The 72,089-nt window shown below is 43.3% G+C and overlaps 1 protein-coding gene and 1 long non-coding RNA gene across 3 annotated transcripts; both read left to right on the top strand.

Annotated features, from left to right (window-relative positions):
* Positions 1-22,278: 22,278 nt before the first annotated feature.
* Positions 22,279-64,721, top strand: LOC138368185 (uncharacterized). Of its 2 annotated transcripts, none has more exons than XR_011229518.1 (3): positions 22,279-22,377; positions 23,195-23,356; positions 64,400-64,721. It is a non-coding gene; the product is annotated as an uncharacterized lncRNA (long non-coding RNA). The 2 variants fall into 2 exon arrangements; XR_011229519.1 differs by lacking the exon at positions 64,400-64,721 and adding an exon at positions 50,829-51,126.
* A 715-nt stretch (positions 64,722-65,436) lies between these two features.
* On the top strand, positions 65,437-66,042 carry LOC123752113 (uncharacterized). Its single transcript, XM_045734178.1, has one exon. The coding sequence runs from the start codon at positions 65,437-65,439 to the stop codon at positions 66,040-66,042; it is 606 nt and encodes a 201-aa protein (XP_045590134.1).
* The last annotated feature ends 6,047 nt before the right edge of the window (positions 66,043-72,089 follow it).

Genomic DNA, 72,089 nt, shown 5'->3' with positions numbered 1-72,089 from the left:
GGAGCTACACAGAGATGACAGAGATGCTGGGAGCTACACAGAGATGACAGAGATGCTGGGAGCTACACAGAGATGACAGAGATGCTGGGAGCTACACAGAGATGACAGTGATGCTGGGAGCTACACAGAGATGCTGGGAGCTACACAGAGATGACAGAGATGCTGGGAGGTACACAGAGATGACCTGGGAGCTGGGGAATTTTGCTGGTAGAGTTGGTTGGGTGAGCGAGTGATATTTTTCTCCCTAAGCTGTGTTTTTTTAAGGGTTCAGGCTTAAGCTCCTGGGCCCCTCCCTGTTATGTATTTATTTCTACCTTTGAATGCTTGTATTGAGAGGCTTTCATTGGTGTCCGGCCGTTCCCCCCCCCCCCTTCACTGCTTAACACTCAAACAGTGGTTTATAAAATTCCTGTGTGTGTGTGTGTGTGTGTGTGTGTGTGTGTGTGTGTGTGTGTGGTGCAGTAGCCGTGTGAGTTATGACAGGCGCGGCGTGGGTCTTCCATAGCTATCACTCCATACCTGCTTCTCACCTCTGACCTCTGACCTCTGACATAAACCATAATTGATTTAAACAGCTTTTTCATTTCCGTTTGCAAATTCACCTCCAAATCCTCCTCCTCCCCCGCCCAACCACTTGGGCTGGACGGTAGAGCGACGGTCTCGCTTCATAGGGGGGTAGAAATAGCCTAAGCTACTCTATCCCTTTGAGATGTATTTCTTTCTTGTCTTATTAAACATACTTGAACTTGAACTCGCTTCATGCAGGTCTGCGTTCAATCCACGACCGTCCAAAGGATTGGGCACCATTCCTTCCTCCCCCCCTCGTCCCATTCCAAATCCTTATCCTGGCCCCTTTCCAGTGCTATATAGTCGTAATGGTTTGGCGCTTTTTCCTTCATAATTCCCTCCCTCCTCCTCCTCCTCTTCCTGTTCCTCATAATCTTCCTCCACCTCCTAAATACTCATTTCTTCTCCACCGGCATTGATGTTTGTGTTAGTATTGAGGTCTCGGAGCCAGGAATGGAACCTGTTAGGATAGGTTAGAGTAGGTTTTGGTTAGGTTAGGTTAGGTTAAGTTAGGTTAGGTTAGGTTAGGTTAAGTTAGGTTAGGTTAGGTTAGGTTAAGTTAGGTTAGGTTAGGTTAGGTTAGGTTAGGTTAAGTTAGGTTAGGTTCAGTTAGGTTAGGTTAGGTTAAGTTAGGTTAGGTTAGGTTAGGTTAGGTTAAGTTAGGTTAGGTTAGAGGATGAGAGCTACGATCGTGGTGTCCTGTCTTCTCAGTACTCTTTGTCATATATCGCTTTGAATATCCTGAATATATTTTGAATATTGAAAATTCCTATACAAATATAGGAATATTTTGGCGTCCTCCGCCTTTTTCTCTTGTGCCAACCGTCTACCAATCTGTTTGGAGAGGAGAACGTTCAAATATCATTTTTGCATCTTTATGTTGAAATCTATGGCACCTCTATGCTGTCTTCTTCTTGAAGTTGCAGGTTTCAAGAATTGCATTTTGTCAATTTTGTCGATTCCTATTTTGTATGTAGTGATCATATCACCTCTTCTATCCTTCAGCTTTGGCATGTTTAATAACGCTAGTATTTTTTTGCAGTATTTCGAACAGCCCTTATATGTCTGTTTATTCAAGTTCGTTATTTTATTTTTACATTATTTGTACGTTGTGTGGGGCCGATTTTCTCCTAATTCCACTATCCATAACGTGGCATTTATCCACATTAAATTCCACCTTCCATGTGTTGCTTCATACACTTATTTTGTCTACGTGTGTGTGTGTGTGTGTATGTGTGTGTGTGTGTGTGTGTGTATGTGTGTGTGTGTGTGTGTGTGTGTGTATGTGTGTGTGTGTGTGTGTGTGTGTGTGTGTGTGTGTGTGTGTGTGTGTGTGTGTGTGTGTGTGTGTGTGTGTGTGTGTGTGTGTGTGTACTCACCTATTTGTGCTTGCAGGATCGAGCATTGACTCTTGGATCCCGCCTTTCCAGCTATCGGTTGTTTACAGCACTGACTCCTGTCCCATTTCCCTATCATACCTAGTTTTAAAAGTATGAATAGTATTTGCTTCCACAACCTTCTCCTTAAGTGCATTCCATTTTTCCACTACTCTCACGCTAAAAGAAAATTTCCTAACATCTCTGTGACTCATCTGAGTTTCCAGTTTCCACCCATGTCCCCTCGTTCTGTTATTATTACGTGTGAACATTTCATCTATTTCCACTTTGTCAATTCCCCTGAGTATTTTATATGTCCCTATCATATCTCCTCTCTCCCTTCTTTTCTCTAGTGTCGTAAGGTTCAGTTCCTTCAGACGCTCTTCATATCCCATCCCTCGTAACTCTGGGACAAGCCTCGTCGCAAACCTCTGAACCTTCTCCAGTTTCTTTATGTGTTTCTTCAGGTGGGGGCTCCATGATGGCGCGGCATACTCTAAGACGGGTCTCACGTAGGCAGTGTAAAGCGCCCTAAAAGCCTCCTCATTTAGGTTTCTGTGTGTGTGTGTGTGTGTGTGTGTGTGTGTGTGTGTGTGTGTGTGTGTGTGTGTGTGTGTGTGTGTGTGTGTGTGTGTGTACCACCTTCAGCTAATACGAGCAAGAGTTCAAGCATCAAGTGTGCAACAAAATGGTTGAACTGTTGCAGACAAAACAGAGAAAACAACAGACACGCGGAAACGACCAATAATTACGAAGAAAAGAAAGCGGCAATTGATGTTAGAGAGGCGGTCGTGGACGGGGGGTAGGAAAGGTCGTGGACGGGAGGTAGGAGAGGTCGTGGACGGGTGGTAGGAGAGGTCATGGACGGGGGGGGGGGTAGGAGAGGTCGTGGACGGGTGGTAGGAGAGGTCATGGACGGGGGGGTAGGAGAGGTCGTGGACGGGTGGTAGGAGAGGTCGTGGACGGGGGGTAGGAGAGGTCATGGACGGGGGGGGTAGGAGAGGTCGTGGACGGGTGGTAGGAGAGGTCGTGGACGGGTGGTAGGAGAGGTCATGGACGGGGGGGTAGGAGAGGTCGTGGACGGGTGGTAGGAGAGGTCGTGGACGGGGGGTAGGAGAGGTCGTGGACGTCGGGTAGGAGAGGTCGTGGACGTCGGGTAGGAGAGGTCGTGGACGGGGTGGTAGGAGAGGTCGTGGACGGGGGGTAGGAGAGGTCGTGGACGTCGGGTAGGAGAGGTCGTGGACGTCGGGTAGGAGAGGTCGTGGACGGGGTGGTAGGAGAGGTCGTGGACGGGGGGTAGGAGAGGTCGTGGGACGGGAGGGTTTCCAGTGGGTGGGTGGGGGGGGGGGGTCGCATGAGGAGGTGTTGGTGAGGTTATGAGGTAAAGAGGGTGGAGTCCCGGGAGGGGAGGAAGGGGCGGCTACCATCAGAATCTCAGCCCCCACCCACACACCCACCCACACACACACCCACACACCCACCCACACACACACCCACCCACACCCACACACACACCCACACACACACCCACACCTACACCCACACACCCACCCACACACCCACACACCCACACACCCACCCACACACCCACCCACACACCCACACACACACCCACACACCCACACACACACCCACACCCACACACCCACACACCCACACCTACACACCCACACCTACACCACATACGAAGGCAGAAATGCTGTGAACACTGGAGCAGACAAAGAACGAGAATGAGACATTACAAGGAAGCACATAAATGGCGATGAAAAAGTCTTGCAGCATATTCATCTCTTCCCTTCACCGACCCACCTCCCTCCACGCCCCTCTCCCCCTCCCTCCACGCCCCTCTCCCCCTCCCTCCACGCCCCCCTCCCCCTCCCTCCAACAACCTTCTAAATGACAAACAATCGTAACTATCCAGACTACTTAACTCCCCCCCCCTTCAACAATCCCCCCTTTAGACAGAAACAATATAACGGACACCAATCTCTCATCGTCACTTCCGACGTAATTCTACCCTCTGTGAAGCCAAAGCGTTCGCGTACTCCCAAGTGCTTCAAATGCGGATATGAAGCCGGGACCAAGACCTCCGTGACCAATGAAAACACCCCGGCGCTTGATGGCTGCTTTGGTACCAGGGGGCCAGATTCACGAAAGCACTTACGCAAGCACTTACGAACGTGTACATCTTTCCTCAATCTTTGACGGCTTTGGTTACATTTATTAAACAGTTTACAAGCACGAAAACTTCCCATTCAACTGTTGTTATTGTTATAAACAGCCTCCTGGTGCTTTCGAGCTCATTAACTGTTTCATAATTGGAAACAAAGCCGCCAAAGATTGAGAAAAGATGTGCAGGTTCGTAAGTGTTTGCGTAACTGTTTTCGTGAATCTGGTCCCTGAGTCTTGCTCCTGCAAGCCCGTGCCGGGCGTCCCCGCGGCCGGTCGCCGGCGTCGCTGGCGTAAACACCGTCGGCGCCGCTCGGTAACGGGACGGTCGTGATGTGTCTGATCCCTTGATATTGACACGTAGTGAAAATGATGGAGGTGCCGCCGCTCCCGTCGGGTGGTAAGGCGCCGCCCTCCACCACCCTCTATAGAAGAAAATGTATATATGCTGGTTAGCATTGTAAATGTGTGGCCACGTCTGTGGTAGAAAATAATAATAAAAAAAAAAAAAACCTTCACCTCCTCCTGCTCCTCCTCTTCTTCCTCCTCCTCTTCCTCCTCCTCTTCCTCCTCCTCCTTCTACAGCTCGTGTTGGCTCCCTCGTCTTCCTGTCATTATTATCATTCGTTATACCAGCTGTTGTATTTATTCTTTTTTGGTCTTCATTATTCTGTTTAGTTCAAATAAATTTTAAATCTTGAAGGCCAGAATATACGACATTGGAAGGATTTATTTGTAAATTCTGACACAAGGAACTAGATTTGTGTATGAGAAATACGTTTTAAATTATTGTGTTCTGACCTCTTGGTTGTTAATCTATTTATTTATATCTTTCTCTGTGCCTTTACATATTTTCGTATCTGTTTATCTGTTTAAATGCATATATGCATCATGTATGCATATTCCATCATACATCCAACAAAAAACATAAACAGTCCAGCTGGGACCACCCACTAGTGGAAAAAAATAGCTGATGCCATGTTCAGCGCCGCAACATCAGACAAGGAGAAAGCCCGCCTTAGAGCAGTGAGTGCCCCCCATGCATGGGACTACCTTCTAGCAGTACCCATGTCGGCAATGGGTACGCGTCTAGATCCAGAATCCCTTCGTGTAGCAGTGACCCTCCGCCTTGGTGCCAATATTCACACTGAATACAAGTGTATTTGCAACAGGGTGGAAGCAAACCAATATGGACTGCATGTTTTGCACTGTGGAAACTCCAAGGGCTGGCATGCAAGACACAACGAGGTTAATGACATCATCAAGAGGAGCCTTGCCTCAGCTCAGTGCCCAGCAGAGAGAGAACCTCACATCTCAGGGGACCAAAACCCGGATGACCCCGCACTTCGCCCTGATGGCATCACAATATACTCCTGGAAGAAGGGCAGACAGCTGGTGTTGTACTGCACATGTGTATCCACCCTCGCTGACACCTACATGCACTTCGGTGCTGATCAAACAGGTGGGGCGGCCAACCATAGAGAAATAGCAAAATCAGTCAAATAGAAAAAAAACCTGTTGACTGACAGTTGAGAGGCGGGCCGAAAGAGCCAGAGCTCAACCCCCGCAAGCACAACTAGGTGAATACAGGCGAGATTGGAAGGTCAGCACACTTTTGTCCCCACAGCGTCTGAGATGCATGGCCCCTGGGGTAAGAGTGCCTTGGAATTTCTCAATGAATTGGGCTCTAGGCTCATTGACATCACCAGGGACCCAAGGGCTGCCAGTTTCTTGTTTCAGCGCCTCAGTGTTGCGATCCAGAGGGAAAAGCGGAGGAGCTCCAAGAGATCCATAACCTTTAAACACTCATTGTATTAACCAATGTACATCTTGTAACCTTTAAATATTTAATAAAACACAAAAAAACAGAAAATGAAGGGGGGTGGAAGGACAAAAGAACAGAGAAACTGTATTGGAGGGGGACCTTAAAAATCCCCTCTAATGCGATGTGTGCTTTTCTCCGAGGCTAAGGGTGCCCTTCTTCTAGCCAGAGGTGGTACTGCCTTCCCCATTATATATATATATATATATATATATATATATATATATATATATATATATATATATATATATATATATATATATATATATATATATATATATATATATATTTTTTTTTTTTTTTTTCGTTTTATATTTAGTTGCTGAAGTATACAAACCAATTTTATATCCGTGATTTATGAAACTATCATTACTAATACATATAGGCATATATGTCGTATACGCAAGTACATACACATATAGAAACTATTCCGGAAACCAATAGTGTGTCATGATAGCAAATTAAATAACCATACCAAATAAAGCAGAATTTAAAATCGGCAGGTATTTAAAGCCAATGATTTGAGATGCTGAGGATGTAGTCAGGAGATAATCAGGGCCCCCAGCCTCCACCTGCTGACCTTGGGAGGCTGCTCAGCCGGCAACATAAACTTTAATCCTGTGCATATATTAAAAAGTAAACTTGTGTGGGGTGTACCGGGGTCGTTAATACTTGAGACGCGTCACGATATGCTTGTTAATTAAGTGTGAGGCGCTGCGTATACTGCACGCTTTCTTCCCCTCCTTCGTCTGTAGTAGAGTGTAGACTAACTGTAGTGTACTTGGCTGTGGCTCTCACCCTTGAGTGATACACACACACACACACACACACACACACACACACACACACACACACACACACACACACACACACACACACACACACACACACACACACACACACACACTCTGATTCTTCAAGACAATGTACACTCACTGATGCACTCTTGAGACTACACACACAGACTCAACAGTGCACATTCAGTACTGCCATTGAACACTATACACTCAATACTACACACTCAATACTACACACTCAATACTACACACTCAACACTATCCACTCAACACTACCCACTCAATACTACACACAACTAATTTACACAACTTCGCACATATAAGTGTTTGCATATCATGCAAAGATAATGAGGAATGTGAAAACATATGGCTGTAGAAAATTCCAGGAAGACCTTAACAAACTCCAAGAGACAGCAAACAAATGGTTGCTGGAGTTCAATTGCAGTAAGTGTAAGGTAATGAAAATAGGGAAGGGAGAAAGAAGACCAGGAGGAGTCTACACATAAGGGAAAGGTAACTACAGGAGTTGGAGACAGAAAAGGATTAGTGAGTAGATATAGTAGTAGGCATCCACCAGCCTCAGGAGACTATGTAGTTGCGCTCTGGTTGTCGGTCTGGAGTGGCCTCTCCAGGGCGCAAAGCCTGGGTAGGTTGATATGGGGGAAGAGAAGCTGTCACCCATGCAGCAGATCCCTCCTCTCTCCACGTTGTCGAAAGTCTCCAATGAAAAGACAAACGCCAGTACGATTGGTTCCAGCGCCGTCGCAGGAACTGTCAGAAAGAGGTTGAGGGCAACAACGAACTGCCCCAAGGGGCTCCAGCTCCGGAGTTCACTTCGAAGTTGGTAAAGGAGAAGTGGATATAACTCCAACACTAACACCAGAGGCACACACAGGCAGGGTGGCATCAGCAGCATATGTGACGCTGGCGAACAGTAGAACGTCGTTTAGAAATGTAAAGCAGGACTCTTTCAAAGCGATCTACACAGCTTTTGTTAAACCAACATTGGAACATACTGATCAGGGGTGAAATTTGTACTTTGTGAAGTATAAAACCAAATTTGAAAAGTACAAAGCTTTGCAGGAAGATTAGAGTCAGGAACTAAGAGGGTTAAGCTATGAGGGTAGTTCGAGGGAACTAGATCTCACAGTTCTAAAGGAGAGACGAATGAGAGGAGATATGATTACAACATTCAAGATATTGATGGGAATAGACACGGGTGGACAAGGACAGACACTTTATATTGAGAGAAGTAGGATGACACACACACACACACACACACACACACACACACACACACACACACACACACACACACACACACACACACACACACACACACTAGGAGTTGATATCACACCAAACCTGTCTCCTGAAGCCCACATAAAGAGAATAACGTCTGCGGCATATGCGAGGCTGGCTAACATCAGAACGGCGTTCAGGAACCTGTGTAAGGAATCATTCAGAATCTTGTACACCACATATGTAAGACCAATCCTGGAGTATGCGGCCCCAGCATGGAGCCCGTACCTTGTCAAGCACAAGACGAAGCTGGAAAAAGTCCAAAGGTATGCTAAAAGACTAGTCCCAGAACTAAGAGGCATGAGTTATGAGGAAAGGCTGCGGGAAATGCACCTTACGACACTGGAAGACAGAAGAGTAAGGGGGGACATGATCACAACCTACAAAATCCTCAGGGGAATCGACCGGGTAAACAAGGATGAACTATTCAACACTGGTGGGACGCGAACAAGGGGACACAGGTGGAAGCTGAGTACCCAAATGAGCCACAGAGACGTTAGAAAGAACTTTTTCAGTGTCAGAGTAGTTAGTAAATGGAATGCATTAGGAAGTGATGTGGTGGAGGCTGACTCCATACACAGTTTCAAATGTAGATATGATAGAGCCCAATAGGCTCAGGAATCTGTACACCAGTTGATTGACGGTTGTGAGGCGGGACCAAAGAGCCAGAGCTCAACCCCCGCAAGCACAATTAGGTGAGCACACACACACACACATACACACACACACACACACACACATACACACATACACACATACACACACACACACACACACACACACACACACACACACACACACACACACACACACACACACTCACACACACACACACACACACACACACACACACACACACACACACACACACACACACACACACACACACACAGCCCACATCAAAAGAATATCATCAGCGGCATATGCTAGACTGGCCAACATAAGAACTGCCTTCAGAAACTTGTGTAAGGAATCTTTCAGAACCCTGTATACCACTTATGTAAGACCAATCCTGGAGTCCATACCTAGTTAAACACAAGACAAAGTTAGAGAAGATTCAGCGGTATGCCACCAGGCTCGTCCCGGAACTGAGAGGATTGAGCTACGAGGAAAGGCTAAAGGAGCTGAACCTCACATCCCTGGAAAACAGAAGAGTAAGGGGAGACATGATAACCACCTACAAAATTCTCAGGGGAATTGACAGGGTGGACAAAGACAAACTCTTCAGCACGGGTGGGACACGAACAAGGGACACAGGTGGAAACTTAGTACCCAGATGAGCCACAGAGACGTTAGAAAGAATTTTTTCAGTGTCAGAGTAGTTAATAAATGGAATGCACTAGGAAGTGATGTGGTGGAGGCTGACTCCATACACAGTTTCAAATGTAGGTATGATAGAGCCCAGTAGGCTCAGGAATCTGTACACCAGTTGATTGACAGTTGAGAGGCGGGACCAAAGAGCCAAAGCTCAACCCCCGCAAGCACAATTAGGTGAGTACACACACACACACACACACACACACACACACACACACCCACACCCACCCACCCACCCATCACAATACACTTCCTTGGCCTGACCCCATGCAACACCTTACTGTGCTTAGCCTGCCATTACAATCTCTATAAATCAATACCAGCGCTTTCCCCCGTCATGTCCCCCCGCATGCCCCGGCACCGCCATCCCTCCATGCACCAATATTTGGCTAATGTCTCTGAAAAGAAAAAAACGATTCTCGTACAGGTAATAATTTGTTGGGGGAATGAGTCTAGTCTGCAATTTCTAGACTAGAAAATAATACCTTAAAATAGATGTCTTGGGCGGAAAGCTTATACGCCTTGGCGTTCCGCCTTCCAGTTGAGAAAACCGCTGATAATTCGTCTCTTGAGCAAGTGTGACTCTACAAGACATACTGATGCAGCTGCTGCTGCTGCTGCTGATGGCGCAGCTGCTGCTGCTGCTGCTTGCTGCTTGCTGCTGCTGGTTAATTACACAAGTTCCCGAGAGAGAGAGAGAGAGAGAGAGAGAGAGAGAGAGAGAGAGAGAGAGAGAGAGAGAGAGAGAGAGAGAGAGAGAGAGAGAGAGAGAGAGAGAGAGAGAGAGAGAATTTTGTTGAAGCATTATCTTGTCAAGCGCCTTTAAATTTAGCCAGAATGATTGCGTTCATATGATTAGTGGCTCTTTAAGGGATTGGATTTCCTCGAGGTTGTGTGATTAGAGGATGACACAGTAGGCTACCAGAGCGTGGTAGCCTATTGGTAGATAGGTAGATAAATAATTGTCATTGTAGTAGAAGTAGCAGTGGTTATTGGAGTTATATTTATTACCGATTAAATTTGTAGCGTACTTTAGCATGTATTGTATAGCACTTGTTCTGTTTCTATACGAAAAAGTAGCAAATTGTAGTATGGTGGAAAGGTTGTGTAGTGATAATAAAGATGCCCCTTACTATTATGGTATTGTAAAGGAGAAACTAATGGTTGGTGAAGAATACTTTATCTCATACCCAGTCTTGGACATTATACAGGTCGTGGACATTATACAGGCCGTGGACATTATACAGGTCGTGGACATTATACAGGTCGTGGACATTATACAGGTCGTGGACATTATACAGGTCGTGGACATTATACAGGTCTTGGACATTATACAGGTTTTGGACACTATACAGGTGATGAAGTGCCATCACTGTCAGTGACCTTACAGTGCCATCCACTCACTCTAAGACTGACATACCACTAGAGAGACAGAACAACACAATAACAAGCGATAACTTATGACAACCTTGTGTGTATGAGGCGCTCAAGATAACCTCAATATAACCTCAAGATAACCTCAATATAACCTCAAGATAACCTTACCACCATTGCAGATCACTTCCGCTTCTGCCACAAATTTACAATCGAACCGCGACCATTATTTTGCACTAATGTATGAAATTTGTCAAGATTTATATACGGGTCGCGCGAGCATTGCTCCTTGGTGTTCAGGTCCTGCCTAATATTGCTGGGTTAATTGTCCTGATATATGAGAACAGTGACCTTCAACATATATATATATATATATATATATATATATATATATATATATATATATATATATATATATATATATATATATACATATATATATATATATATATATATATATATATATATATATATATATATATATATATATATATATATATATATATATATATATATATATATAACCAGTTGGAGGTACTCACAATCCTGTGAGTACCCCCAACGCTCTCTCATGCTTAGTTCTCACACAATCAACACTCCTCCACACACACAATCAACACTCCCCACACACACAATTAACACTCCTCCACACACAATCAACACTCCTCCACACACACAATCAACACTCCTCCACACACAATCAACACTCCTCCACACACACAATCAACACTCCTCCACACACACAATCAACACTCCTCCACACACACAATCAACACTCCCCACACACACAATTAACACTCCCCACACACACAATTAACACTCCTCCACATACACAATCAACACTCCCCACACACACAATCAACACTCCCCACACACAATTAACACTCCCCACACACACACAATCAACACTCCCCACACACACAATTAACACTCCTCCACACACAATCAACATTCCCCACACACACAATCAACACTCCCCACACACACAATCAACACTCCCCACACACACAATCAACACTCCTCTACACACACAATCAACACTCCCCACACACGCAATCAACACTCCCCACACACACACAATCAACACTCCTCCCCACACACACAATTAACACTCCTCCACACACACAATCAACACTCCCCACACACACACAATTAACACTCCTCCACACACACAACCAACACTCCTCCCCACACACACACAATCAACATATTCTCTCACCTTACCTTCAACATTAATAACACATCCCCTACCCTCACAATCTAGCCTACCCTCATCTCCCTTTCCCTCCACCTGCTCCCCTTCCCTCCACCTGCTCCCCTTCCCTCCACCTGCTCCCCTTTCCATCACCTCCTCCCCTTTCCCCACCCTCCTCCCCTTCCCCCCACTCTCCTCCTCTCCCAAAAGTTATTCGGCCACCCAACGTAAATTGCTTTAAAACTTCAATGCCTTCAGAAGGAAAGTCGCGGCGGGGCGTCCTTTCAGCCGGCCCTCGTGGCGGACTCCTGAATGAGCCAGAAAATACTCCGAAGGCGGACAAAGCTCTCTATTCATCAGCGCGCCGTCGCAAATATTTGATTCCGGGAGCTGTGTGTGTGTGTGTGTGGACTTGTCCAGTTCTTTCTGTGCCCCCGTCCCAATGAACAAGTTTAATAAGACCGGCGGGTAGAGAGGCATTCTCCGCCTAGGGAACAGGTTAGTCAGGTCGAGGAGAGACGAGGGACGCCCCTGAAGACGCCAGAGGGAGAGGGCCGCCCCTTAAGACGCCAGAGGGGAGAGGGCCGCCCCTGAAGACGCCAGAGGGGAGAGGGCCGCCCCTGAAGACGCCAGAGGGAGAGGGCCGCCCCTGAAGACGCCAGAGGGGAGAGGGCCGCCCCTGAAGACGCCAGAGGGAGAGGGACGCCCCTGAAGACGCCAGAAGGAGAGGGCCGCCCCTGAAGACGCCAGAGGGAGAGGGCCGCCCCTGAAGACGCCAGAGGGAGATTGACGCCCCTGAAGACGCCAGAGGGAGAGGGCCGCCCCTGAAGACACCAGAGGGAGAGGGCCGCCCCTGAAGACGCCAGAGGGAGAGGGACGCCCCTGAAGACGCCAGAGGGAGAGGGACGCCCCTGAAGACGCCAGAAGGAGAGGGCCGCCCCTGAAGACGCCAGAGGGAGAGGGACGCCCCTGAAGACGCCAGAGGGAGAGGGCCGCCCCTGAAGACACCAGAGGGAGAGGGCCGCCCCTGAAGACGCCAGAGGGAGAGGGACGCCCCTGAAGACGCCAGAGGGAGAGGGCCGCCCCTGAAGACACCAGAGGGAGAGGGCCGCCCCTGAAGACACCAGAGGGAGAGGGCCGCCCCTGAAGACGCAAGAGGGAGAGGGCCGCCTTGAAGACGCCAGAGGGAGAGGGCCGCCCCTGAAGACGCCAGAGGGAGAGGGCCGCCCCCTAAAGACGCCAGAGGGAGAGGGACGCCCCTGAAGACGCCAGAGGGAGAGGGCCGCCCCTGAAGACGCCAGAGGGAGAGGGACGCCCCTGAAGACGCCAGAGGGAGAGGGCCGCCCCTGAAGACACCAGAGGGAGAGGGCCGCCCCTGAAGACGCAAGAGGGAGAGGGCCGCCCCTGAAGACGCCAGAGGGAGAGGGACGCCCCTGAAGACGCCAGAGGGAGAGGGACGCCCCTGAAGACGCCAGAGGGAGAGGGCCGCCCCTGAAGACACCAGAGGGAGAGGGCCGCCCCTGAAGACGCAAGAGGGAGAGGGCCGCCTTGAAGACGCCAGAGTGAGAGGGCCGCCCCTGAAGACGCCAGAGGGAGAGGGCCGCCCCTGAAGACGCCAGAGGGAGAGGGCCGCCCCTAAAGACGCCAGAGGGAGAGGGCCGCCCCTGAAGACGCCAGAGGGAGAGGGCCGCCCCTGAAGACGCCAGAGGGAGAGGGCCGCTCTTGAAGACGCCAGAGGAAAGGGGGTGTGATGCTGGGGCGGGCACAGGAAGATCGTGTGGGGAGAGACAGACGTGTATCACACCTGTATCAGGTGAATCCCTCGAAGGCTTAAACTTCTCCCAATGACGTTAACCTCAGAGCTGCGAAACTACGCAACCATCTCAACGTGAGGCTTAATGACCTCACAGTGCAGGGTAACAAGTCGTAACAAGCGAGTGACCATCTGAGCGGTGGGGTAAACGGCTTTCCACAGCAGTTAGCCGGACTGATGACAGCCAGTTTGGTCTGGGAAGTTTGGCAGCGACCTGGACGTCTCCTCCTCCATCACCTTCATTATCTCGTGCGTGTGCGTGTGCGTGTGTGTGTGTGTGTGTGTGTGTGTGTGTGTGTGTGTGTGTGTGTGTGTGTGTGTGTGTGTGTGTGTGTGTGTGTGTGTGTGTGTGTGTGTGAGTGTGTGTGTTGTAACTCCTGTAGCCTTTCCTCATAACTCGTTCCTCTTAGTTGTGGGACCAGTCTGGTGGCATACCTCTGAACTGTTTTTCCAACTTCGTCTTGTATTTGACTGAATATTGACTGCATGCCAGAGCTGCATATATTCCTGGATTAGTTTGACACATGTAATATTATTCAAGAGCCTCAATATTATGTTTCCACGCACACAGATTTCTAAAGGCGGTTCTTATATTGGCCAACCAGGCACCTGCTGCTGCTGCTGATGATGATATCCTTTTGATATCAGGAGCTAGGTTCGGTGTGATATCAACCCTCAGATATCTCACCCTGTTGGTACCTCGAGTCTTTTCTCCTCTTCTGTCTTATTCATCTAATTTCATTACTTAATATTTACTTGAGCGTCAATAACCAAAAATATCAACAATCAACAGTAACAATCAACAGTGTCAACAATCGGTAGTGTTAAACAATCATCAGTCAACAATCAATAGGGGTTAACATATCAGTATAGCCTAAAAAATATATTACCTGCAATATAATTTGCTTGTAATATATGTCACCTGGTGCTTGGGATAGCAGTCACCTGGTGCTTGCGATAGCAGTCACCTGGTGCTTGCGATAGCAGTCAAATTTTGGCTTTCGTATCAGTTATCTATTGCGTACAATATGTGGTGTCTATAACTGTAATATGTATGCTTGCAATATCTCTCACCTGTTGACTGCCTTATCTCCCGTTATGATATCTTTCGCCTATTTCATGCAATATCCGTCACTATCTGCCATCTGTTACTTGCGATATAAATCATCCACTTGCTGAAAAATCCGTCGCACATTGACTGCAAAATATTTACATTTTCGTTCTAACTGGAACCGGTTAAGATTAATAATTGAGCGCCATGTTTTCCCAGCGCCGAAGAGGCCGGTTGTCAGCTGGGACATCATCCTTTCTTCCCTAATTTCTGCTGGAGGCCGAACGGGCTAGTGAAGTACTGGAGCGGCACCCAGCCATCTCACCCGAGATTCGAACCCACGTCTTCTCGCTTGCAAGGCGAGTGGGTTAACAATTACGCTACAGCGTGTCCCACTATCTGTCACGGGCTTCCTGTTGAATTCGTCGCAGCATTAAAGTGTATAGTGTGGCAATGCACAATAGAAAGTTGTTTTCACATATCCATACATTAAAACATTGATTGTAACCGTGGTATATATGTACTTCCGCCTACAGTTTAGACCTATTGTCTTATGTATGACCCTCTGTCCTGCGTGACAGTGAATACCAGCATTATCCTCACTTAAGACTTAATCGAAATCCTCAGATTAGGCAAAATTGTAATGAATTTTGTCAATAAAGATGTTAATAATAATAAATAGTGAAAATATAAATGGTGGACAAGGAAGGGGGAGAAAATCAGTATAGCCAAGATGGAGGCTGTGAACTTAAAGGGAGTCTGTCTTAGGTGGCTGTTTTCGAGAGGGAAGGAATGGTAAGGAGGGAGAGGGAGGGAAGGGAAGGGGGGGGGAGGCAAAGGTTATGACGAGGGGAGTGAGTGAATGACTTGAGTTAGGAAGGCTGAGGGGGAGTGAGGGAATGGTTGAGTTATGGAGAATGAGGGGTAGGGAGAAATGGATGTGCGGGTGTGTGAGGGAGAGGTGAGGTGGGAGGGGAGAGGGGGGGGGACTTATGGATCTCGTCAGTCGTGGGGTTCATTAGCTCTGTGAGTGAGGGAAGGAGGGGGCGGGGGGGGGGGGTCAAGAAGCAAACTGAGTGGAAGCAAGATAAAGACATTGTGAGGCGTCACCGTGAGGAACGAGAAGGAGGGTTGGCTGAAGGGAAGGAGGGAAGGGTTATGGCCAAGCTGGGAGAGCAGCCAGTGTAAAAACCAGATAAAAATAATGAGTAGATCGGAGGGGAAGACAGTGTAAAAAATGAGAAAATTGAGCGAGAAAGAAGTAAAGTGAGGCTATTACAGAGCAAGACGAAAGAAAAACAAGGGTAGGAGAGAGTAAAAGTGGAAGGAGGGAAAAGAGATCAGAGAGAGAGAGAGAGAGAGAGAGAGAGAGAGAGAGAGAGAGAGAGAGAGAGAGAGAGAGAGAGAGAGAGAGAGAGAGAGAGAGAGAGAGAGAGAGATGTGGGGGGTTGCATAAGGTGAAAGGATAGGGAAGTGATGTGAAATATGGACAAAGTTGCGGAATTCCAGCATTAGACGAACCTGAGAGTTGGCGAGGCTGGCTGATGGCAGGGTTGGAGGGTGTGGGGGACGTGGTATATGGAGCTGAGGTAACCATCGAGAATTAGTACGATGGCAGTATATGACTGTACAGCAGTTGGGATGTGGCAAGGAGGATGGTGTGGCGTGAGGCGTCACGCCACATCACGGACAGAAGCCCTAAGTGTGTGGCGGATGAGATGGTGTGGCGTGCCAGAAGGCCGAGGGACGGAAGCTGTAAGAGTGTGGTGGATGATGACGGAATTGGTGTGCTGGGTTCCCAAATGGGAAGACGAAGTGATGAAAATATAAGGAGCAAAAGTAATGTATGATAGAACAAGAGCCAACGAGAAAGTGTATATATATAAAGGAAGGCAGCAAGAAGGTGTAAATAAGAGCTATTCATATATCAGACATTTAGTTTGGTATTATTTAACATCATATTATTAAGGACCTTTCAAATGATTATTCAGGGTTCTCTTAATCGCCACTCCATCCTCTCTTGCCCAATTACATGGGCTGGACGGTAGAGCGACGGTCTCGTTTCTTGCAGGTCGGCGTTCAATCCCCGACCGTCCAAGTGGTTGGGCACCATTCCCCCCCCCCCTCGTCTCATCCCAGATCTTTATCCTGACCCCTTCCAAGTGCTATATAGTTGTAATGACTTAGCGCTTTACTCTGATAATTTCTTCTTTCTTACATCCTCTCTCACATTTTCTCAAGTATCCTCACTTCTCTCTCTCTCTCTCTCTCTCTCTCTCTCTCTCTCTCTCTCTCTCTCTCTCTCTCTCTCTCTCTCTCTCTCTCTCTCTCTCTCTCTCTCTCTCTCTCTGTCTCTCTCTCTCTCTCTCTGTCTCTCTCTGTCTCTCTCTGTCTCTCTCTCTCTCTCTCTCTCTCTCTCTCTCTCTCTCTCTCTCTCTCTCTCTCTCTCTCTCTCTCTCTCTCTCTCTCTCTCTCTCTCTCTCTCTCTCCCCTCTCCCCAGTCCCCTCCCCGCCCCCAACATCCCGGTCCAGGTTATTGGCTTGGGTTATGAAGATTATTTCATCTCTGGAACTCTTAATTTCCAGGACTGTGTCCTTCTCCAGTGGCGCGAGCCACGACTCCTGGAAGAAAAAGAGACGGGGAAGATGTGGGTGCTAGAAGAGACGAAGAGGCAAAAAGTGAGAGAACAATAAATGGATGGAGAGAGAGAATAAAAACAAAAAGAGAGAAAGTAGAAATAAAAGCATGAAAGACAGCGTGTGTTGCATTCGCGCACGAGGCAGTCTGGACCTGACTCGGGAACACAATGACTCTTGAGGCACTGGACCATACGGCGCTTGACCATTCCAACCACCGCTGCCCATTTCTGCTTCCCCCTCCCTCCCTCCCTCCCTCCCTTTTCTTCTTCCCCTTCAGTTCCCTTCTCTCTCCACCTCCATTCCATCTCTGGGTCTGAGTGGGAGTGAAAATTGCTGTAATTATCAGGACAACGCTCTGGAAGGACCGTCCGAAAGAAAAGTGCCGCTGGTTCATCATTCCAGACTCGTCCGGCCGCTTGAAGATGAGGAGATTTGACTTCCTCTTTCCAGTAAAGGCCCCTGGATCACCATTTGTTATGAGGACCTGCCTGAAGGAGGGCGACACCAGGCCCCGGGAGCCATTCTGGAAGCAGCGGAAACAAAAGTCGGTAACATTGGACAACTGATCTTACCCCCTGATAGAAATTAATGGTGTCAGAGATATGACCGGACCTCCAGCTCAACTTTCCAGAGATGGCACCAAAATGAGATTATTTTTCTTCTCTGTTGATATCGGAAAGTGACAATCATGGGGAGAATTTCCTTGTTTTTCGCAATGCTCTCATGGGGTCCAAGAGAGAATGCTTGATAAATCGATATTATAGGGAAGACGACGTCAAGTCGGATTGATTTTTTTATTGTTGCCGGAGGCGGTTAGCTTATTGTGCACCCCATACTCATCCTGTGAATGGTTGTTTATTGTGCACCCCATACTCATCCTGTGAATGGTAGTTTATTGTGCACCCCATTCTCATCCTGTGAATGGTAGTTTATTGTGCACCCCATACTCATCCTGTGAGCTGTAGTTTATACCACTCCGAGAGCACTGCATATGTATATACCACTCAGAGAGTCCTACATGTGTATATATACTACTCAAAGATATGCATTGATATGTATCAAACTACTGCTCGGTTATGTATTCCCAGGGACTTGTTGTCTTCCAATATACTTGAAGATTATATTTTACTTTTTCTTTAAGTGCTGACTATATGTAGTTTACTGACATTGCTTTTACCTATAGCGATATATTTGCAGTATAGCGTATATATTGCTGCTTAATTAACACCCTGCGATAAAAAAAAATTTTACAATTATGTTTTGCTAAGAAAATTTGCAAACTATACGAACAATAAAATCTTAAAACTAGTCAATAGCTCAGTCGATAGAGCTTCGGTCTCACACACGCGGGGTTCCCGGTTCGAGTCTCCTAGAGCCCAGGTAAATGGAATATACGAACGACGTTCTAAAAATGATTAAACATTTGTCTTTCGAAAAATGTTTAACACTGAAGGATGCCATCATAGAAAATGGACCACACGAAAGACGAGTTACCCCTGACGTGAAAAACCCGACTCTTTGCTCTCATTACTCTCTAATTCTTCTATAATTAGTTTGACTGGCACTAATTAAGGGACTTGATAGCCTAGTTAGTAAAGGAGAGCGAGTATGATGTTGGCTTAAACACAGCCATTAATGTGAAAGTGAAGTGGACTGGGGGTCATAGTTGGGGTGGGGTGGGGGGGGGGGGGAGGGATTGTGGTTGCTGTACTGGTGAGTGTTGTTGGTGAATTGTGGTGTTGGTGGTGGAAACGACAGAGCAAACCTTTAATGTCAATATAGTTTGGTATACACCACGAATATTTAAATTTGTTTTTTTGGGGGAACAATAACTCTACTTTCTTTGTTCAATTTTCTGTTGCAGTGTCTTCACTTTCTCTTAATATCATTATTAGTATAATTATCGAATTTTAATTATTTAGAACTTTTTTTCATTAGCACGATGTTAAGTTGGTAACGAGACTGCTGCTAGAATGGGCTCCATAAATTAACGTAGGCTACTTAGGCTGAGAATTGTCGACATGAATGTTTTCGTGCATGGGGAACATATCACTCCCTCTCACCTCTCGTTCCCCCCACACACACACACACATATATATATATATATATATATATATATATATATATATATATATATATATATATATATATATATATATATATATAATATATATATATATATATATATATATATATATATATATATATATATATATATATATATATATATATATATATATATGTATATATATATATGGAGGAACAAGTGTGTTCCAGCTGGCAGTTAATCAGAGACATCCAGGAATAAGACTAAGGGGGCCGACAAAATCAGGTTGTGTAATATTTCGTCCCGTGATCACAAGCCGAATCTTGAGTTATTATAAGTCCAGGAATATTGCGCTCCACAGCCTAGGATTGGCTGGCCGGCCACCAGAATTCTCTCTGTCTTAGGTTTACTTCCAGATTCCAGCGGTCCTGGAAACGTAGCTAGAAGCCTCACTCTAAAGTTTCCTTGTTTACACTTTCTGTGTTCCTGTAATACTTTATTTTTCACCTTTTCCATAAAACGAAAAGTTAGTTACAAAAAGTGAAGCCAAAATGTGGACGAGAATACTATTCCTGGAGCAAAGAAGCGTTTTCCAGCATCATTGATCACTTAGCGCCACGAAGGGACCCAGGGTCCAGTTTCCATAACCATTCCAGACCAACTCATTACCAGGATGACCGGCCCCCTCGCACGCAACCACTGCTTATTCCAGCTCAGGACCCGTACCAGACTTACCAGACCTCACTCATTTAAACATTGTATAACTTTACACGGAACTGACCAATCTGTAACAAATGCATTGTATTAGTCAAAATAAAAGCACTATAACATTAACGTTCCAGAGCATCAACTTCGATAGATTTAATGCATTTCTTAGATTCATATGTTTCTTGTTGGGGAAAACATTTGCATTTTTTACGGAGTGGCAAATCGAGGAACGGGTCTGGTACAACAGCCGCCTGGCTTTCCTAGTCTCTGCAGAACTTAAAGTTCTTCATAGATTGTGAATATTTGATTGTGATTGAATATTGTGATTGTGAATAAATATATTGACACTAATTTACACAGCTATTTCGATGTTTTGCGTTTGTATGACATCTCGTGAAGGCTGCTTGTCTTATATATTTTATAAAGGAATTGATGATGTTAGGAGAGGGAGGGTGGGCGAGAGGGGGGGGGTGATAGAGAAGAGGGGGGGGGGCAGAAAGTTGGAGAGGGGGATATTGGAGGAGAATGGGATAAAGGTGGAGAGAGAAGAAGAGGGAGAGGGGAGAAAGCAGACGTAAGGGGGGGATAAGGAAGAGAGGTGTGAGAGGAAGGGAAAGCAAGCGAGGCGAAAGAGACCCGGGCACGACCGGGTACCCCCATCCAGTAATAATGATATACAGTAAAAATGCTTCTTTTTTTCCCCTATGAAAAAATGTTTCCCTAGGAAACCCAGACCTGAATGGTTGTCTGTGTTTCTGTTTGTGAACTGGTTGTGTTCTGGTAGTTATTGCTTCTGGAGTTGCATTCATCGTTTCGAGATTGGGGCATACTAATGCCTCCAGTTCCTCTAACACTAGTTGGAATTTTGATGGTATATTGTCAGGCATTGCTGATTTACACCGTCGAGTTGCCTGTTCAACTCTTGCAGTTGTTAATCCTTCTGTAGATTTTGTTGGTAGAGTTTCTGCTGTTGTATATCTTGTGGTGCAGCTGCGGGGTGCAAGTTTTTATTGTTGGTCAGTATTGCCATCTGTTATAGACTTGTTATGGACTGTTAAAGTAATAATATTACCTTAGCCGTAATGTTATTAAACTAGCTTGTTTTAACATCTGCGTATCTTCATGTTCATACGTTATTGATTAAGAGAGAGCTGCTGCTTAATTTAAAATGTTAATAAAGAAAAATGTGTATGGAAATTTAGCACTGAGTTTATGCTAGTTTAAGGAAGAGTAATCATGATGATAGCCAGACGTAAGTTAATTTGCTAGGTTAGGCTATTACGCATTGTCACTAATATTGCCAGCCAGACGTATGTTAATTTGCTAGGTTAGGCTATTACGCATTGTCACTAATATTGCCAGCCAGACGTATGTTAATTTGCTAGGTTAGGCTATTACGCTTTGTCACTAATATTGCCAGCCAGACGTATGTTAATTTGCTAGGTTAGGCTATTACGCATTGTCACTAATATTGCCAGCCAGACGTATGTTAATTTGCTAGGTTAGGCTATTACGCTTTGTCACTAATATTGCCATATTATTATGCAGAATAATTATTTGCTTACTGTACTGCAGTATTAATGTGTAATATATTTGCCTCTCAAAGTAGGTAGATATATTTAGAGTTAATAAGGGTGTTGGAAAGGGAACTCTAATCTGTAATATAGTTTGAGTGGTAAAATAAATCTCAAGGAAGTTTGGAGTGATCTTATTTATGTTCTAAATTTAATTTACGTCAGTTATGGTTAGGATATTGTAATTAATATATGAGTTAGGACATTTGTCAGCTGTTGAAGTGGAGCGAATTAGTCATGCAGGGCTCGGATCAGCAGTGTTGTCACTTTTCAACTGTTACTTAAACGGAGAAGAGTCGAGCCTACTTGTAAGAAATCTGTATGTGTTACAGGAATGCGTTGGTGTAGGTTATTGATTATGAAGTCTAGGGGGGGGAGTGTTTAGGACTAGCTAGTAGAGTTAATTGAATATATATTTAAAGAGACAGTTTGTCTGGAGACAGCAGTGAGAGCAGACGTGGCAACAGTTTGCATGGAGGCAGCCGGCACCTTGCTCCTCTCAGGGTTTGAAGTCAGTGTTGGTGCAGGAGTCATGAGGGATGGGTTTACGCTACTCGCCTCTGCGACATCTTAAATAGTATCTAATTCCTGCTGTTGGTTTATTGTTCAGAAACATATATAGTGTGTAAGTATTATCACTGATTTATTGTGAGATTAATGGGTTAAAGTGCTGTATAGATTGACCCAGGCAAATTGTTTCTGTAAGTGAATCATTTGAATAATGATTTAAGTTTAGTATATGCCATACCTTGTCATTCCTGGGTAAGGGAATTGGGGGGTCTTGCTGACATCTTATACAATATGCCATAATCACCCATTGTCATATATACATATAATCTTGCTTTTCGTAATAAATATATTTTGCCTATAGTCTCATTGAGCTTCTACCCCTCAGACGATATCAAACTAGACACAGACATTAGAATATTTTTTATTCAGCAGGAGGCTGGATTAGGAGCCGGGGCCTGTAGGAAGGTAATTAGAACAATTAGTGTTCTTATTCACAACATCACACGCCAATAACTAATTACTTACAGAAAGAGGTAATCGTAAATGAGCGTGTGTAGATCGTACACGTTTACCTTCGTGTGAGCTGGTATTGTGAGGCAATTGTTGAATTTCGTACAATCTGGACGACAAATTGATCATACAACTTTGGATTTAACACAAATTATATGAGAAGCCTTAGAGTATTTGGCACCTCTCTGGACCAGGTCATAAAATATTTAGGTCACTAGGCACAGTCCTCAAAGCCTAGCAACATATTGTAAACATACTTCACTGAAGAGTATTACTTCTCCGGTTTAAAGATACTACTCATAGGGATGAGTAACTCATCCATATGTGTCCCTGAATATGAACATACCTGTTGAGATAGTGAAATTCAAATATCATGGTTTGCCCAAGATGGTAAACATTTCTTGCCTGGTCATCTGTTGCAGGAGAGAGAGAGATACAGCTGAAGAAGCCGTTACTGGAGCACGGCTGCTAATGTGTGTTGATGTTGGGAATTAAGGACAAAGATAGATGTGACCAATGTACAACTCATTATTTGCAAGCAGTGAGACCAAGCCAAGAAGAGGCTAATACTGAGAGACTGACAGGTTAGTACAGCGAGGATAGTTCTGTGATTATTTCTTTGTGTATTATTTCTCTTTTTCTCTAAATCAGAGCTTATAATAACGATAATGCGCAAATAAATCAGATTAACGTGATGCGTTAATGAGAAAATCAGTAGGAGTCATCAGGAGGATCCGAAAGCTCCCAAGCACACGCCCTAGACCCCTTAACCAAAACATGCTCAAAAGCAGTGCAACATGGGATTCAGCTGAATCCACTAGGATTCAGTCCTCCATTGAAACTAAATCAGGGTTTCACACATTGCCCGCAAGCACTCTGGCGGCGGTATAGGAGTTTAACCCCCACAACCCCGCAACGCTTTTCTTCAAATTAACATGACGTGTCAATGAGAAAATCAGTAGGCACCATGGGAGTGTCCTTGGGAGTACCCAGTGTGCAGATTCGAATCCTCCTCATGGCTTCTACTGATTTTCTCAATAAGGATTGTTATGGTTCACAAGTAGAACACACTCAACTGTCCTTGCTTGGTCTAGTAGCGATGGTGTGATGAGTTGCTTGTTAAGTGCTTACCACAAACGTGGTCATTAAGTTATAGTATTAACCAGCATGTTCACAATTTATGATATTTTGTATAGACAGGGATATAAATTAATTAAATAACATATAATGTAGCAGGCTATTAAGCACTAGGCCATACACTGGCGATTGTTGTATGTTTACACTGATCATCAAGTTACAATGCTCACAAGATGTTACAGTGAATAGTGAAAACCACCTTGAGGTGGTTTCGGGGCTTAGCGTCCCCGCAGCCCGGTCCTCGACCAGGCCTTCTCCAGGCCAGGTTGGGTTGTTGGCACCCAACAACCCAACCTTGTTGGGTTGTTGGTAAAAGCAACTTTGAAAAATTATCAAAGTGCTTTTACCCACTTACGTTCTAATTATATGAAATGGGGCAGGGTAGTGGCGTTGTGGTTGTTCTGCAGTGCTTGTGGCGCCGCTGTAAAAGGCAAATAGACCTGAGTGTTGACGTTTGTACAAGGTCCTAACACCGATGATGAAAATAAAACCCAGTGCCCAAACCTGGCATCATTATTCTTAGCCAAAATATCACCCATACAAGCACGCCTCGACTACTAGTAGAAAATTTACGAACATTTAATTTGCACACACACTCTTTACTTGTATAAAAAAAAAAATATATTTTTTATAGATATCAACATACACCATAAGATGAAAAACGCGATCAACCGAAAACAATAGGTTATTCCACCCCACCTAGTGAAAACCGACAGAAATGCATTACTACCTCATAAACTATATATTGCAATATTGACTAGAATATCGACTAAATATAAAAAAATACTGACCAAAACACCATATTTTAGACAATTTCACATATCTGTCTCGCTAACCGTGAGTAAATCACACACACGGCACTAAGCTCCGCACCACTGGCCCCCTCTCTCTCTCCCCATCCCACTATCGACCCGACTATGCAATTGGCAGTTTTTAATGGGTGTCATCCGGACCACCCCGCTTGTTAGCTAGAGACCCCATTAGCGACGGAGCACGAGCGGGGGTTCACCTGGCTTGTATGGGGGTCAGTAAAGGTGGGGGTTATTGCCTTCAGCTGGGCGCAGTGGGTTGGTAGGGGTCACTTAAGGTGGGCTCTTGGGGTCATATAGTTGGGATGGGCTGTTGGCGTCAGTTGGGTGGGAGGTTAGGGTCAGCTTGGTGCATTGATTGAGTCAGCTGGGTGTGGTAGGTGGGGGAAAGGTCAGTTCAGGGGAGTATCTGGGGTCAGCAGTGTGTTGGCTGAGGTGACCCAGTCATCACTTGCCAACGACTCCCCACACAGGTGTTGGGATCCGATTCTGTTACTAAGATTCACCAAAAAAAAATAAAAAATAAAAAAAAATTACACACCTAAGTGCACTCCATTTCTCGGTATAAATACACTAACAGTTTACTGTAGCTCTCAACACTGTTTAAGCAATCAAGTATACTTTCTAGTTGTTCAATAAGCAAGTGTATCAACCTTAGCGATTTTGTACTTGTCACTTATCTAATTCTTGATGAGGTTTTATTTTCTGCTCAAATTTATATTTTGGATCATGAACTTATCAATGAAGGTAGGCATAAGCAGTGTTTGCAGCCCTTGTTGCTTTTAGTATATTAAAAGTATATTTATGGTTTTGTTTCTAGTTTATTTTAATATATTTGGGCTATTGGTTGCCAAGTCTTATAGTTTGTGCATTTTCTAGTTTTTTCTTGAGTGCTAAGTTTTTAGTTGTCTTAATATAAATTTATTAAAAACTCATTTAAAGTTTTTTGCTTTTTACTTATTAACAACTTAAATATTACTTGTTCGTATAGTTTAATTTTAATGGGTTTAAATACCTCTGGCGCTGTAAAGAGAGCATTGGCCCTTTTTAATTCATTCGAACTTTTAACAAAGCTATGAACCCGTTTAGCTTCGAGATCAAGAGGGGAAAATTGGTGGTGGTAGTTAGTAATGTGCACTTGTTGAACAGTTAAGACATAATGTTAAATTGGTAGGTCTTTATGGAAGGAACTGCTTCTATAAATATATATTCAAGAACTGTAAAAAGTTAAGCAAATGGGAAGATTCTAAGATCAAATCCCACAATAAATTTAGTAAGGTAATGTTTAAATAACACACCTGCGAGGTTTATCCTACAGGAAAACAACGAACGAGTCCCGTTGCTTATAATCATTTAGTTCAGCCATTTACACGCAATCTGAAGTGGTGAGGGCGGAGGAACTAAGAAATTACAAATGGTGCGAGAATTCTTAAGGAATCTCCCATCCATTTGTGTGACTGACTCAATGATTTTGTGCTTAAGCTAGGATTTGGTTCAGATGTTGCTCGGTGTTTTCTCCGTATTTCTTACAAATAATTTGTCTTTTTTAGATAATTTATTTTTCTTAAATAAATTTATTATGCACCCTATACCCATCCTGTGGGCGGTGGTAGAGAAGTTCACAGAGATACATAATGAGGTTCAGGGATTGAACCCCAAAATTCCTTTAGCTAAGCAAGTTATTGCCTTGATAAGCTAATTACAGTACAATATTTAATGTATATTGTTATATCAACAATAGGTTCAATACCAAATAATTAAATATATATTTTGAGAAAGGTTTGAGTGTTTTTTTTGTGTGTGTTTTCATACATCTTTCCAATATACAATAGAGGTTCTAAGGGTAAAAAAATTATAAAGTCTATGCATATCACTAGCTAAGAGCTGTAGTCTTTCTTTATTCAATTTTAAAGGAAAACTCTTAAAATTATGAATAAATTTATGTGTATTTACCATTTACGGTTAACATCTACATATTATGTTCAGGGCAAAGTTAAAACTAACTGCGGTCCTGAGCTTACGTTTGGCCAGCTGCCTTAACATGTGTATAGTGATTTGACTGTTGTCGCCGGAGGCGGCTAGTTTATTGTGCACCCCATACTCATCCTGTGAGCGGTAGCGCAAAAAGCATTACAGAGGGCACAAAAGGTCTTTATCAGACCTCATCTTAGATTATTACATAAACAATTTCTTCTATCCTTCACACCTTATAGTTACAATGTCAACTAGTTACAGAGAAAGTGCTATTTCAAGAGCTATATATTTACAGTAAGTCATTATACATTAATGGTAGGTCTTATCGCTAATACATTATAGTTTGACCAATGGGGATATTACAGAGTCATAGGGGAGCTTCTGTTTATTATTAGTCCTCACAATACACTACTTGTTTCTGAATCTCATATGTCGTTTATCTACTGGAAGCGAAATATGGATACAGTGCAAGGATTTCAGGTAGTTTATCCATGGTAATAAGATAAGTTACCATATCATACAGAGTGAGCTTAGATTTATCTCTAAATGGCTCAATTTTACAACAATCCAACATATAGTGTTCCAGTGTGTGTCCCTGTCTGTCCACACACTTTACACTTTACTTCATCTAGATCCCTATACAAGCCGAACTGCCAGAGATACTTGTAGCAAAGTCTTATTCGAGCTGTGACAACATCTGTTAGTCTACTGACTTTGTTACTTGCCCCATACACATGTTTTACTTCACACATTTCATTGTGATGAAGAATGGACCTGCTAGTTCCAGTTTGCACTGTTCTACTTTCTTCAAATCCATCCAGGAGTTCTCGTCTAATGACACTTTTAAGGGACCTATTTGATAACTCAAGATTCCGTTCAATACTGTCTTTATTTACTGCAGCCTTAGCAAGGGCGTCAACTTTGTCATGTTCCTGCAGGCCAATGTGAGAAGGAATCCACAACATTTTTATATTTACCCTCTTGCTAAGTATTCTTATATATCTACGTCTAGCTTCCAAGACAAGCACGTTATTACTTGATTGCAAACTGTTTATTGCTCGTAGTGAGGAAATGGAGTCGGAAATAATTAAGCTGTCTACTTCAGTGTTGTCAATAATTTCGAGTGCTACCAGTATTGCTACCAACTCGGCTTGCATTGTGGATGCCCAGTTAATAATTCAAATATTCCTTTGAATTGTGCTCCCATCGGGCTGATGAGCAATAACAGCACTTCCTGCCCTTCCTGTAGCTGTATTGAGTGATCCGTCAGTGTATATGGTCTGTGCTATGTTGTTTTCAGCTTGCATATTGTGAATGTGTTCTATGGTGCTTAATTTATCAACAAGCTGAGCATGAGGGTTGTTTGTGATTAGTTTCTTGGTGGGGTATGCAGGGGTCAGGATGTCAAAAGGTACTATCTGCCAGGGTAGAAGGAAGTGCTGTACTCTTTCATCTGTATACACATCGTGCAGTCCCATCATTTTAATGTGAGTAGCTGTTCTTTGAACGCAGAAGGTTTAGTCCCATCATAAGATTAATTTCAGATATTCCATCTCTAATGCTAAGTATATTTAATTCTTGCCTCATGTTGAGAACTTTGGTAGTTATAGGACAGCCAAGTATAATTCTGAGTGCTTCATTTTGCATTTTTTCCAGTTTATCAATACTTTTGCCATTTTGCAGGACCAAAGCTGGTGTATGATAGTCTATCAGAGACCTTATATATGCTAAATACATCATTTTTGCTATTCTAATATTTAATACCATATTTGAGAACATGATCTGACCGAAAGTCCGATGAAAGATGAATAATAGCCAATGGAGTGTTGTTGATAAAACTGCGCTCCGAATGACGATGTTGGTCGACTACGAAAAGTAGCGGCTCACATTTTTCAATGCGTAGATTGATTAGGCTAGTTCTTTGTTTGTTGTGTCAAAAGAAGAGAATTAACTTAACTCATTTTGGAACAGGTAGCCTCTTTTGGAGTAAAGGGAAAACTGCTGGCATGGTAAAACTGGTACCAGTAAACATGCTCTTATCTCTCCCAGACTCTCAAAGGCCCGATAGCTCTAGCGTCAAAAGTAATGATTAGTTTAGATCTGAAGCCTATGTATATGGACAACACAAAATGTCCACCAGCCAGTGCGACTTAGTAGTTGCCAGGATTAGGTTGGGCTACCGTTACCTGTTGTTGTTTGCTACAAGGAACGTATCTCCCCAGCCCAGAGCATTCCATATTTGAACTGTTTAAGCAAGAACTCAATCATGATCCTACATTATTGAGTGTCCAAATAGACCTTCCAGACCTGCCGGTATGAGGTACGTGGAGCTTTGTAATTACTTTATTTACTCTCTTATTCTAGATGATATCCTCATACTGCATCCAAAGTTTACAAGTGCATGCTATTGATCACATGCCCCTGTATGACTAACCATCCTGCGAGATGCGGGTTTCTTAGCATTTCATAGCTAGCTCTTGACACTTTGTTACCCTTCATATATTCTAGGGAAGCTGCACTGCATCAGTGCAGATGTGCCCAATTATGATAATAACAAAATGTTTGAGCTAGGTAAGTGGCTTGGGTTCTTGCGTTTTAGTACCCCTTATTCTGAACGTTGTGGCAAATCAAGAAACCGGGCCTGGTTGGTGTGGTAGCCTCTTCTAGTGCATACGAAGACTGTTCTATCAAATTGTTGTATTCGCCTTTTTAAAGTTTTTATCTGTGAATTCGTATTTGTTTTCTGTATTGAAGTCTGGTACTGTACTCGAATTTTGTGTGGTTGATGTAATTTGTTGTGCAGTAATGTACTTTACTTGTTTTAAAAAATTTTATTAAGTGGGTATATGGTGATTATGGATTAAATTTTTACACGTAGTACAAACCTTTATTAGAATGGAATATTATATATGACACATACTGTGCTTATTTTATGTGATTACAAGTGCATGATGTGACTTAATTACGGTGACCTTTTTAAGCAATTATATCTGTTGCATACTCTAACTTTTAATTAAGAACTTTCATCTGGTGAAGGTTCACTGTACTTGGTCATAGATTCATCAGTTATTATCTGGGGTCTCATGGGAGGCTCATCAAACTCATAATTTTAATGTTTTCTAATTTGCGATTGGTATTGGACATCTTAAACCTGCTGTTGAAATTATACGTTGAAGGAACTGTGCTTTTAATAAGAGTTGATTTGAACTATAAGCAGTGTATTGTTATCGAATGAATATTTTCGGCAGAAAATATTGAATACTTAATATTTATACTCTAATAAATATTATTTATTATAATATTCGAAAGAGTATTATATAATATACTCTCTAATACCTTCAATATGTATTAGAGAGCTTACTCTGAGTTAATTACTATTCTACCGTGGTTTCACCGGTGTTAGTGCATACTGTGCTGGTAACCCCTGCTAGCCTAGCACTCTGCAGGGCTTGTGATTGTCTTCAACAACAAGACTCTTAAACGGCCTACTATTTTTTGTAATAAAGATTTGGCTAATTAAACTTCCTAAGACAAATTTATGAAGCATTTGAGCACTGTTTATTCACTCCGTGAGTAGAGGATGAATGTGGTCGTGGGCCGGGTGCATCTTCTGTAGTCTGTACTCGTTGGGAAGTGGGTATGGTTGCTATAAAATAAATATAAATTCAGCAATTTTTTTTTTAAGAATTCGTTCAAAAAAGATTTGTAACATCCTGCACCGTTAAAAGGACTATTGTTGTAGTAATAAATTTGAGATTACTGCAAGGCTAATTAACAGTTTTATTCCATTAAGTTTATATTTGTTATGACAAGGACACATATAAGTGCAGGAGCGGGCCCCAAGAGTATGTGTGTGCTCACTTCCCTGGGAATGTTGATGGGAGAAGTTATACAAGTGATGCCCTCATCTCTCACTGATCTCGCTAAATAATAGCACTTAAATCAGAGTTGCCAAAACTCGCCACACTCTGAGCATATGGCTATGTTATTCTTTTAATTTGTTCACACTGTCGTTGACTTCCAATGTTCATTTTCTTGATTAAATCAACTTCCATTTCCTCTTGGGAAGCCGACCTGTTACCCGCCACAAATAGAATGTCATCAAGGCATGGGAGGATAAAATTACATGCTGGATGTGTGTGTCGATGAGTTTTAAGAGTATCTAAATGATGATGGGATTTCACGCTTGGCAATTATGGCGGCATTTGGCAGCCAGTGAAGCGCGTATACACATGGTGTTATGCTCTGGGAGCCGCAGTTGCTCCTCTCTATATACGACATTTAATTATCAAGCAGACTGTACTTAATATAAATTTATTTTTTCCTTTCTGAGAATGTAGCAACGAAACGCCCTTTGTTTTGATTTTTCTGGAGTTATTTTGTGTTCAGCTGAACAAAGACCCTTGTTCAATAATATCTAAATGTATTAATTTATGAAACTATTCTCATAATTGCAGTTGACACTGCTGTTTTATTGCTTATAAATAAAAGCCGCACAAGGAAATGCGCACCTACCTGACTTTGCGCAGACCAATAACAACGTTGTTTTGGTGAAGTTTGTGAAAATCGAAGCTTGGTGTTGGCGTTTGTTTATGCAACCCGTTCTCGATTCAAGTCCATTCCATCCAGCGGTCGACCCCACAAACTCATTCATAATTTTTTACAAGCAGTTCATTCAAAACGGGAATTTTCTCAAATATAAATTAATATTATAATATCAGCATATTGTGCATATAGGCATAGGTAAGGTGTTTAGGTTCTGTTGGTGATTATTTATATTTGTAGTACGTGGGTGTTCGTACATTTACAGCGTTGTGGTTCGAACAAAATTCGTCAGTGAACCACTTGTTCTGGAAGTGTTCGAACAAAATTAGTTGTGAGTCGTGTGAAAACCGTTTTTCATTCATAAACAAGGGTTGTTTGGCTGGAGCATGGAATCACTTTTGGGTCTGTTTGAAGGACGGGCTGACTCATGACGTTCAAATATTTCTCGAACAGTGTTTCGCTGATACGCTTTGTTCGAATTTCAACTTTAAAAGCGCTATTCAGCCACGTACTTCAAATGCAAATAAATAATTGACAACAGAATCTAAACACTTAGCCTACTCCGAACATAGAATTATAATGTATAATATTAACTTAGGAACGAGAGAAAAATAAATATTTTTATTACACTGTATGTTCAAATTAATAACTGCGGGCTCGGCCGCCTCCTTAATGAGCCTGGCCTGAGGATTAGGGTAGTTTTGGGAACATCTACAAGTCCAAGAGGCTCGACTGTATAGCAACGCCGTATCAGTATAGCAGGAACACTCGCCTACGCGCGAGTGTCCTCCAGTATGTCCTTAAACGTAGTCTCCTGGGCTCCGCCTTTCGGACTGTCAGTCATCTAATGCAGTACTTGGTTGAGTCTCTGGAGGCGTCTTCCCTTACATGTCTGTAATTGGTCCAGCTCCTGTCTGAAAACCTCTTGAGACCTTTTATTTAACTTGTTTCGCAACCGTTCATCATTCTCTCTACTCCAGGTAAGCATCACTACTTTATAGTTTCTTGTGAGTTATCTGCCGCATGGGGTTTGTGTAGCAATATTGGCCATTTTCGCATTGTTTCTATGTTTCCCTTCCCTAGCAAGTCTCACTGACTTCAAATATTAATACTACCTCTTCAAATTCATAGCATTTTCCTACTCTGAATTAAGCTAAAGGAGTATTTTATCTCATCACCATGGACTAGAATGTCTAGTTTGAATTCGTGGCCTCTTTGTTCTGTTGTTACTCGTTGACAACTACGTCCATATTTTTTTCAGTCAATTAGGACAAGCGTTTTACATTTGTCTTGTCTCTTTCATGTAGATAGTTTCAGTTGATTCTCCGTTCTTTGGACCTTAAGATGCATAGTTCCCCAACCAACCTCGTAGCAAATTTCTGTTCCTTTTCTGGTGTGTGTGTGTGTGTGTGGGGGAAAGGTGGGGTGGGAGGGGGTTGTTTAGCTGTATGTACAAACAGGCGTTTTAATACATTTCAAAACTCTGAGCGCTTGAGCAGCAGCACATGGGTAACTTGAACTCGACTTTAAATGATAAGACGCCTATTCAGATAAATCGGAAAGAATAAAACACCTTGACAGAAAAAAACGAATTATATTACACAGGGGGTTTCCCAAAGGGGCTTTATCGTCATATTGTTCTAGTCTAGAAGGTCTAATATTGTCAGTTTCTTTTGATTATGGCTTATGGGCCTCGGCTTACCTGTTTCATTCACTCGGCTCAGCCCGACTGCCAGCTTCCGTTTGGCGCACGCACACACTGTGCACGTATGAACACATGTACGTGCGCACACTCGCTTACACCTACGTGCGTTCACTCGCCGTGCGCCTATTCGAGGCGAGTGTGAACGTATTTATGAAGGTATTTATCTACGTATTTAATCTACGTTCGTATTTATCTACGTTCGTAGTGTGCGGGCGTAGTTGTATGCAAAGCCCGTCCTCCTAAGGCTACCCAATTTCAAGAAAACGGTCAATGTAAAGTGGCCTCTCCTAACCTACCAGAGGACCTAAAACAGAAAGCGGGACAGTACACCGCTTTCATTTTCCAGTACGACAATATCTGGCCTTATGTAACGCATACGATCGAGAAGCGACGTTCTTTGTAAGAGGACAGATTACCTACCGCTTGGGAGGTCGTATCCTTAGAGCCCGGGCCGGCCAAGGCAGGAATCGAATGGGCAGAGTTTCTTTCACTTGATGCCCATGTTCACCTAGAAGTAAATAAGTACCCGGAATTTAGAGAGCTGCTGTGGGCTGCATCCTAAGGTGGATGAATTATGGGCGCTTGTGAGTGCGCGCGCGTGTGCACGTTTGTAATATGTATAATAGATACGATTGGAAAAATACGTCAGAAAAGCGACGGTTGGAAAGGCTGGGACCACATGCAAACAGTTCGATCCTGCACGCACAGGTGGGTGAACACGTACGCACAACCCGCCTAGAATACGCAGCCGAGCTCGGATGTCGCCCATGCTCGTCCATGCGGGAGATTAGCGGGTTGTAATGCTTGTTTTACGCCACTCGAGTTGAGGTTTATCGACCATCATGGCGCCGATGCGTGACTACGTTCCTGCCCCGCGCAGCCTCCATGCTCTGCTTCCGTTCGTGGGCGTTGTTCCTCGTGGTTTTTGTATCCGACTGTTTGTAGTGTGATGTGTAATTCCCGTCTCTGGTGCGTACTAACGTGTGTGATGAAGACTTCTCCACCTTCTTGACCTTCCTACCCCTCTCTCTCTCTCTCACTCTTCTGTCAGGCTCACCCCTTTCTCCATTATTTCTTCCCAATCCCTGACATAAATCTTTTTATCGCTTCTTCTCTTTTTATCTTCTCTTCTCTCTTTTTATCTCTTCTACTCGTATCTCTTGGCATGGATACAGAATGTGTGGTAAACTATTAGGCAACTCATAAGATAAGTTCCTTGGAGTACACAAGGTACTTTGAGAACAAATAGTTTGAAAATGTTACGTTGAGAGGTAATTAACAAACCAGGTATAAACGACTAGGAGTCTGGACCTAAAGAGCTATAGATATCACCCCCCCCCCCCTCCGGAGTAACTAATAGGTAGGTACCGACAGGTAAGCACTAAGAAGTAAGTACCAAACAATGTTCAGTCACAAAAGTCAACAGAAAACTAGGATTCGTTACTACAATGTAGACTCTGTAATATTCCCATTGGTCAAACTACTATGTATTAGCGATAAGACCTACCATTAATGTATGATGACTTACTGTAAATATATAGCTCTTGAAATAGCACTTTCTCTGTAACTAGCTGACATTGTAACTGTAAGGTGTGAAGGATAGATGAAATTGTTTATGTAATAATCTAAGATGAGGTCTGATAAAGACCTTTTGTGCCCTCTGTAATGCTTTTGCGCTACCGCTCACAGGATGAGTATGGGGTGCACAATAAACTAAAATCAATGTAGAGTATAAAGTATCAGAAGCCTAACAACTCTGTCACTCAACTAGTACATCTCATTTTGTACGTTATAGTCCCCCAGTTTATAATTTCAAATTTGTTTTGAACAATTTGACGATCACTCTAGCCTCTTGCATGTCCATGTCACGAATAATTAACTACCAGAGTTAGAGTCCTCCAGTAATTACACTCAAATAGTTGTCGTGGGGTGGTAAGAGTTCCCGTCCTCGTCTTCAATACTGCAGTGTTGAATCATTTTATTTCCCACTGATAGTGTGAGCGTGCAGGCAGAGAGCCTTCTGGTTTTCTATCTTTACCTAAGATATCCAGACAGAATCTAGTAAATATATGATGTGAGTGATGCCTTCCTCTCACTCTCCCCACTGAATTATAATAACTGATATCTTCCCTTTCCTTTTGTCTTGATCACGTTTATCAACATAATTTGATTTACCTCCTCACATCTTTTAATTTCATAAATTGTTATTTTCATTAGATTACCTTTTTCATCTTGCCTCCTCCCCACTTTCTCGTTCTTCTGCCCCTTGCCCATACCTCCACACTCTCCGTAAATCATATCTCTAACTCACTGTGACAAGTTAGGGCACAAGACCTTCTACAGGGAAGTAATGTTATTAGTGAAAATGAAGAATATCTTGGAAATGGTCTGAAAGTTGACGTTTAGAGCAGAGATCACAAACGGCAGGGAAAGTTTTCAGAGGAGTTTTGGTAGAAAATATCGTATGCTTATTACACGAACTTGGAGCAAGATCGGATGTAAGAAGGGACGCTCAGAAGGTTAATACTCGCATGCTACTGGCCGAAAACTCGCCAAGTTTACTATGTGGTCATGTCATTGACTCACCATCGTATGTGGTCATGTCATTGACTCACCATCGTATGTGGTCATGTCATTGACTCACCATCGAGAGACCTAGGTTCAAGGTGGGACAGCTTAAACGTTGAAATTGTTAAATCTCAATGCAAAACACATATCTGAAAGTCATGATTAGAAGAGATATTAGGCTAGGCCAAAAATAATCTATATATAAATATTCGAAATTACGAAAACGGAATACAGGAATTCGTATCTGGGAGCGTTAGTAATATAGCATTTAATGTCGTTCTTCAGTTTTACATTGCCCTTGTTAGGACAAGTTCAGTTCAGCTTTGAGCACCATATTGTAGACAGGGTGTAAATTCACTGGAAGATGGACAGAGAAGAATGACAAAGTTAATCCCAAAAATTCTAGAAGCCTACCATAAGATGAGAATTTTTGAATTGTTGCCTCACTATTTTGATGGCTTACTCCCTCAAACACCATCGTGTTTATTGTGCACCCCATACTCACCCGGCAAAAAGCATTACAGAGGGCGCAAAAGGCCTTTATCAGACCTCAACTTAGATTATTACATAAACAATTTCATCTATCCTTTACACCTTATAGTTACAATGTCGGCTACATATGTCCGATATTTTTCTCACCTGTTAGCCTAGCAGTAATTGGAGAACCTGAATGTAAACAGATTGCCGGGTTGTGTTCCAGAAAACTTACTTGGATAAGGCTTCAAATGAACAGTGGGAAGGAAAAGCTTGAAGCTTGTTAACACGAGCCAAAAGTCGTCTTATGACATTAAAAAATATGTATTTACGTTCTGTAAAAAGAAGGAGAGCGAGGGTGGGCACGGCTGACGCATGCAAATGAATGGTAGAGTATAACATTGCTGTTTGAATAAGGTGACAAATATATAAATGCAAAATATAACACGGAACACGTGATTTTGTGATTATTACATATATATATATATATATATATATATATATATATATATATATAATGTGTGTGTGTTTGAGGGAGTAAGCCATCAAAATAGTGAGGCAACACGTGCCAGGGTTCAGGCAAAGGCACGTGCTACGCCGGAAGGGGTAGGGGGGGAGGGGGTGTAGAGCTGGGTGGAATGACTTGTCACCGTTACTGCAGGTTCCCACAACGGTCACTTTGGCCCTAAATGCATAGAGACAACGGGCACAAGGTATGGGTTATCTCTCCCTCTTCACTGTTTTTGTATTATTATTACTAAAATTAGGTTTTTTCAAGGTTAGGAGTAGCTTTCATATGTGGATTATGCATGTTCAAGAAGCCTGATACTGGACACTGTTGTTAAGATTTTTGCAAAGTGTATATTCTCTTTCTCTCTCTCGCTATTTCTCCAGTCATCACTCCTCATTCCCTTTATACCAATTCTTCACTCATCATTCGTTTCTCTTCCCTTAGTCCCAGAACTAAGATACATGAGTTACGAGGACAGGCTGCGTGAAATGCACCTCACGACACAGGAAGACAGAAGAGAAGGGGAGACATGATCGCTACCTGCAAAATTTTCAGAGGAATTGACAGGGTAGATAAAGATTAACTGTTTAACATGGGTGGTACGCGAACAAGGGGGACACAGGTGGAGACTGAGTACCCAAATGAGCCACAGGAACGTTAGAAAGAACTTTTTCAGTGTCAGAGTAGTTAACAGATGGAATGCATTAGGCAGTGATGTGGTGGAGGTTGACTCCATACACAGTTTCAAATGTAGATATGATCGAGCCCAGTTGGCTCAGGAACCTGTTCACCAGTTGATTGACAGTTGAGAGGCGGGACCAAAGAGCCAGAGTTCAATCCCCGCAAACACAACCAAGTGAGTACATCATGTTTAGCGTAGCTTTCCTCAGGCTACGTACGTACTTATACGTACTCCTAACACTGACTTCGTAATTCCACAAATGATTCTTTGGCATCAGGAATTCCCAGTGTCTATTGTTAGTATTTAGAACATCGACACTGGCAACCTCAATACTGGAAACTCCCACACAATTGCCATGTTTAGTAAATCTTTTTTCCAACCCTCTCACTCCTGGGTTGGGTCGAATGACTAAATATGTGTCACAAAATCTATTCAAAACTATGTTTTAATTTTACAGTTTTTTTCGTATATTTTATCATCGATATGCAATTAAAGTACATTTGATAACCAAAATAAAGGTTGTTAGCTGTTGTCAGTATACTGCATTAATTAATTAATTTTTAGGGGTAAGCGGTAATTTGAGATGTTAGCTTTTGGTTGATCAGTCCAGCAACCAGGAGGCCTGGCCGACGACCGGGCCGCGGGGACGCTAAGCCCCGGAAGCACCTCAGGTAACCTCAAGGTAAGGTAACCTCGGCATGATTTTTGGCACTGTTTCTGAACTACATTCATGATGCTAGCAACAAATTCCATTGTTGACGGTTCCAAAATGGAGTGTAGATTTCCATCACTTAGTGTGATTAAAATTTTCACATGAGGTCGAAGCAGCCCGTCCTCATCAACAAACGCCAAATGCTCGTTAATTCAACCGCTAAACCCCCTGTTTATGAAAAGCATTTTACATACGGCTGCAACCCGTCCTCAGACCAAGTCCATTCCATCCAGCGGTTGACCCCAAAGACGCATTCATCAATTTTAATATGATCATTCAAAACAGGAATTTTCTCAAATGTAAATTAATATTATCTTATATTACCATATTGCACATATTTAGGCACTAGTTAGGTTAGGTTAGGTATTTTAGGTTCTGTTGGCGATTATTTGTAATTGTAGTACGCGGGTGAAGCATTTACAGCCTTGTGGTTCGAACAAAATTCGTCAGTGACGAACTTGTTCCGGAAGTGTTCGAACGTAATCGGTTGTGAGTCGTGTGTAAACCGTTTTTCATTCATAAACAGGGAGGGTTTGGCGGGTGCATGGAATCACTTTTGGGTCTTTGTTTGGAGGACGGGCTGTTGTTTGGAGGATAGGCTGACTCTCAAATGAGGACGTTCGAATAGTTCTTGAAGAGTGTTTCGTTGTTGACCTCTTTTCAAATCGCAAGTCTGTAAAAGCTTCACCCACGAACACATACAAATAATGACGAACAGAACCTAAACACCTAGCCTAATCTACGCCTGGCTATGCATAAAACTTTAACAAAAACTAATATTAATATATAAATGAGATAAAATAAATTGTTCATACACAATACGTTAAAATTTTTAAATGGGACTCGAGGGGACGCGGCTTTAACGAGCCTGGCATGAGGACGGGTTGTCGAATAGAACTTCCACGAAACAAACGTTCAGAATTCTCACGTGAAATGAGATAACCACATTTAGTGTACTTTATTGGTCCTTAAATAATTATTTTTTGAAAGAGTTTCGATAATGTTATGACAAGTTAGCGAACTGATGGTGTACTTGTTAGTGGATGAGGAAATAAGGGGGTTAACACGCGCCGTCCAGGTGGCAAGCAGTCGGTTACTATAATTTACACACCAGACAAATATTGAACATTATCTGAACGTAAAATTGGCATCAGATTGCGTTGCATGATTTGCTGTCACTAATGACCCCTAGGGAGAACCCGTCCTCTGAACAGATACGCATGTTTACCTTATGGTAACTCACGTCACAAATGCAACCCACTAATACAAAGGTAACGGCTCGTGAAATATCTACGTTTTCTATGCATCGGACTTGATAGTTTAGGTGGGTTAGATAACTTAGGAGGTTGGGTTTGCCACGAAATCAAAAGAACGAGCTGGAATATGGAAGCAGGCAGGCAGGCAGGCAGGCAGCCAGGCAGGCAGCTAGGCTGGCAGGCAGGCTGGCAGCCAGGCAGAGCGTGCAGGACACATGTCGTGACCACTCAGCGCAGGCGTCAGTCGCCCGCCGTGACGATGGACGGCCCTTAACAAGGAAATGATCCACACGTTACTGCGATACACCGCAGTTATTCACTATACTTTTGTGATGGCAGGTTTTAGCTATCGATCGACGCATTAGCAGCGGGCGGCAGGGGTGAAAACACTTACTTGGGTGGTCATATAGGTTGAGAGAGGTGACGTGGGCGTTGTCGGAGGGTGACAAGGGGTTATGTGGTCGTTGTCGAAGGGTGACAGGGGTTATGTGGACGTTGTCGGAGGGTGACATGGGGTTATGTCGGCGTTGTCGGAGGGGTGACATGAAGTTATGTATTAAGCCGCATAATCTACACATATTTAAGTTTGAACGAATAAAATATTCAGAAAGGTAGCTTGTAGAGTACTGTCATTTAAAAAAATATGTAATTGAAAATAAATTTATCATAAGGACTCTTCCATTAATGATCATAGGCCTACCTGTAGGGATTCACAGAAAATGGTAACCCAAGGTGGTGTAAGAATTATGAACATTGAAACAAAGAAACTCCCAAACATAATAACAGGATAACGGCACCGGTATAAGTAAGAGCTGTACCATTACAGAAATTCGAAATTTCTGTAGAACATGAAAAGTGTCTTACTAAAGGTAAAGGTCTTAACCTTTGCACGGTTAAAGAACACCCTACTAAAGACCCCTATATACCAGCACGACCTAAAAAAAAGGTCTCAACAACTTGGTTTTACTGTACATATGAATGGGTAGGAATAGAACAGCTGAAAAGGAAATCCTAAGGATTTTATCATATTGATTTCTAGAAAACGCTTACATATCGGTAACCATTTTCAGCCCAGAAACGCCTGATCTTGGAAATCCTCAGTCCTAGTTCAGGAGAATGTATGTAGGATAATTTTGATCGTTATAAATTCAAGGAAGTTTGGATTTGGGGGGTTTAATAATCTAGGGACTTACTTTGTATGTTAATGATCTACGGAGTTGTTTTGGAGGTTAATGACCTATTTGGAGATTAATGATCTAAAGAGTTATATTGTAGGTAAATGATTTAGTTTCCCGACTATCATTGATAGTCGGGAAACGAGGAATAGTTTACAAATGAATTTCTAGAGTGGGAGACTTACTGGGTTTGTGACAAGAGATTGTTTTAGTTTTAGTTTTGAGAAATTTTATGCTCGCCATTCGAAAGCCGTGAATATAATATAGAACTTACGAATTCAATGAGCTTGATCGTGAAAATTCTGGATATAAAAACGTTTGATATTTAATTTGCGAATTCGCCGTGTGTTTGATCATTGAGTATTTGATCAATGACAGAGTTCTGCATCGAGCTTAACTATAACTGTGAAACATAGGCAGTTTAGAATTGATGCTTCGAGTGATGTTAGAGACGCTGGAAATTAAAGCCTCATTCAAATTTGATTACACAAGTTCTGGGCTTTTAGAAGATGTGAGGCTTGGAGACTACAATGAATCTCCATGCTTTAGGCTTTTTGTTTTGTGGTCTTGGGCACTAGGATACTTAATCTTCGTACAATTACAATTATCTTTTTAATGTAACAAGCACGCCTGGTCCGAAACTGTAGTCATCTTTCCACATTCAAATACTAAGAATTATCTACGAGAAACCAATTTTAAGGTATTTCATGTAAAACAAATTTTAGGTATACATATGAAAAAACAAATTTAAGGTATACGTATACACAAAATTGAAGAATTATCCATCTTAGCACTATGTATATTAAGATTACTAATCATGATAATACATCCTTTAAGCACTGTGAGTGTATATGACGAATACATACAGTGAATACATATGAAAAGTACATACGATGAATACATATGATGAGAACATATGTTGAATACACAAAATGTTTCATTGAAGAAAATCCAGAATGCCAGAGCGCATAGAGCGAGCGTTACAAGTATGTGAGATCTGGTAAGAATCATCTTGTGGGGAACTTTGAGTCCGGGGTCACGTCTCTCCTCTACACTCCAGCAGTAACTAGCACAAATATTTTCTTTTGGAATTGGGTAATGGTGTGTGAGGCTGGGCTGTATGATCGTCCTAGTTCCTGACTCGAGTGACTTTCTGTGTTCAAGAGTCGTGTGTGTGTGTGTGTGTGTGTGTGTGTGTGTGTGTGTGTGTGCGTGCGGAAAAAAACACATTTGAGAAATAGAGAATGCTAAACGCGTTTTTTTAGCATTTTAAACGCGCTAAACACATGTGTTTTTTCCGTATACTTGGATCAGTGTTTTTGTGATCATTGTTGCATATGTATAATATATATATAATAAATATATAATATGCTATCCTTTTTTTCTGCTCTAAGAGTGACTGACTATAATTTATCTCAGTTTGCTTATATAATTATTGCAATTATTCCTTCAGTCCTCATGCGGTAAAAAATAATTAGAACCGCTCGTGGTTACTTAGTTAATACAAATATAATATGCCGTCAGTTTGACAATAATTCACCATACCCAGGGGCCTTGTTGCTCACGCTCCATTCAGCGGTAAACAGAGTAGGCAGACCACACACTAGAAAGTGAAGGGACGACGACGTTTCGGTCCGTCCTGGACCATTCTCAAGTCGATTGGACGGACCGAAACGTCGCCGCCCCTTCACTCTCTAGTGTGTGGTTTGGTCAGTGTATATTGTGACTCCTCGTCTGCAGAGTAGGCAGACTCTGAAATCTGCCTACCTCATAGCTGCCATTCCTGTTGTTGTTGTTGCTTTTAGATTTAGCTACTCAGAACGAAATGTCCATGTAGCACGGGCTATGGTGAGCCCCGTAAGCTTCCGTTCCACTTGCTTCTCTTCTTATACTGCCCCGCTGCACTGGGCCCTCTCAGTCAGGTATTGTTGAAGGGGGAAAGCCGAAAGGGCTCCAGTTGTCCTTTCCTTTTCACTGTGATTTTCCTGCACGTGCGCGTACACACACACACACACACACACACACACACACACACACACACACACACACACACACACACACACACACAGGTTCAGGCTGGTGGCTGAGTGGACAGCGCTCTAGACTCGTGGATCTAGGGACCGGGGTTCGATCCCCGGCACCGCCGGAAAAACAAATGGGCAAAGTTTCCTTCACCCGGATGCCCCCTGTTACCTAGCAGTAAATAGGTACCTGGGAGTTAGACAGCTGCTACGGGCTGCTTCCTGTGTGTATGTGTGTGTAAAATTTGTTTTTTTATTAATATTTAGCAACAGTTGATTGATTGACAGTTGAGAGGCGGGCCGAAAGAGCAGAGCTCAACCCCCGCAAGCACAACTAGGTGAATACAACTAGGCGAATACACACAATCCTGGTTAGAGACCGGGCCGCGGGGGTGTGGAGGGGGGGGGGGACTTTGAACCCCCTAAACCACCACAAGGCAGAAAAAAACATTTAAAAAATAAGCAAGAAATCAAAAGTAATAAATGTTATAGGGCTTAGCTGCCCATTGAGTGTTCGCCTGTGTCGAGGCATCAGAGAGCCTGCCTCTGGTATTAACACCTCGGGGGGTGAGCGCAGTGGTACAAAAGTGGTACAAAAGTGGCACAAAAGTGGTACAAAACAGTGGTACAAAAGTGGTACAAAACAGTGGTACAAAACAGTGGTACAAAACAGTGGTACAAAAGTGGCACAAAAGTGGTACAAAAGTGGCACAAAACACTGGCACAAAAGTGGTACAAAACAGTGATACAAAACAGTGGTACAAAAGTGGTACAAAAGTGGTACAAAACAGTGGTACAAAAGTGGTACAAAACTGATACAAAACTGGTACAAAAGTGGTACAAAACAGTGGTACAAAAGAAAGCTGTCTCGATCTCCTGTAATGTACACCCTCCATAAATATCATGTTCTGATTATATTAATACACGCAGGTATCTCTGTATTTACTGGCAAGAGATGTTAATTAATCTAATTACATGAGGCTCCTAGCTTAATTTATATAAAGTAATAACTACTCATTTGTATTAATAGTCAAGAATTGTCCTATAAATATTTTATATTAATCTATGGTTTAGGAGTTATCCCTCCCCCCATGGCATAACCGGATTGCACTTAAAAGAATGATAGGGAATATGGTCAGGAAACTAGTTTCGATCCTCAGTATAAACGTATAACCACAAACCGCCCTTTGCTGTTGAGATGAATTGGTGAAATCCGGAGGAATTCAAGTCTTTTTGACTTTGGGGCTTATTTCTACACTTTCGCTTTTACATAGACTTTAATCCTGTCGTATAGAGGTTTCAATTAGTAATTTGGTACCTTTTGATGTTAAATAGAAATTACGTGAGCTTTAGCATAAGATATAATACGATTTGCTAATAGAGCCGTCTTGAAGGCCAGGCTGACGCAATATTCCGGTGATTTATATCGGTGATTTATGGGTGAATTTGTTTTTTATTACATTTTACAAAACGGTGGAATTTATTCAACACACACACACACACACACACACACACACACACACACAGGGTGGGCAGACTGCATATTTTTGGATTGTCAGAAAGCCTTTGATACAGTGCCACACAAGAGGCTAGTGCGAAAGTTGGAGATGCAGGCTGGAGTGAGAGGGAAGGTACTCCGGTGGATAGAGGAATACCTAAGCAACAGGAGACAACGAGTCTGTGTGAGGGGTGAGGTCTCAGATTGGCGAGACGTCACAAGTGGAGTCCCGCAGGGGTCAGTCCTTGGACCTATACTGTTTCTGGTATATGTAAATGATCTCCCAGAGGGTATAGATTCGTTCCTCTCAATGTTTGCCGACGATGCAAAAATTATGAGGAGGATTGAAACAGAGGATGATAGTAGGAGGCTACAAGATGACCTGGATAGACTGAGTGAATGGTCCAACAAATGGCTGTTGAAGTTCAACCCGAGTAAATGCAAAGTAATGAAACTAGGAAGTGGAAACAGGAGGCCAGGCACAGGATACAGAATAGGAGATGAAGTACTTAATGAAACAGACAGAGAGAAAGATCTAGGAGTTGATATCACACCAAACCTGTCTCCTGAAGCCCACATAAAGAGAATAACGTCTGCGGCATATGCGAGGCTGGCTAACATCAGAACGGCGTTCAGGAACCTGTGTAAGGAATCATTCAGAATCTTGTACACCACATATGTAAGACCAATCCTGGAGTATGCGGCCCCAGCATGGAGCCCGTACCTTGTCAAGCACAAGACGAAGCTGGAAAAAGTCCAAAGGTATGCTACTAGACTAGTCCCAGAACTAAGAGGCATGAGTTATGAGGAAAGGCTGCGGGAAATGCACCTCACGACACTGGAAGACAGAAGAGTAAGGGGGGACATGATCACAACCTACAAAATCCTCAGGGGAATCGACCGGGTAAACAAGGATGAACTATTCAACACTGGTGGGACGCGAACAAGGGGACACAGGTGGAAGCTGAGTACCCAAATGAGCCACAGAGACGTTAGAAAGAACTTTTTCAGTGTCAGAGTAGTTAGTAAATGGAATGCATTAGGAAGTGATGTGGTGGAGGCTGACTCCATACACAGTTTCAAATGTAGATATGATAGAGCCCAATAGGCTCAGGAATCTGTACACCAGTTGATTGACGGTTGAGAGGCGGGACCAAAGAGCCAGAGCTCAACCCCCGCAAGCACAATTAGGTGAGTACAATTAGGTGAGTACACACACACACACACACACACACACTCACAAGAAATGGAATGCATTAGGCAGTGATGTGGTGGAGGCAGACTCTATACACAATTTAAAATGTAGATATGATAGAGTCCAATAGGCTCATTAATCTGTACACATGTTTATTGACGGTGGAAGTACACTAGTTGATTGACGGTGGAGAGGCGGGACCAAAGAGCCAAAGCTCAACCCCCCGCAAGCACAAATAGATGAGTATACACACATACGATAGAGAGTAAGGATCAGAATTGTGTGAAGAGAATAATAAGTCTCCTTGGAAGCTTGTGGGATTGGAACATAGTAGTGACGCTGAATCCGAAATTTATATTATTTTTCTGTTATTGATTTTGGAAACGAGGTTACGACGGAGGAGAAGAACCTTCCAGAGTCAATATATATTAAGACCAAAGATTGTGACGATGTTCTGAGGCAGTGACTAGTGTGTGTATATGTATGTATGTATGTATGAATGTGTATTGCAGATGTGAGCATATGTGTTTACAATGTATGCCTGCAGGATCGATCTGTTAACCCTAGGGTCCCCGCCTTTCTAGCCGTCTGTTCTTTAATGTACTAACTCCCAACCTATTTTCCTCTATCATATCTACTACATATATTTTTAACACACGTGCGCGCGCATCACCACGATGTAGCCTACAACGGTTAATTGGTGCCCGTTTGCTGCTAGTTGAACAGACGCATCAGGTGAAAGAAGCTATCTGTTTATATGCCTCGGCCGGGAATCGAGCCCGGGGCCTCGGGACTGCGATCCCCGAAAGCTATCCGCTCGGCCGGAAAGCTCAGGAAGGCGGGGTCCAAGAGCTAACAGCTCGATCCTGAAGGTGGAAATAGTTATACACGCAGTTTTCGACTAGGATAAGTCCTTATCTGGTATTAATAATTAGTGTCACATTGAGATATGAGCCATGTATGATTTTTTGAGCCGGTCGGCCGAGCGGACAGCACGCGGGGCTTGTGATCCTGTGGTCCTGGGTTCGATCCCAGGCGCCGGCGAGAAACATTGGGCAGAGTTTCTTTCACCCTATGCCCCTGTTACCTAGCAGTAAATAGGTACCTGGGTGTTAGTCAGCTGTCACGGGCTGCTTCCTGGGGGTGGAGGCCTGGTCAAAGACCGAGCCGCGGGGACACTAAAGCCCCGAAATCATCTCAAGATAATCTCAAGATAATCTCAAGATAATCTGGCAGATTTCATGTAAATAATAACTGAAAGATTTCATGTAAATAATAACTGGAAGATTTCATGTAGATAATAACTGGAAGATTTCATGTAAATAACAACTGAAAGATTTCATGTAAATAATAACTGGAAGATTTCATGTAAATAATAACTGGAAGATTTCATGTAAATAACAACACGACATGATGTGCGTCCCCGCATGTGTGACAATAAACGAATCATGATCACCAACAATAACAAGGATCAAAGGTAATGTTAGCTACCCAAGAGGATAATCCCCCTTTATATTCCTCCATGATTCTCCTCATTACGATTCTCTTTTGTTCTTCACGGCCAGTCTTGCTTGTGACACTTATACAACCCCTCTGTTCTTAAGGCCCAAAACCATTATTGCTAATCAAGGAGTCGTGACCCTTGATTGTGTTAGTGGGTTTCGTCTCTCTTCCACCACGCAGCCTCGACGTCCCTTAACATTATCTTTTCGCCTTGAGGGATCAGCGTATTACAGTGATAAAGACAAAAGTTGTGTTTAGTTCCTAAGAGCCTCTCGCTCTAAAGGACACGCTATTCTCCAATTCTCGTCCCGGCAAGTGGTTGAAATTCTCGTTATAATTGTGGATGTGAGTTGGCCGAGCCGGGGCCACAATAAAGGCCTGGAATACCCGGGAATTACACCAGGAAGAAGAGCCAGAGAGAGAGAGAGGTTTTGAGAATTTATTGATCAGCTGATGAGTGTTTGAGGATTGAGCGGCAGAACTGAGCATTACTGGTCATTATTACTCGTTCAGCACCACTTACCTGCTTTAGCTGCATCCTGTGTACATGTTGATCAAATCACACACTAGAAAGTGAAGGGACGACGATGTTTCGGTCCGTCCTGGACTATTCTCAAGTCGATTATGATCACAATCGACTTGAGAATGGTCCAGGACGGACCGAAACGTCGTCGTCCCTTCACTTTCTAGTGTGTGGTTTGGACAACATATTTCAGCCACGTTATTCATCACGTGAATCACGTGCTGCTTGATTCACGTCGGTTAGCAAGAGTGTATTTCTTACTTCATGTACTACTGTACTACTGTGTGGTTTACTAGACCATGAGTGGTGTAGTAATCCGTGAACACCAAGAGCGTAACAATGCCGGGGCGACCCTCCCCCCCTGTGTATCGCTGTGACGGAGTGACCTACTCACAGGCGAGTCCAACTCCAGGTTCTTGTGCTGCTGAAGACGTTTCCCCAACGTCGAAACGCCGACTCAACATGACCTATGCGTTCCACCTTTAGCGTTTTCTCCATTTCTCCAAGAGGTAGCCTTATGTGGGGCCAAAATAGTTGTTGGAAGTAAATGGGAGAATATAACTCTGGGTTTCCATTCCAGGTTGAAACCTTTTTTTCCATGCGCCTCAGGCGTGAGATATTTAGTGGGTCAAGGCTCGTGTGCTGTCGTCGACAGTACCGCTCCTGTGCCAGGTAAGCTACGGGCTGACCATAGCCCGTGCCACTTGGAACTTGTTCCGAGTAGCTGAATCTATAACAACAACGTGTGCTGCTGGGGGTGAGGCGAGAGGTTTTTCATTCACCGTGTGGACTCTGATCCTGTCCCTGGGGGGATGGTGTCAGAGGGGGCTGCATGGGAGTGACCAGCGTGTCTCCCCAGGCCGTACAAGTCCCTCCCGTCACACACACACAAACACACTGCTCTAATGACTGCCTCATAGTGTTCACAGTCACATTGGCTACAGCGTATCAATGCTCAACCCCTCAATTCCCCCCTTTCCCTGATCCCAAACAGAAGGCTCCCTAAGGCTCGGTTCTAGCTTCTCGTGCTCAAAGTCTAATAGGTGTAAACTCAGCCAGTACCAATCAGTTTACGATCTTACGCTCTGGAATACTACGGGCCAATCCACCAGGAAATTGGCTGGAGGATACGGCAGTGTTGCTGCCCGTTTAGTTCGCTACTTGCACAAGATTTTAATAATGATCACAGCTTTAATTAATCAAGCTTCGGGCACTGTTCGAGCACTTCTTCATTATCTCCGCGTTGTGGTTTTTGGCGTAGTAAAGGGGGAGTTTTTCTCCGGTATTTGGTAATTAAGATGTAGTTGGTGGTATTTGGCGATGTCGTGTCGCAGCTGGTGATCGATATTTGGCGATGTCGTGTTGCAGCTGGTGATGTTTGGCGATGTTGTGTCGCAGCTGGTGATGTTTGGCGATGTCATGTTGAAGCTAGTGGTATTTGATGGTTATATTTTGCATATCAAGTATGTATAAGTGTTATCTTGAGTTATCTTGAGATGATTTCGGGGCTTAGCGTCCCCGCGGCCCGGTCCTGGACCAGGCTTCCTTTTTTGTTACACACCCCTTCTCCCCCCAGGAAGCAGCCCGTAGCAGCGGTCTAACTCCCAGGTATTATTTACTGCTAGGTAACAGGAGCATCAGAGTGAAAGAAATATTTTACCCATTTGTCTCCGCCTCCACCGGGGATCGAACCCGGAACCTCAGGACTACGAATCCGAAGCACTGTCCACCCAGCTGTCACCCCGCCAAACACACACCGAAACTACGACGTTGGTACAACGTTCGAACAAGTTTTAACACCTAACCAGTTATAACAACCAATATAGCAAGTTGTAACAACGTTCTAATACGTCATAAACACGTTAAGCCAAGATGTAACAACTTTATTACAAGTTGTAACAAGCAGAAAATAGAGACAGTTACGGTTTGTGTTTCCAGGGAGGCGCCTGCTGAGGATATTGCGTGGGTATTTTGGCTGAGGTGGATGCTTAGCTCTAGTACTGACGGGTGGTGGGATAAGTGGAGAGTTTGAAGGATAAGTGGAGAGTTTGAAGGATAAGTGGAGAGTTTGAAGGATAAGTGGAGAGCTTGGAATTAGAACGTAAATATAATTGTGAGCGATCATACTAGAGCTGCCGTACCCCCCCCCCCCCCTCCACCCCACGGGCTATCTACCCTGTCAATTCCTCTGATAATTTTGTAGGTAGTGATCATGTTTCCCCTTACCCTTTCTGTCCTCCAGTGTCGTGAGGTGCATTTCACGCAGCCTTTCCTCGTAACTCATGCCTCCTAGTTCTGGCAAGGTAAACAGGGTCATCAGGGTGAAAGAAACTGCCCATCTGTTTCCGCCGGCGCCGGGAAACACTCCGGGTTCGCGAGGCCTGTGTGTGTGTGTGTGTGTGTGTGTGTGTGTGTGTGTGTGTGTGTGTGTGTGTGTGTGTGTGTGTGTGTGTGTGTGTGTGCGTAATCCAATTATAATTTGTTAGCGAGAATAATAAAAAGAAAGATACGGCTTATTAGTTTATTTTTTGTTTTTGTAGTGACAGACGAGCCGAGCTACGGCCTTTGTCTTTAACTATAAATTTATATATGTGTGATGTATATACACTGAGAATTAGGAAGGAATTTATATATAATTTTCTATTTTAATAACACTTTCAATATGGGTTGATACCAGCTTGAATAACCCAGTAATTGCAGCCATCTGAAGGAGCACTATACTGCCACTAAAACACATTTAAGAACAAAGTGAGACGCAAGAACACACCAACACGCTCTTAATAAGTTCGTGACCGACCCTATAACCCAGACCCGGGCGCGCACACTCGCAAAAAAAGTTGATAACTGGTCAAAAAGCGAGTTAATGAGAGAAGCCAAAGTCCTCCCTCCTCTACCCTCCGTTTTCTTTGCCTAGGGTGCCGAGCGTCAAGAAAATCACCGTGTTTGTATAATAACCGCCCTCGTCAGTACACGCTCTCCCAGTTTTTCCTCGCGCGTCGTGCGGGAAGGTCTGCAATCTGATTGTTTTAAATCTTCTTGACATTATCCCCATCACTGATGCTATTATGCTTATATCTCCGACCATCAGATCTAGCGGGGTAACTGCGGCATGTGCGGATCGCGAAGCAAGCGCTCTTCTTGCATTACAATCTAGAATAAAATGGGTTCATAAAAAGCAGATAAATACGGGGAAAAAAAATCAATTCTTGCGTGAAATTGTTTAATTAAATCTTATAGACTGAATTTCGAGGTTGTCGAAAGATTCTTTGAAGTTTCACCATTCACAATAACAGAGTTTAGGGTTGTTAGGGGGTGGGGGGTGGGGTTGAGGCTTCGTATTGGATGTGATTAAAACCCAAAACGTCAAGAACAGATCAAGCGTCCGAACCGATTTTTTGTTCTCGTATGATGTACAAGGACGTTATCAAGAGTTTCACTTTAGAGAACACTTGCCTTTATTCAACTTAAATCATATTTTATATGAATTAATGCCAATTAATTTAACCCGAGGTAGAGTATATTTTTAAGCCCGGTAATTATTATCGCCCGCAACCAGGTCGCTGGTAATCGCGTCCCTGTTTGTACTGGGGGGAAAAATCCGGTCTTTAAGATGGGGGGAGAGTGGGGGGGGGGGAGTGGGGGGGAGAGGAAGGGGGAGTACAAGAAGCAAATCGTGGAGCAATTCTTGTTTACCTCTTCACTCGCAGCACAGGTGATGGATCATTGTAATTACCTGAATAGATGATTAGCTCCTCTGTTTATCTTCAGCGGCGATACACCCATCTCCCTGACAGCGGGTCGGGCCGTCCTGAGAGATGCTAGCGTGCGGCTCTCAACCCGGGAGATAAGGAGGCAGGAATTATCGGACATCGGTAGCCGGCCAGCGCGCTCCAGAGATCGACTCCCCCTCCTTGAAGGATCTCGCTAGTTGCTGCTGCAGCGCTTACACGGGATATTGTTGCTATTAGCGATGGACGATCCTGAGGATACCTGCAGCACGACCATCAACATTACTCTTGCTTATAATGATGTATATGAGGCATGAATAATGTTATATATTATAGAATGCCCAGTATATTACGAAAGAAGTACCATGTGGACCCTGTAGTATTTTTTTCCCCTTTTTAAATGTTAATTAGAATATCTAACAAGTAGTGTAATCAGAATGATCCTGAGTGAAAATAAATATATATATATATATATATATATATATATATATATATATATATATATATATATATATATATATATATATATATATATATATATATGTACATAATATGTATATTATGTGATCTGGATATACTAGAGTGTGTTGAAGGGGAGCACTCGACACGGGCCTTGCGGCTATCGTCAAATCGGAAATAATATTGTCTCTCCACTGTTCCATAGTGGGCGGAAAAGTGTATCGCTGTGATCCACAGTGTATCTCACCAGGTGCTCCGTCCACCTCTTTATTTACTCCGAAAAGATGAATCTACCATTTTTTTTATAGTGGCCTAGACTGCATTCGTCATCGTTTTAATCCATAAATTCAGGCGACAATCCAACGCTTCCACGAGACTATGAGGAGAATAGACTGTGTGCTGTGGCAGGAGCCCCAGGGGGTCACCAGGAGAGTGTTTGACCACGTTTGGGTGCAGGTTAGACGTGATCAAACACGTCTCCCGTGAACCCCTTCCCCCCTCCTCTGCCCTGCTAGACACACCTTGTTGAATAAAAATTCCTTGGTGCAGCAGATAGTCATCTTGAAGTGAGCCCCCCATCCCACCCCGTTCTCTGCCTGCCAGTAAACGGCTCTGGAAAGAGATGATTTAATACCGTTTGAGAGGCCCGTCTGCATGAGACGCCAAGTTGAGTGTGTGTGTGTGTGTGTGTGTGTGTGTGTGTGTGTGTGTGTGTGTGTGTGTGTGTGTGTGTTGTTGACATGCAGTGGCGCCTCGGAACGCCTCAGCGTTCGTCTAGTATAGTATACCTAATCCGTGTTGGGATGTTGAAGCATATCGTGTGTGTTATATAATGAGTTGCAATATTTTTCTTAATATCTCGTTATTTACTGGGATGATAAGACACGTCACGAGTGCTTTATGACTGTTGGCGGTGCGAGTGAGTTACGGTATCATTTAACTTACCGTCCACCATCACTACACAGGGAGGTGGTGAACACGGGGGGGAACATGTCTCCTTTGTTCTCTTGTTCACTGTGAACGTTGATAGACGTCGTCAACATTCTGTTTGTTGAACATTGGGGGGCTTGCGGAGCAACGGGATCCTACACGGGGTTTGGAATATGTTGAAATGGTTTAAATAAACTGCATTTTGGTTTTTGGGAGTGTGTGGAACTTGAATAAAATACAATTTTTTGGGGGGGAGGGAGGTCCTTAAATAAAATGCATTTTTTTTTGAGGGGGGGACCTTAAATATTTATTTTTTTTTGGAGGGGGGGACTTTAATATTAATTAGGGGTAAATTTTTAAGTGTTTCGTTGTTGGTTTTAATTTTATTAACACATGAACATGCGCATTTATGCAGCTTCCCCTAGACTACTTGAAGGGTGAAATGGTTTGTGTAAAGATGGTGTCCTAAAACCTTATTCCTTCACTGCTACATTTTTTCCTTCTACCTTTTTTCCTAATTTTACCTTTTCCCACACACTTCTGACCTATTCCTATACTTGACCTTTTGTCCCCTACTTCAACCCCGTTTCCTATAACTATTCCTTCTTATCTTACTCCTTTTCTTTAAAACGTTCTCACCTATCATCTCATTGTCTAATCTTTCATCATCATTCTTACCTTATAAACTGACTTTCTCTACTACTCTTTCCCACAATTTGACGCGCTAAGGCTTCCGAACTGACGGAAGCGTCGTCAATTCTTCGATTTCCAGATTTGTGAGTTAGGAATCTAAAATCCCCATCATGCTGGGCAACTCTTAGTTGTCAGAAAGTATCAAGAAATTCGAACGGGTGGGCACAACTTTACTTAAAAGCTTATGCGGTAGGATGACAAAGTTAATCCCAGGAGCCTCCCTTAAGAAGAGAGATTAAAATATGCTTAATTTACATTCTGTAGAATGAGAGTAAAGGGGACTTGACTGAGGTGTACATGATTGAGGTATACATGACTGTGGTATACATGACTGTGGTATACATGACTGTGGTATACATGACTGAGGTATACAGATGGATTAAAGGGTAACAAACGGGATGTAAATACAGTTTTAAATGCATTAATAAACATAACACTAGATATAATTGGGATAAGTTTAGATGCAGTAAAGTCCTGGATAAATACTGATGTGGAAATAGGGTTATAGATTTATGGAACAAATTACCGGATAGCACAACAAACGTAGGATCATTTGATTGTTTCAGGGCGTAGGCTAGACATAATATATATCAATGTAGGGGACATGTATAGGCGATGAGTCACAATAACGTGGCTAAAGTATGATGACCAGACCACACATTGGAAGGTGAAGGGACGACGTCGTTTCGGTCCGTCCTGGACCATTCTCAAGTCGATTGTGATGAGGAAGATTAATAAAGATTAACCCACCCAAGAGGTGGCACGGGCATGAATAGCCCGTAAGTGATGAGGAAGTAAATGCAGGCAATAAATAGGCTAGAGAAAGGTGAGAAGCAAAGGGGACATATAATTTGCAGGTGCCTTTGTATAGGCCAGTAGACCTTCTGCAGTGTCTTATACACTTTATATGCTCTTTATGTTCACGGGGTATGTCACTCGAGACATATATCATTAACAGTCTTCGTCTCAAGTTCAAGTGAGTTTATTGAGACAATAAGAGACATCTCAAAGGGGACAAAGCAGCTTGGGCTATATCTGCCCCTCAGTCTTTGTCTCGATGGACTGGCTGAGGCTCCGGCAGAACACAGCTCTTTGCATTATATAAGCCTTTTACATTCTTGAGGGCACAACCGCTATGACGAAAAGACAATACAGAGTGTACGAGGGAGCCGGAGATCTCACTTTGTGCAGTAACTGAGCGTGAAGTTAAGAGAGGGGGGAGGGGACATAAATCTACTTCTCTGTATCTACTTCTTAAGAGCACTGTAGAAGTAGATACAGAGATAGGAACTTGAGAGGGGTTCGGTGCCATTATAACTCACACGTAAACCACGACTAAAGTAGCTCTGGTGTGTATAACACCGACACCATTGGGGTTATACTTCTTGGTGAGATACTGTATATCATTGGAACAAAATATACTGGCGAGTTAGTAAAGTTATCTTGAGATGATTTCGGGGCTTTAGTGTCCCCGCGGCCCGGTCCTCGACCAGGCCTCCACCCCCAGGAAGCAGCCCGTGACAGCTGACTAACACCCAGGTACCTATTTTACTGCTAGGTAACAGGGGCATAGGGTGAAAGAAACTCTGCCCATTGTTTCTCGCCGGCGCCCGGAATCGAACGCGGGACCACAGGATCATAAGTCCAGCGTGCTGTCCGCTCGGCCGACCGGCTCCCAGACTATAGCTTGAACCCTGAATGGTTCTCACACACACACACACACACACACACACACACACACACACACACACACACACACACACACACACACACACACAAAGGGGTTTCGGGGATGAGGGGACAGCGCTCAGGGGTCGTAGTCCTAAGGGTAAGGGTTCGATTCCCGGCTGAGGCAGAAACAAATGGAAATTCTTTCACCCTGATGCCCCTGTCCACCTAGCAGTAAATAGGTACCTGGGAGTTGGACAGCTGCTACGGGCTATTTCCTGGGGATGTGTGTTTATATATATATATATATATATATATATATATATATATATATATATATATAATATATATATATATATAATATAGTAGACATCACAGAGGGGAAAATAGACTGGTTAGAAAGGCGGAGTCCAAGAGCTAATAGATCGATTGTGCAGGCACAAATAGTAAACACACACGCAAGCACTACTAGGTGAGCGCACATACGAAAGTTTATTTTCATCCTAAGTTTTATTGGAATTATACTTGCAAGTTGGTCATTAAGCTAGTTGTGACCTTAATAACCGGTTGGGGGCCTTATTAATCAGTTGGGGCCTTAATAACCGGTTGGGGCCTTGATAACCGGTTGTAAGCTTGGTAACTTGATTGCGACCCCTAGAAACCCACAAGGCGGATAAGACCTTAATAGACCTTAAGTTAATTGTCCAAGTTAATTGGACATTTTTGTCCAGTTCATTTATCCGGATTTGTCCTGTTCATTTAACTATTTTATCCTCTTCACTAGACCGCATTTTATTCTGTTCACTAGACCGCATTTTATTCTGTTCACTAGTCCGCATTTTGTCCTGTTCACTAGTCCGCATTTTGTTCTGTTCATTTATCGTTATTTTATCCCTTTAAATTCCTAATAATAGTAGAAGACGTAACATTTGGTGATTAGTGATCATTATTAAAGGCTTATACAAGTTAATTAAATCAGCATTTAAAGGGGCAAGCTATGCCTTGCAACAATAGATTAAAGTGTTAATTAATCAACATGTGATATATTATATTCGACAGGAGATACTTCCTCTTAAATTTTTTTTTATTATTCATTTACTCAATTGACTCCGGTTAAAGTTATGCTTTTGTTTCTAGCTCCATTGTAGTGATGTTGTTAGGATGGAAGACGGCACGTGTGCTTCAGCGTCTTTCTTGACTCATCTATGGTATTCATCTATATTCATCCTCATTTCTTGCCACTATAGTACCACTTGGGTTCCTTGGATATACTGTGGCCCTTGAGGAGTGCAAGAACATTCAGGACCAGCTTAAAAGGCCAGGATAATATTTTCAGCAACTTGATATAGTGTTTTATAATAATATTTGATAATAAATTTGATAATAATATTTGATAATAATATTTGATAATAATAAATTTGATAATAATATTTGATAATAATAAATTTGATAATAATATTTGATAATAATAAATTTGATAATAATATTTGATAATAATAAATTTGATAACAATATTTGATAATAATAAATTTGATAATAATATTTTCGCAACTTAATATAATTTGCAAGCCAGTATTTGTTGGTGTTGGGATTTGTTGCTAATTGGGTCGAGTTTTGAATAAAAAAAATAGCATAACTATAGCATAAAAAATAGCATAACACAACTAGGTTGTGCCATCGTTTACTAACTTTTACTAACTGCATTTTACTGCATTGCCAAGAAGCTTTTGACACTTGTTCTTAACAAACTACTCTTGTGTAAACTAATGTAGTTGGGTGGTGGATCTGGTTTTGCTAATTTGGGTGAATTACCCTTCAGAAAGAAAAGGGCTACGTATTACAGTAAGATGAGAATGGTGAGAGATAATGAGTAAGATGAGAATGGTGAGAGATAATGAGTGGAGGACTTCAAGGGTCAGTAGCAGGGGCCCATCATGTTCCTAATATGCGTATACGACTCAAAGTAGGAAGTAGGCTTAGCCTATCAATGTTTGCTGACGATAATGAGGACTGAAATACAATGTACAATGAACTAGACAGTCTACAGATGTGATCTAAGATATTGCAACTGGACTTCAACAAAGATCATCCAACCTACACATGTGAAATAAAATGAAAGTAGCAACGTTTCGGTCCTTCTTGGAGCCCTAATAAAGTCGGAATTGAGCAACAAAATGTTGTTGATTTATTTTCAGCTACTCTGAACAAAATTTCTATGTAGCACGGGCTATAGTGAGCGCGTAATACACTAGCAGCAAAAAGAGGGGAAAGCCGTTTTAAGGCAAGAGAGGTGGTGAGGGACAAGGGGAAATGTAAATCATGAAAACCGAGCTAGCTTATCACTCTGTCTACCGCAAGCCTATGCACAGTGCTATATAGTCATTTCTTTTCCTGATATCCTCCTCTGAAGTGTTTTTATCGATTCCCTGATCCTCTGTGCTTACGACGGGAGACATCTCCCGTCACGCAGGGTGCAGTCGCACCTCCACAGATTTCCAGTATCAGCTCTTGATACTGGTAATGGCTCAATAGGGCCACCACCACTTACGGGCTATTCATGCCCGTGCCACCTTTTGGGTGGCTTAATCTTTATCAATCAGTCATCTGTGCTTACGCATCTCCGAACCGCAGTTTCTTGATTCGACAATTTTTTTCGAGTTTACAAGTCGTACTCTCGTCTTGGCTCTCCCCTCAATTTTATCAATCGCCGACTCTTGAGCTAAAATAACTTTTCATCCTAAGTCTGCTTCCCGCACCAGAAACCCTCAGCTTCGCCACACACAGAGATCACAATAACGTGATGCATCAAATGAACAAATCCACAAGGGCCGTGACGAGGATTCGAACCTGCGTCCGGGAGCATCCCTAGCTCAGTCGATTAAGGCAGTGTCTGGGATGCTCCAGGACGCAGGTTCGAATCCTCGTCACGGCCCTTGTGGATTTGTTCCCTCAGCTTCGCCTTCCTTCATATCTCTACTTAAAAACTCTCACTAATTCCCTTCGTCTCCTTGACATATAACTCGCCTTTCAACAAACCAGTTATCTTGTTCACACACTGCTCCTCCTCCTCCTACTGCTTCCAGTGCCGCTGCGCTTACTATATTTCCAGTTCCTCTTGTTCTCTCCAATACTTTAGTGATGCTTGTGTAGTCTTGCAAAGAACCTGAGAGTTGTTAAATTTGCTGACACGAAAGATTCTCGGCCAGGTAGGTCCACTACGGGCTCACCATAGCCCGTGCTACTTGGAACTTATTCCGAGTAGCTGGATCTATAACAACAGAAAGATTCTCTCTTCTGTCATGTTATGGGGGGGGGGGGGTAGGAACGCAAGTTCATCTAGGTGAGTACACACGCTCGTGAGATCATGAGTACTCGTATGCTTCCTCTAGCAAAATCAGGTCTTATTACTGATGTACAAATCCACAAGGGCCGTGACGAGGATTCGAACTTGCGTCCGAGAGCATCCCAGACGCTGCCTTAATCGACTGAGCTACGACATGGAAAAGGAGTTGAAACCGAAGTTCTACTGAACTTACTGGATCCTGCAGCCTCTCCGAGGCACAAACGAGGGTTTTACACAACTCCCCCCATGCACTCGAACACATTTATTACTGATGTGTTCAGTTCCTGTTTTAGCCGTTTAGTTTGATAAATTGATTCGGACTTGATAAATTGACTTGAAGAATATTGACAAATCTTTCAACATTCTTAATATACTGTAGCCTTGAATACTGCATTTTCCACGCTCTTGCGAGTGAGGATAAATATGGTTATCCCTGCACATGTTACGCCCTCGTCCCGCGCAAGCGTACTATAGTGGCAACTCAACACAGCCCCACTACTCTCTGCTTTTACTACCACGCTGTAATGGCGGCGGTAATAAACTCCGAAATCTTGGAATATAACCCAATTCCAGCAAATTCCCCGCGAGGGCGTCTAAGGCATCGGAACTTGGCAGGCAGCACGCGTGCCTTGCAACAGCCGCTTGCTGATGCTCCCTGGACCCGAGGTTGGGGCGGTGTGCGCCATCTGTTGAGCACCCATGGAGTTGAGGTGCCCGCCATCTCTTGAGCAGCGGGGAAACTAACAACGTTGCGATCAATCAACGAGCCCTCGACGGACAGATCTCCACCCCCTCGTATCCCCATCCCCCCGTCACTACGTCGTCTCGGTCTTCTTTGAATGTTTACATATCATATACTGTTTTGTTTTGTCAGTGTTGTAATTATAGATATTCAAAGAGCTTTATTGTGTTGCTGAAGCTTTACGCGAGTTCCTGTACTGACCAAAAACGTATACATTTTGGCATAAAGGGATCGGAATGTGTTCTTAGTAATCAGTTTATGGAAGTCATTATCTAAAGTGGTTATCCTTTGATCAAGAGCAATTTAAGATAATTATTTCTGTGAATTAGGACTCCGGCCACACTGCCCCTCCCTGCTAACCCCCCCTTCCCCCCACTCTACCCCCCACTCTACCCCCCCCCCACATCAACGACTGCCCACACCCCCTACCCCCTCCCCCACCCCACACCCACCACCACCCACCATCGCACCACAGTCGCCAGTTACACTTATTGATTTAATTGGTATTGGAGATGAGATGGCTGGACCGAGCATCCCTCGTCTCTTTCTCTCTTCTCTCTCTCCTCCCTCTCTGTTTCTTCACTTTCTTGCTTGTCACTATGTCATTCCTCACTCTCTCTCTTGCTGTCTCTTTTTCCTCTCGATCTTTCTTACTCTCAATCCCTAAGTCTCCCGTCTCTCTCATACTTCTTCCCCATCCCTAGGTCCCTATTTTCCCCTCACCTCTTGCCCCCTCCCTCTCTCACCTCTCCCCCTCTCGCATCTCACATCTCTCTCATCTCTTCCTCTATTTCTCTCTTCCCCCTCTCTCTCTCAATCTCTAACTTCTCCCCTTTCTCACCTCTCACCCAGACCTCTGTTCTTTCGTCATTTCCAGCAATCTTACGTTTATAAAATGTTCTTTATTGGTATTTCCTTGTGTGTACTCGCCTAGTTGTGCTTGCGGGGGTTAAGCTTTGGCTCCTTGGTCCCGCCTCTCAACCATCAATTAACTGGTGTACAATTTTTCTGAGCCAGTTGGGCTGTATCATATCTACATTTGAAACCGAGTATGGAGTTAGTCTCCATCACTTCATAATGAATTTCATTTGTTAACTACTCTGACGACGAAAAAGTTATTTCTAATGTATCTGTGGCTCGTTCAGGTACTAAGTATTTAGGTGAGTTCACACTTGAGTGTGTACTCACCTAGATGTGCTTGCAGGGAAGGATCTACAGGCTCCTGGGCCCCGCTTTCCGAACGCTCTTAGATTAATGCAATGACTCAGTTTTCACGTTTTTATCACATGTTAATTTAAAACTTTGAATCGAATCGGCTTCAAAGCCCTATTCCACTTTTAACAAGTTAACTCTGAACTCTGTTCTAACTCTGAACTCTGTTCTAACTCTGAACTCTGTTCTAACTCTGAACTCTGTTCTAACTCTGAACTCTGTTCTAACTCTGAACTCTGTTCTAACTCTGAACTCTGTTCTAACTCTGAACTCTGTTCTAACTCTGAACTCTGTTCTAACTCTGAACACAAGTTCTTTCTGACGTCCCTGTGACTCATTTACGTCTCTAGTTTCCATCTATTATCCCTCGTTCTACTGTTCCTAACTTTGAACAATGCTGCGTTGCCTAATTTATCAGTTTTCTTTAGGGGATATGATAACAGATAAGATTCTATCACTCCTCCATTTTCATAGGTCCAATTCTCTCAGTGTTTCTTTGTAGCTTAATCCCTTCAGCTCGGGAACGAGTTTTGTTGCAATCCAAGCTCTGGAAATTTTCTTCTTGTCATTTTTCAGGTAAGGGTTCCATGCTGGGGATGCATATTCAAGAGTGGGTCTCACCTTCATAGTATATAAGACCCTGAAAGATATTTGTCCAGATTTCTGAAGGATACACGGATGTTAGCCAGTATGTCATATGCAGCTGTTGTTATTCTGCTAATGTGAGCCTCTTCCATCAGATTTGAGGTCGTGTCTTCTCCCAGGTCTTTCTCCTTTTCTGATTGAAGAATGTCTTCCCTTCGTCCTACACTGCTCTACTGGCCTTCGCACTCGTTCCAATACGTTTGCAATGCCTCACTATCTATCTCTATCCTGACTTTCATCAGTTTTGCATCATCTGCAAAGATTGATATGAAGGAGCGAATTTCCTGCCAGGTTGTTGACATATATATATATATATATATATATATATATATATATATATATATATATATATAATATATATATATATATATATATATATATATATATATATATATATATATATATATATATATATATATATATATATATGTCGTACCTAATAGCCAGAACGCACTTCTCAGCCTACTATGCAAGGCCCGATTTGCCTAATAAGCCAAGTTTTCATGAATTAATATATTTTCTCTAATTTTTTGCTTATGAAATGATTAAGCTACCCATTTCATTATGTACGAGGTCAATTTTTTTTTATTGGAGTTAAAATTGACGTAGATATATGACCGAACCTAACCAACTCTACCTAACCTATCTCTATAGGTTAGGTTTCGTTAAGTAGCCGAAAAAGTTAGGTTAGGTTAGGTTAGGTAGGTTAGGTAGTCGAAAAACAATTAATTCATGAAAACTTGGCTTATTAGGCAAATTGGGCCTTGCATAGTAGGCTGAGAAGTGCGTTCTGGCTATTAGGTACGACATATATATATATATATATATATATATATATATATATATATATATATATATATATATATATATATATATATATATATATATATATATATATATATATATAACAGCATGGGTTCTAAAACTGACCCTTGTGGTACTCCACTCTCCATTCTGATGTCTCTGGCCTCACTGTGACCCTTTGTTTCCTCCCTGAGAGAGAGACTCTGACCCACCTAAAGACTTTCCGATACACCAGCCTGCTTCTTGTGGGACCATATCAAATGCTTTCTGACAGTCTATGAATGTGCAGTCTGCCCATCCTTCTCTCTCTTGGTTGATTTCTGTCTTCTACTAGAACTCCTGCAAGTTTATCAAGATTTTATTTTACCAAAAACCGTGTTAGTGCCTTGAGACAAAACTGATTAGTACCAAATGTTCTACCAGCTACCTTCGGATCAGCCCCGAGCAACTTGCAGGGGCTACTTGTTATTGATATGAGGGGTATAGTTTAACAGTTTCTGTCTTTCCTCTTTCTTGTAGATTGACATCTGTGTGTGTGTGTGTACTCACCTAGTTGTACTCACCTAGTTGTGTTTGCGGGGGTTGAGCTCTGGCTCTTTGGTCCCGCCTCTCAACCGTCAATCAACAGGTGTACAGATTCCTGAGCCTGTTGGGCTCTATCATATCTACACTTGAAACTGTGTATGGAGTCAGCCTCCACCACATCACTTCCTAATGCATTACATTTCCATTCTCGTGTGTGTGTGTGTGTGTGTGTGTGTGTGTGTGTGTGTGTGTTGTGTGTGTGTGTTGCTAGACGTGGCCACCGTGACACTTCCTCTCCGACGCTCCTCTCAGCTATTGCCTTAGTCTCTGGTTGCGTCCACGTGCGTCTCTCGAGTCCGTGTGCGTCAATGGCTGCGTCCGCGTGTGCATCACCCCATTTGCATTGATTATCTGTTCTGTCATTCCTTTGTTTAGCAGCCTCCTGCGTCCGTCTCTTTATCTAATGCATCTCTTGTGGTTTGGTGGGCCGCCTTTGTTGTTGTATATATTTTTTGGAACGCAGTATCGATGTCTTCATTTTGTTCTTTGTTTTACTTATGTTCGTTATTTGTGTAACATTTATTTTGTAGATTAAGATAAGTAATTGAATTATTACTATGCACCTTTGTGTGTATATTGTCCGAGGTTGAGGGGATAGGAGGGGGGGGGGAGATGCTTGGGAATCGTTTTTCTCTACTTTGCAGGGTGAGTAATGGGTGGTAGGGTACTATCATAAGTTGGTTGTAGTCGTCCCCTCTGTACCATCTTTAACGTGGGTTGAATCCCCCATTTGCGACCTCCACGACCCCATATATCTGAATTTTGATATTTTTGTGCTGAGTGTTTTTCATTGGAGGGTCCCAGCACTTAAATGGCACACCAATCAAGCATTTACTATTTGTGTCTGCAGAATGGAGGTGTTTGCTCTTGGGCTCCGCCTTTTTAACCGTCTGTCTAATATACTGACTCCAGAACTATGTGTTCTCTACCCTGTCCACTATTTATTTATGTCACACACACACACACACACACACACACACACACACACACACACACACACACACACACACACACACACACACACACACACACACACACATACACACACACACACACACACATACACACCTCCCCAGGTTGCAGCCCATAACAGGTGACGAACTCCCTGTTACCTATTTACTGCTAGGTAAATAGTGGAAGCAGGTAAAAAAAAAAAATACCATTTCTTTCTGCCTCTGCTACACCTGCCTTAACCGACTCGGCCACGATGGTTCCATTGTCTCAAAATGATTTTCATGGCTATATCGCTCATGCCATTGTGATTTCATTGTTGTTGTTGTTATAGATTCAGCTACTCGGAACAAGTTCCAAGTAGCACGGGCTATGGTGAGCCCGTAGTGGACTTACCTGGCACAGGAGCGGTGGATTTCATTGTGATATATAATTTTAATATAGGCTCTGAGACCCCTGACGCCTGGGGTGAAATGTGCACTGATATTCTTAAAAGAGGTTAAGCAGAGACTGAAGAGCGGTCGGTGTCTTGTTTCAGCGCCTCAGTGTCGCAGTCCAGAGAGGAAATGCTTGCTTTGTCTTGGGCACGTACCCACCTCTGCAGAGCTAGACGAGGTCTTAGAGCAATGGTGGCTTTACATGTGCGTTTTCTGTAAACGAAATTACATATGTGTTTTTCAGCTTGAATGGGCTCTAAGGCAATGTACAGCTGTAAACTATGATCCCCCCAAGGAATCGAACCTGATCCGCCAGGGTACCATACATCTGACAGTTCAATACCAGGGGAACTGAACTGCCAGTTTGCACTTATATAAAATAGTGTATTTTGGAAGTCTGTTCTTGTAGACTTGGGTTATTGGATATAAGCAAAAGGATATATTACTAATGGTCTTTTTCACTTCGGAAACAAGTTGAAAAAATTAACTCATCAATGCTCCTTTTTACAATATTGATGGGGCTGGCCTGTGCTACTATAGGACACGTTTGGCTGAAGCACTCTTCATCATCTTCAGAGGAAGAGAGGAAAGTGAATACAAAGTTGCCAAAAGTGGCAGTATACCACGTAGGATAAGGGGGAGATGAGGTGCTACATTGTCGATGAGATTAGGTAGTCTAACCTTGCATTTCCATTGGTCGGCTGGCGATAGTAAGTGCCAGCTGGCTATTGATAATTGGATGTGTTTGATATGTAGTTCTTCGGCTATATAATCTCTTATGGAGCTGTATCTTATCATTTCTGTGATGCTTGTCACGATCTCTCTGCTGGTGATTTGGTGTTAGTAAATGATGTGATCTTTGAGATAAAGAAGATTTAGTATTAGAAAGATTTCTCTGAACGCTTTCTGTCATATATTGTTTTTCTTTTGATACCGTTCAAATGTTTGCTTAAAACGTCAATGTTAGTTATTTTAATTTCCCTAATGCCCCGACATTTGTATACTGTTATAGATGACTTCATAATTTCGGAAGTATGAAGCGATGTATCTATATAAATATTTCAGTTGAATTGTATTTAATAATGCCACAAATGTTCTTAATTACATTATCAATAATAATACGTTATTATTGCTAATTACAGATAATTACATTATCTGTGTTTACAAGCTGCCAGCGTCCTGTTCCAGCGCCACAGTGTCGCCATCCAGAGAGGTAACGCCGGACGTGTCCTTGAAACGCTCCCCAGAGCTGGAAGAGCCTTAATTGTGGATGAATATGTCTTAATACTTTATTACAAACGTAAGGAGTTTCGACCTATTGTTCCAGGGGTCATTTTTTACAGGTGATCAATCATAATTAAACTCGAATTTTCATTTGCTTATTAGAGCCTTGTGTAAGTATTATTACAAGGATTATTAGTGTAATTAACTTTATATTTTATTGACTAAAACATTGCGACATGACCTGGAGTTTAAATTACCACGCTCGCGTTAGTGTTGCTTCGTTGTTTGGATTGAAGTTTTGAAGTAAATGAATGCAGTGAAATGAATGCAATGAAATAAGTGCGTATTCGGCGGCATCATTCACTTAGGACGCGCAAGTATCATAATTCTGTATACATCAGAGATGAAGAGCAAAGTTGATATCGGCTGCAGATAATTTACTGTGCAATTAGAAGCTATCGATGCGGAGACTGCTGTAATTACATTTTCTTATCTTTGAGAAAGAGAGGGGAAAGGAGGAGGGGGGGGGGGAAGGTGTATGTCATGTGGAGGGGGGAGGGGGGGGGGGGAGAAAGCAGGAGTAAGTCAAGGGAAATATGATTACACCCCCCATTAACCCCCACAATCTACCCCCCCCCCCCACAATCTACCCCCCCCCCCCCACAATCTACCCCCCCCCCCCCACAATCTACCCCCTTATACCACTATCAACTACCCGTTCCCTTTGTGTTCAATACATACAACAACCACACTGTAATGAGGCTTGATTTAATTACTCGGCTTGGGCTATACATGTGTTTCTTAGCACTATCTTCCATGGCTGTTAGTCTTTTTTTTCTTTTTTTGAGGGAGCAAAAACGTCTCATTTGTTGATGGGTTATAATTACCTCCCGCGTCTGGGCCCCTGGTGTTGTTCCTGGGGGTAGCTGGGTGGCTGTGTTCCCCCGTAGTGTAGATGGTGGTTACCCTGTGGCCTTGTTCCCGGCCTCCAGGCCTTGCTACCCGGCCTCCACGCCTTGCTCCCGGCCTCCAGGCCTTGCTCCTGACATCCACGACTTGCTACTCGGCCTCCAGGCCTTGCTACCCGGCCTCCACGCCTTGCTCCCGGCCTCCAGGCCTGGTTCCCGGCCTCCACGCCTTGCTCCTGACATCCACGCCTTGCTACTCGGCCTCCAGGCCTTGCTACCCGGCCTCCAGGCCTTGCTACCCGGCCTCCAGGCCTTGCTACCCGGCCTCCACGCCTTGCTACCCGGCCTCCACGCCTTGCTCCCGGCCTCCACGCTTTGCTACCGGCATCCACGTCTTGCCCCCGGCCTCCACGCTTTGCTCTCGGCCTCCACGCCTTGCTACCCGGCCTCCACGCCTTGCTACCCGGCCTCCACGCCTTGCTACCCGGCCTCCACGTCTTGCCCCCGGCCTCCACGCTTTGCTCTCGGCCTCCACGCCTGGCTACCCGGCCTCCACGCCTTCCTACCCGGCCTCCACGCCTGGCTACCCGGCCTCCACGCCTTGCCCCCGGCCTCCACGCCTTGCCCTCGGATTCAACTGTGTCCTCTACTGAATCAAAATTTTTAAGTGTATTATTTCTATTACTTTTTATTATTATTCCTGTTATTCGCGTTTATATATTTGTATTTTTGATATTCCATTGTATTTTTCTTGCATTCCTCATTGTATTTTTCACACATAGCAATGAAATAATGTCATTATATTGCGTTCTCACGTGAGCTGTGATTATTTTGCCTTTTTCCTCGCGTCGTTTTAATATATTTCTTGGCATATTTTGAGGTTGTCTTCGTTTTGGTATTCTGAACGAATGGTAATGTTCATATTTGGTTTGGTGCGTGTGCTTGTGTTCGAGTGATGGGTTCGTTGTGTTCGGATCATGTGTTGTTTTTGTTTAAAGAAGCCGGTTAGTTGTTCTGACGTTTGATTGTTTATTGTGTTCACTTGTGACAAGGAACACAATTGGTTAATAAGGTCACAGCTCATTACTAAGGTCACAACCGGTTACTAAGGCCACAACCGGTTACTAAGGCCACAACCAGTTACTAAGACCACAACCGGTTATTAAGGTCTCAAGTGAGTGACCAACATGCAAGTATAATTTAGCATTAAAACTTTTGATCAAAATAAAGCTTCTCTCGTATTATATACGTGTGTGTGTGTGTGTGTGTGTGTGTGTGTTCTAGTTCCTGCACCATGGCTTGTGTTGTTTGGTCCTAGCTTTTGCACCTGATTACCGTTCTCGTTCGTAGTAGAGCCTGGATATAATCTTGTGTTCGGCTGTTTCATTGTTCCTGTGTTCGAATGCTTTTTTGTTGTTGCTGTGTTCGCTTTTTTTTTGCTAGTTAGCGCATCTTTGTGAGTAGCTAGCGCTTGGCAGTTAGGCAGTTACCGCTCGTATCCCCAACCACTTGGGTTGGACGGTGGAGCGACGGTCTAGCCTCTTGCAGGTCGGCGTTCAATCCCCGACCGTCCAAGTTGTTGGGCACCATTCCTTTTCCCCCGTCCTATACTAAATCTATATCCTTCCAAGTAATGGCTTTGTGCTTTCTCCTGATAATTACTTTACCTTACCCATGTTTATGAGTAATTAGCGCCTTGTTTGAGGGCAGTTAGCGCCTTGTTTATGAATAATTAGTGCTTTGTTTATGAATAATTAGCGCCTTGTTTGCGGGCAGTTAGCCCCTTGTTTGAGGGCAGTTAGCACCTTGTTTATGGGCAGTTAGCACCTTGTTTATGGGCAGTTAGCGCCTTGTTTTGGGTAATTAGCCCCTTGTTTGTGGATTTTTAGCGCCTTGTTCGTGAGTAATTAGCCCCTTGTATGTAGGCAGTTAGCGCATTGTGTGTGGGTAGTTCGGGGCCTTGTTTGTGGCTAGTTAGCCTCTTGTTTTTTTGCATTTAGCGTCTTCTTTGTGAGTAATTAGCCCCTTGTTTGTGAGTAATTAGCCCCTTGTTTGTGGCAGTTAGCGCCTTGTTTGTGGGTAATCAGCGCTATTTTTTCAAATGTCTTTATTGCGTTTAAATCCTTCGTGTCATTGACGTTCGGTTTGGGTGTGGTCCTTTCTTACCCTTTGACAAGTGTCAAAGGGTAAGATTAAGCTTTCGCTTAACCAGAAACACAAGAAGCTGTGCAACCCCTCCATCTGAACTACTGCGACCGGTGTTCATTGTGTAATAGAAGCGTCACTATTGCGGTGTTTTGAAATTTAGTAAACCATTGCACTTTAGACGATGGGGTCGATTGCGTAAAAAGGAAAAGTATAAGGTGGTGCAAAGGTGCATTGAGGAAGGAATAACGAAGAATCATTTAAAAAAAAACCATGAAGATGAAAATAAGGTTTCAGTCTGCGATAGCAAGAGGTTTCAAACGACAATAAAAAAGGAGGCTTCAAACAGCAATGAAAAGATGAGGTTTCAAACAGCAATGAAAAGAGGAAGTTTCAAACAGCAACGGAAAAGGCAGGTTTCAAACGACAATAAAAAAAGAGATTTAAAACAGCAATATAAAATTCAAACAGCGAATATTAAAACATGTTAATAAATAACAAAATGAAAAAAAGACAGAGCTCCCGAGGATAATGCCGTCTCAGGAACAGTCACAAGGTGCCAGACCTCTTGGTCACGTCTCTTGACATCTGAAGGTGAAGGGCAGACGACACGTGGTGTGGTTTCTCTGAAGAAAATGCGTCCGTGATATCTCCATATCGAAACCTGCTTGAAGATACCTTATTTTTAAACGCCAGGCGGAGAAAGTGTCCAAGACCAGGTTTTACCCAGCATTTATATGCCCACTGGCGAAACCTGTGCATCATGATTAATGAAAAGATGTAAAGATTACGATACGTGGACGCATATGAGTTCTTGATGAATCCTGAACCAAGACAAAGAAAACGGTGTGGGGGGAGAGGGGAGGGGGAACACACTGCACCAGAGTTAGGGGGGAGACTGATGGAGTAGGACCAGCCACAACTCTATGGAAAAAGAAAACGGAAACCTGCAGAAAATGAGTGATTGTAAATGGCGAAGGGCTGCCAATAGGACCCCGGCTGAAAAATGGGGACCACTTAGGCTCCAAGGCACGAGCCTTGGGACGCTGCAGGAGTCCTGAGGCTTTATGAGCGACCTCGGAGACTAATATTCCATTTCCTACAACTCTGGGTCCCTTTGCCACATTGTTCCGTCGTTGAATTCAATAAGTAGCGGCAATAAAAGGTGGTGTGAGGGAGAAATACGATTGGAAGGCGATTTAGGCGCAGCATGTCTCGGCGGGGCGCCCAGGGGGAAGGAAAAACGCATCGCCTGTTAAAGAAAATGGAACGCGAGGTGGCCTAATGGCCAGGGGGGATTGATGGAAACTCGCTCACAGGGTAATGATCCCTACCCAGCATTGTATTGGATACATATATGTGAATCTTGTGTAGAATTTTTATCAATGTTTAAATATATGAATAATTTAACATTATTTGTTGATATTTTGATTTGTTTATAATCAAATTAGAAACTGTATACCTCTGGGGACATGTGTGGCCGATTTCTTCTGAGGAGAGTTTCATTTGACCTTCCTTGGACAGGTGACCGGTCATTCCATAAGTTTGTTAGTGCCCTGAGGTACGGCCGGAAACTGGTTGGGTAGTTATGAGTCATCAAGTGTTTACCAAACCTGTACACCTTTCCTTAATTATAACGGCTTAAGTTAATTAAAGTCTGTGAGTTGCGAAGCTCTGCGACGTTTAATTATAAAAATAATAATCTTGGGTTGTGAAATTTAGAAAGCTCGTGCATGGCCTGTTGAATACATGTAAAAACCATCGCCATGATTTAGGAAATGATGTAGAGGTTTCGTGAGTGATTGTGTAAATCATTGAGGAATCCTGGCCTAGATCCTTGTAGTTGTTTGATTTGGCGAGTTCATCTGTTGGACCAACAGGACTGGCGGAATATACGGGACATTAGAAAAAGAGTTTCTCTCTGTTGGGTGGTGGGTTGGGGATGAGGGGGAGGATATATTTACTAATTGTGCCTGAAGAATCGAGCTCTTAGCTCTTAGCCCCCGCCTTTCTAACCGTCGGTTGTCTGATGTACTGACTCCCGACCTGTTTTGTCTCTTATCATATCTACTATACAGTAGATATGACTCACACACACCTCCAGGAAGCAGCCCACAGCAGCTGTCTAACTCCATGGTTCCTATTTACCTATTTACTGATAGGTAAACAGAGGCACCAGTTGAAAGAAACTCTGCGCATTTATTTCTGGATAGGTGACTTCCACAACTTCCTCTTTTAGAGCATTGCACTTATTAACTCCCCGTACAGGCTACGAGTACTTTCTTACGTCCCTTCGGCTCATTTGTGCTTCCAGCTTCCACCTTGATTGATTGTTGCCGCCGGAGGCGGCTAGTTTATTGTGCACCCCATACTCATCCTGTGAGCGGTAGCGCAAAAAGCATTACAGAAGGCACAAAAGGTCTTTGTCAGACCTCATCTTAGATTATTACATAAACAATTTCATCTATCCTTCACACCTTATAGTTACAATGTCAGCTAGTTACAGAGTAAGTGCTATTTCAAGAGCATATATTTACAGTAAGTCATTATACTTTAATGGTAGGTCTTATCGCTAATACATAATAGTTTGACCAATGAAGTCTGTGTCCTCTTGTCCTGCTTTCTCTCAGTCTGAAGAGACTATCCTTGTCCACCTTATCTATTCCCATCAGTATCTTGTAAGTTGTGATCATATCCCCTCTGTTCCTTCTATCCTCTCGGGTTGTGAGATATAGTTCCATTAGCCTATGCTGGTAGCTTAGACCTCTTAACTCTGGCCTCAGTCTTCTTACAAGCCTTTGTACGTTTTCAAATTTGACTTTATGCTTCACAAGATGCATAGATTCTAGTATTGGTCGAGCAAATATTGTGTAGATTGCTTTGAAAGAGTCCTGATTCCTAAACGATGTTTTATATTTTTTCAGCGTCTCATATGCTGCCGATATTATCTGGTTTATGTGTGCCTCCGGTGTGAGAGTCGCAATTATATCCACTCACAGTCTTGTCTCTTTATGGTTCCTGTAGCTGCCTTCCCCGTGTGGTGTAGATGTCTTCTGGTCTCCTCTCTCTCCTCCCGCCCCCCCCTTTTGCCATCTGCATTACCTTACACTTGTTGGGATTGAAATCCAGCAACCATTTGTCTGACCACTCCTGAAGTTTGTCAAAGTCCTGTAACTTTCTGCCGTACCTTCTTCTGTTGTCACGTTCTTCATCAGCTTTCCATCATCTGCAAACATTGGCATTGACTGTGTGTGTGGGGGGGAGGCATAGAAACATTTTCTATTCGATACTTGTGCTTTGCCATTCAGAACAAAAAGTCGAAAACTCGCGCCATTTGTGCCAAAGAAGAGTACACCATTGCAGGTGGTGGAAGACGGTCACCTCTGCTCACAGTACACCGTGATATTGACGCTGACCATAGATAGTGTCAACATTCCCACGCCTCGGGAATTTGTAATACTTATTAGTATTAAAAACGCTAATAAGGGTCCCAATAGAGGCCTTATTAAGCATCTTTAATACACCCTGTCTATAACTTGGGTGTGTCAGTTATAAACAGGGTGTATTTGAAGTCCGTTCTCGTAGAGAACAATTTAATAACATTAAATATTAACATTAAAAATGCTATAAACAGTATAAAATAATAATCATCCCCCTATGAGAAGGGACTTATGATACACCCTGTATGGGTTCCTGTATCTAAGGCCGTCGAGATAAAATAGGATAATGTATTCCCATATTCATATTCATGTATTCATATAATCATCAACCTTCTCTGTGTGGCCCGGAGATGAAACAAGCTGCGAGGAGCATCCTTTTGAGCCGGGCGGCGTGATGGAGGCAGCATCCCGGGTTCCTGCCTCCCTCCTGTCCCGGTGATTGTCTCAGGGATACATCACGCTATTGCCAGTTCATGGTGTAAACAAACCAAGGTTTACAAGAGCTGTGTCAGCCAAGGCGTAGTACACGCGGTCAGATATTACCGTGAAAGTTTTCCATTCATTTACACCTGATGATAAATTGGCGAAGGGAATCCTATTTGGAGTACTCGGGTCGCTGGGTGGGGGATGTGCAGCCTCACGGAGAAATATTGGACACCTGTACGTCAGCGATACCGTTTAAACACACCTAACCTATTCTAACCTGATCCAATATAAAGTAACGAAAATAGGAGCTAGGCCGTCCCAGGACACCGCTCCTGTGTCAGGTAAGTCCACTACGGGCTCACCATAGCCCGTACTACTTGCCCCGCTCCTGTGCCAGATCAGCTACGGGCTCACCATAGACCGTGCTACTTGCCCCGCTCCTGTGCCAGATAAGCTACGGACTCACCATAGTCCGTGCTACTTGGAACTTGTTCAGAGTAGGTGAATCTATAACAATAACAACAGGAGAGAGACTATGGTGTGCCGTCACTGTTAAGTGTTGACGACGGTGCAGGTTTTAGACCCTACTGGTCCAGTAGGTCTTCTCGCCCTACTGAGAGAACAGCCCTCCAAGAGTGGGAGGTTCTCTCAACCCCAGTTCCCAACACCAGGCCTTTAGAGCCTCTACA

This window comes from Procambarus clarkii, chromosome 24, assembly GCF_040958095.1.
Source record: "Procambarus clarkii isolate CNS0578487 chromosome 24, FALCON_Pclarkii_2.0, whole genome shotgun sequence".
Taxonomy (NCBI): domain Eukaryota; kingdom Metazoa; phylum Arthropoda; class Malacostraca; order Decapoda; family Cambaridae; genus Procambarus; species Procambarus clarkii.
This window is presented reverse-complemented; position numbering and strand designations above follow the sequence as displayed.

Excerpts from the sequence above, each read along its gene's own strand:
- LOC123752113 (XM_045734178.1), top strand. The coding sequence starts at position 65,437 with ATGGTGGTTACCCTGTGGCCTTGTTCCCGGCCTCCAGGCCTTGCTACC.